Source organism: Halichoeres trimaculatus, unplaced genomic scaffold (assembly GCF_033239565.1).
Source record: "Halichoeres trimaculatus isolate MK-OKI-2021-1 unplaced genomic scaffold, fHalTri1.1 fHalTri1_scaffold_6, whole genome shotgun sequence".
Classification (NCBI taxonomy): domain Eukaryota; kingdom Metazoa; phylum Chordata; class Actinopteri; order Labriformes; family Labridae; genus Halichoeres; species Halichoeres trimaculatus.
In genome coordinates this window covers 32,493,831-32,565,919 of record NW_027437184.1, presented here as the reverse complement: position 1 = coordinate 32,565,919, position 72,089 = coordinate 32,493,831, and the positions used below count along the sequence as shown (strand labels likewise).

At 40.9% G+C, this 72,089-nt stretch overlaps 3 protein-coding genes across 8 annotated transcripts in view; 1 reads left to right on the top strand and 2 right to left on the bottom strand.

Annotated features, from left to right (window-relative positions):
- dhx33 (DEAH (Asp-Glu-Ala-His) box polypeptide 33) overlaps positions 1-3,526 on the bottom strand; it is a 17,258-nt gene extending 13,732 nt beyond the window's left edge. Inside the window, exons 1-4 of the mRNA XM_074671743.1 lie at positions 3,121-3,526; positions 2,651-2,811; positions 672-899; positions 385-555 (exon numbers count right to left, since the gene is read on the bottom strand). Coding sequence (XP_074527844.1) covers positions 385-555; positions 672-899; positions 2,651-2,811; positions 3,121-3,331 — 771 coding nt within the window. The 5' untranslated portion in view covers positions 3,332-3,526. The remainder of the gene's footprint in view (positions 1-384; positions 556-671; positions 900-2,650; positions 2,812-3,120) is intronic.
- A 12,011-nt stretch (positions 3,527-15,537) lies between these two features.
- On the top strand, positions 15,538-54,612 carry p2rx1 (purinergic receptor P2X, ligand-gated ion channel, 1). Of its 5 annotated transcripts, none has more exons than XM_074671745.1 (14): positions 15,538-15,854; positions 27,862-28,006; positions 32,950-33,021; positions 33,376-33,433; positions 38,191-38,278; positions 38,380-38,460; positions 44,196-44,337; positions 45,888-46,033; positions 50,370-50,460; positions 50,555-50,620; positions 50,711-50,806; positions 51,206-51,358; positions 51,700-51,744; positions 54,106-54,612. In XM_074671745.1, exons 1-14 carry the CDS (start codon positions 15,718-15,720, stop codon positions 54,109-54,111), a joined length of 1,326 nt encoding a protein of 441 aa, XP_074527846.1. In that variant the 5' UTR covers positions 15,538-15,717; the 3' UTR covers positions 54,112-54,612. The 5 variants fall into 5 exon arrangements, 4 of the variants coding, with proteins under 4 accessions (XP_074527846.1, XP_074527845.1, XP_074527847.1 ...); XM_074671744.1 differs by having other exon boundaries at positions 15,540-15,854; positions 33,376-33,445; positions 54,106-54,611; XM_074671746.1 differs by having other exon boundaries at positions 15,541-15,854; positions 33,376-33,445; positions 51,206-51,292; positions 54,106-54,610.
- A 7,500-nt stretch (positions 54,613-62,112) lies between these two features.
- The window catches only part of camkk1a (calcium/calmodulin-dependent protein kinase kinase 1, alpha a), a 168,450-nt gene continuing 158,473 nt past the window's right edge, over positions 62,113-72,089 (bottom strand). Inside the window, exons 14-17 of one of the 2 annotated variants that reach the window (XM_074671644.1) lie at positions 69,446-69,574; positions 68,258-68,361; positions 63,496-63,543; positions 62,113-63,200 (exon numbers count right to left, since the gene is read on the bottom strand). In XM_074671644.1, coding sequence (XP_074527745.1) covers positions 63,128-63,200; positions 63,496-63,543; positions 68,258-68,361; positions 69,446-69,574 — 354 coding nt within the window. In that variant the 3' untranslated portion in view covers positions 62,113-63,127. The remainder of the gene's footprint in view (positions 63,201-63,495; positions 63,544-68,257; positions 68,362-69,445; positions 69,575-72,089) is intronic. The other variant, XM_074671645.1, reaches the window with a different exon arrangement.

Here is a 72,089-nt window from a genome sequence, read left to right as displayed (position 1 = left end):
CAAACACAGGTAGTCTGCCAGGATGAATTATGCAATATTGACGCAAAGATGAGTGATTATGAGAGCGACCTGCCATTCACTTTGAATAAAGCGTGAATTCAGACCAATATCAGATTTTTTCGTGGAGTCCATTTATTTGTGTTTTTAGTCAAGTAAAATATGGCCCCGTCTGAGTGCAGAGGAAACCGGCAGAGGAGCAGGGAGGGGGTGTTTGATGCGAGCGCTCTGGGCTTCTGCTGCACAAAAACACTGCTGTAGGGGTAATTTCTGCCCTAAACCTTGTGATAGGACCCAACTTGTTCCATCCCGGAGTCTCACTTTAAAGAAATTGTAGAAACTGATTTTACCCGACTACATTCAACCTTGAAATGATTAAAAAATGACCTGATGGATCTGGAAGACGGAGACGAGAGCAGCTTGCAGGTAGTCTGACTGTGGCTGCTTGGTGTAGTAGATCTGGATGGGATGCTGTCTGCCCTCCAGGTAGAGAACAGGTGACTTGTTGAAGTACTCTGAGAACAGGTCCACATCCATGGTGGCTGACATCACAATGATCTGAAATGTGTCAAAAAGAAGCCACGCTTAGAACAAATCAACGATGCGCGCACACAGTCAGACATCAGCCAGGTGTTAATGAAGGAGGAGAACTATCTGACGGACTGCCGTCTCACCTTGAGTGGGATCTTACTGAGCTCCCTGCGTCTGCGCTGAGCCGTCTTCACCACACCAAACAGCACATCAGTGTGCACGGTGCGCTCGTGAGCCTCGTCCAGCACCACCACGGTGTAGCGCAGCAGCAAGGGGTCTCCTATGGCCTCGCGCAGCAGCATGCCATCTGTCATGAACTTCAGCTTGGTCTCAGGGGAGGTGACATCTTCAAAACGCACCGTGTAACCAACCTGGAGAGATGTTTGATGAGTTGTAAAGAGGTGAGGAGGACATCAGCTGATCAAGTCAAATATTCATCACAGTGTGTGACGTGTTGATGCGGACAACTTAAATACAGACACTTGAAGATATCAAGCTGGACCAGAGTTTGGATTTCTGTGGCTGGAGTAGGTTCTAACATAAAGTATCATCATCATCTGACATGCTGACATCTGTTACGAAAAATATACCTGCTGTTGAAAAAAGAAGAGTATGGTGATTTGAAAATGGTTTTACCACCCAGTTAATCAAACAGGAGATTGCTCTGATTCTGAACCTTACTCTACTCACCGCATTTTTGGCTCCATCTCAGTTGGGTATAGAGTTTTCTGCCCTAGAATCAGCTGACTGAGTACCAGTATGTTTTAAAAACCAGGAGAATAGTGACAAAAGCCACATGAAAAAGATTCATGATAGAGAAGTATCATTTGTAGAAGTCATGGCAAGTACTAATGTTTAAAATAACACATAAGCAGGTAGTAGAGTTTAGCACTTTTGATGTTACCACACCATTTCATAATTCTTGGAGTCCTTTTTAAATGGTCTCTGATCTACAGTTGCTAATACTTTCTCCTCTTTCGAAACTTGTACATCACAAGCTAGACTCACATGTTAATGCTTGGTTATTGCAATTATTCCAGTTATTGCTTAACAGATCATTACTTAAAAACTGTTTGTGTGGGGATCAAAACTGACTTAGTTTACTTTTCAGTTTGCTTTTTTAACACCAGACCATGTGAAAAAGTTAAATGATGATGATAATGTCTACAGGCTTTATCAGGAGCCATATTTTCTCATAAAATGCACATCATGTGAGTCAGAGAAAAACATTTCTCTCTCTGCTGGAGAAAAGTGGAAACTTTTTTCCAATCTAGCTTATAAACAAAGACTAAAATGAAGAATTTGAATTCCAACATTCTAAAATTCTGCAACAAACTGCAAGATGCTGGTCTTTCTTAGAGAAGGTGTAAGACTCCCACTCAAAATATTTACTCATTTTTCTCAAAATCAATCAGGCTTAACTGATGCAAAACATCAGGTAAACACTGGCTATCCTGACGTCAGTGCATGGTAGGGATGCGCCACTTAGATCCTGTGTGTATCTGTTTTTTGCCCGAAAAACACAATAGCGGTGGGAAAAACACGTCAGTAAAATGTTCTGTCTCATGCCGCAGCTGCCTGTTTTACAGCAGTGTTAAGAGGAATAAAAGCTCAGAAATCTTAAGTGCTTTATTAGATAACCTCACAGGCTTCAGAAAACACACAGAACATAAATCATGGAAAACTCACGGAATGAAAAACTAGTATTGGTATCAAATTTTATTCCTAGTGCTTTCCCAAAAGGTTAATTTATGTCAATAGGGAAATAATCAGCCGATATGAATACTAAGCAAACACATCTGTGTAGCTCATGTCAATCCAAGGTTAGTTTGAAAATTCACTGACCTACTGCTTCCAATGCAGTAATAAAAAGGTAGAAATGCACTAAAAGACAGTGAAGAAGAAGACTAAGCATTAGGAAAGGAGTTTCAAATGTTGAGATGGATCTGTGTCAAGTGATTTTTAGGAGGAAAAAAAAATGAGGTACAACCCAAAGAATTCCAAACAATGTGTTTCAGTGAGCAGCACTGGATGTACACATAACATTTAGAAATCTTGGAAGGCACTAAGCCAGTGTTTTAGAAGGCTAGAGAATGAAAGTGTGTCAGTGTGTCATACACACCAGCTTCCCCAGCTGAGTCCTCTTCTCCTCTGCCACTCTTCCTGCCAGAGAAATCGCAGCTACTCGACGGGGCTGAGTGATGGCGACGATGCCCTGACGTCCAATACCAGCCTCATACAGGTACTGAGGGATCTGGGTGGTCTTTCCAGAGCCGGTCTCACCTGGCACATGAGAGAAAAATAGTGGTGGTGAGACACAGAGAGCTAGAGATGGGCAGTAGCAGCAGAAGTGACATTTTCTTAGCAATACGTGAATCTGGCTGCTCATCGTCAAGAAGTATAACCCAGGCATTAATGTTTAACAGAATGGTAGTTTTGTTGAAATGTGTTACTTGCAGAGCTCTATCATTGGCTTTGTGTGTTGTCACAGAGCTGTCATACTCCTACTTCAGTGTAATGTCCCTTTAATTAGCACAACAGTAGCTACCTTTGCAGCTGTGTTGTGTACCTTTAGCTCGTCCTGTGTCTTACCTATGAGGATAGCATTGTTCAGCTGTCTCAGTTGGTTCAGTAGCTGAGGTTTGGCCTGGTAAATAGGAAGCTGTTTCCTCTGGACGTCTATCGGAGTGGTTGTATTCCCCTTTCTAGGCAGCAGCATTCCAGGCTTATTCTTATCGAGACGGAAAAAAACAGACCCCGGCTTGAACCTTTTAGCCGGAGGAGGGTCGGGGTCGTGGGGCATGGTCTGAAGGAAGTGTCACTGGTAGCCAAACCTTCGCAGTTCTTCGGTGAGACTCTTGAAATGCCACACAGAAACAGAGAACAGTTCTATCCTCGCTCACTGACAGTAATGCGGATGTTTGCTACCTCTGCAAAAACGGCCCCACGTGGTCAGGAGCGGCGCAGGCGTTTGACGTCACAAGCCAGAGTGTGTTGTGGCTGTTTTCCAAACCGCCTTACTTCAGTTGAAAAGGAATACTATCTCATTTATGTCATTATCTTCCTTGCAAAGTTTTACATTAACAAACGTACATTTTCTTGAGTAAATCCTGTTTTCTCTGTCTTTATAAATTTATGGAATTTTACTTATATCTGCTGCTAAAAAGAAGAAAGCTGTCAAACCAAAAGACTGTGCTCCCACTTAAATATCTTTAATTCATTTTAATGTACTTGTGACCCCTGGCACGTTCTTCTTATTTATTTATTTATTTATTTATTTATTTATTTAGTGTGTGTTTTTAGTTCATCTGTGTTTACTTGTCCTTTGCATTTTGTGTTTATGTACGGTTTATCCCTTGTCTTGTTAGTTTGTGATAATATTGTTTTGTGACATGTACTGTTGAATAAAAAATTATTAGAATAAATAAATAAATAAATAAAAAAGAAAATAAAAAAGTTTTCCAAACAACCTAATACATATTGTGTGTGTAGAGTAGGCACTGCATACTGCCTACTGCTTTTGCTTGTAGTATGTAGTATAACTGTTCTTTTATATCTGTTTTGTAGTATACTACTCTGGCTTTCAGTTTTAGTAAGGCAGCTACAGCTAATGATTTTTCTGTCTTCTTTTTTTTCAACCATTATTAAAAATGTACAAAAAAAAAACTATGGTTGGATCGTGACATTTTAGTTATTTTGTTAATCATATCACAACAGAATCAGTAAATTTGATTTCAAATCTTACATCAAAAGTTAAATCACTTATTTATTGACTTTTTATGTTTACAGCTGATGGAAAAAAAAAACACTTCCATAAAATCCACATATGGTTTAAGTTGTAATTATTGGTTTATATGGGCTTTAGTGAATTTGTAGAAGTAAATCCCTCTTTTAAAACGTGACAAGAAAAGTGACAAGATTTACCAGTGTTACACTCACATCACTTCACTTCTATCTCAGGATCGTGTTGTGTTGTAATGATAGGTCTGACTCACTCCAGTAGATGGCGGTAATTCACCGAAACCTGCCACCTGCTTTGACAAACAGCGTCAGGGCCATGCACTGTGGGAAACAGTATGCCAGGTAGACTGCTCTTTTGCATACTGAGAAATTTCCCTACATCATTCGGACATCCTGGGATTTTTGGCATACTGTAGTTTTTGTAAGTTTTTGCATACATAATAAATTTCAGCCAAAATAGTAGGCACTGCTAGTGTAGTAGGCCGTTTGGGAAAACAGCCTCTGTTTGTGTGTTTATGTGATCTGTACTAATGCACTTCCAGGCTTCCATACTTCAACCTCTTGAATAGTTTTTTTCAGGGGGCACAGTTTGATTAACCATATTCTATGTTTGGTTTAAATATTCCTTATCTGTTTCTACCATTGCTTACAGTTGGCTTTCAAATGTCTAAATAAAAACATATAAAATGTGCAAAAGTTTCCTAAAAATGCAGAATCCCTGAGTATTTATACTCAGATATTCCGTTATAATGAGCAATTTCTGATTTTTTGCCTAAATTGGGAATAGTAACTTAATTTAAACTTGATAGAGGATTGGCAGACAGGTGTTTTGATACCTTTTCTATAACCTTCAGATCACTTTACACCCATCTTCTGGTAGTTTTTAGAACTGCAGCCCAACCTTGTAAATTTGGTGCCACAGAAAAAGATATCATTGCCTTTACTGCCTTTTTAGCACATCCAGGAATCCTTATTCGTTGAAAATCACAGACCAGAGGGTTTAATGCATTTTGGGTGATATTGTTTTTATTTATTTCTTTAACTAACCTTTGCTGATCCTCTTTTTTCCATCATGTTTTTAGGTCGTCAAGTCTTTTCTACTCTTTCTTGTAATATATGGAAAAATAAAAACATGTTCATATGATATATTACCAACATTAAACAACTGAATAAAATAGTCTAGTTTCTTCAGATTGAAACTTATGTATCTGTTAGACTAATCTGGTCATAGATAAGAAAATTGTGTGGTGATCTTGAGAGCAGCACAGTTTAAACTAGTCACTGTCAGACCACAACATGTCATGCTGCCACAGCACAAACCAATGAGATAAGAGTGTTTGGAGTTTTCACAACTATGATTACAGAAGCGTTCACCTGATAACAAACTCAGATCTCAAGAAAACATCTTGAACAATATTGTTATCACAGGAATCTTGATTGAGAAATGTGTAGGTGCTTGTTTCAAAGGCTTCTGTAATAACGGAGTGTAAAAATAAAAATAAAAAACAGTGGGCTATTAGCTTTTTGTTTTGTTAATTTTGTATTTTTTTTTTTTTAGTTTTTATTTCTTTCAGTTTGTGTTTCAATGTGAAAGTTAAATCGCCTGTCAGTGTATTTCATGTGAGGACAAGCAAAGACCTGCAGATACATAATTTAAAGGACTGTCATTGTGGCTTTGTGATGAGGTGCAAGCAAGCACTCAAGACCAGAGCCGGTCTGTTGAGGGCCTGGGGCAAAGTGACCACAGGGGGTGTGACATCATGCTGGATCATCATGTGATCCTGCTTTTTCCTCAGAAACAAACACTTGGAAAGAGCATCGCTGGGACCATGTGAAATATTTTTGAACCCACAAAAACGACTCTCACTCTCCCAGTTTGATCCATATGTGGTAATCCCATCAGGAGGGGTCACATGGTTACATTTTTAAAAGTATTTTAGACTTTTTATGGGTGCAAACTAGATAAACAAAGATAGTTTGGGACAAAAACAAAGCGAGGCAATAGACAAATTTCAGCCAGCAGTGAGGTCAGAGGAGCAGAGCTTATCTGCCACAAGCTAGAACACAAGACCACAGCTTCCTGGGGACTATTACCAAACAGGAGACAGCTCTCTGCTGTTTATCCAGCTCCATAACTGACTGACTGGCTGATGTGTGCAGGAACTAAGCCGAAACTTCACTCAAAGACATGTCAGATGGGACAAATAAAACACTGTTTATAAAATGAGATGCAATTAATTTGTGTTTGTCATTGTGTTTAGTAAAATATGGCAGTGTTTAATTCTGTGTTGGGTTTCAGAAAAATCTTTCTTTTACTTCATTTCCATTCATTTATTTCTGAAACCCATATCCTGTTCAGGGTTGCGGGTGGCTGGAGCCTATCCCAACTGTCATTGGGCGAGAGGCGGGGTACACCCTGGACTGGTCGCCAGTCAATCACAGGGCTGACAGAGACAGACAACCCTTCACACACACTCACACCTATGGAAAATTTAGAGTGCTCAATTAACTTGGTGAACATGCAAACTCCAAGCAGAAAGGCCCATCGGTCAAGCCGGGAATCAAACTGGTGACCTTCTTGCTGTGAGGCCGCAGCGCCACCGTGCAGCCCTTTTACTTTATTTTGATTTGTTTAATTTAATTTGGCCTTTTTCATTTTTATGATTTTTTTTTTCATTTTATTGATGATTTAATCAGAAACTACAGACTTTTACATTGCATCTCAAAACTTATTTTTAGTCTTTGGCTTTTGAGATTCATGAGATTTGTGTAATCTCTGTCCTTTTATGTCTTTTATGGTCTTAACTCCTTTTTGTTTTTATGGCTCTTATTTAGGGTGACCATATTTTGATTTCCAAAAACGAGGACAACGGCACTGGCCTCGAGGCACAAATTCAGACAGGCTTCTTATATTCTTAATATTTTCACTGACCCGTGGTCACTCCCATCTGTGGAAACACCACAGTACTGGATTTTTTTGAGTGCTTCATGAGTGACTTCAACAGAATGGGGGGCTATTACACCTAGAGATGGGTACCGAATCAGGTACTTCTAAAGGTACCGACCGAATTCTGTCAAAAGTACAGAGTACCGATTCATGTAAAATCAAAAGGTACCACGTTTGGGTACCTGAACACATCCTTGTGACTGTGAGGAAGTGAAAGAATAGTCGATTTTCCATGATGGACATGAACACAGCATTGCAAGGGTATATACTGAAGGATATATATGTTAAATTGAAAAAAAAAAAAAATATATATATATATATATATATATATATATATATATATATATATATATTATATATATATATATATATATATATATATATATATATATATATATATAATATTGTTAAAGAAATTGATATTTTTTTACCACATAACTACAAAAAAGTACCGAAAATTTGTACCGTTGAGCACTGGTACCGATTGCCAGGTACCGGGCATTGGTGCCAGCACTCCTAAACTTTTTAGCAAAGTCAGAGTCAGGAAATGTCTTTTTAGCAAGGCACTGGTACAATCCATGGACCTGTAGCTGTTGTGGTGTTTTACAGTATGAAATGCCATTGTCATGTCATGTTTTTCGGTGTCCATGTGAGCTTTGAGATCTCCAGCACCTTTGTTGGACACTGAGACATATGTGCCAGCTTTGCACACGGTACACTCCGCCTCCCACTTGTCCCGATCGGGACGGTATGTCGGAAATTTTTTTTTGCAGTTCATCTGTGAAGCTGCACTTACGCTTAGGCATCTTCCGTGCAATACAGCTCCGCTGTCTAAACAGCCCCGTCTTCTCCGCTCTCCGTCTATGTCTCTCTCTCTCCTTCTCTCTGATCATCTCACTCTCTATGTGTGTGTGCACGCGCAGAGCAGACCTGCCCACAAGGCAGCCTCTCGGTAAGTGATGCGCATGATAGTATTGTTTGCAAGCGCCGGTCAATTTACGGACGCGCGCAATGGTCCTATGAAAATCGGTGAACACCGGACATTTTCGTGAATTTATTAAACCCGCCCGGACACCCCGGACAGGACGTAAAAAGTGGACATGTCCGGGCAAAAGAGGACGCTTGGTCCCCCTATCTTATTTGTTCTATGTGTTATTTTTATTTATTTAATTTGTTTTATTTATGTTCTTATTTGATTTTTTTCTGTGCAGCACTTTGGGAAACTTTATTGTTTCGAAAATGTGAAACATAAGTAAATTAATAAGTAGCTAGTTAGCTAGCTAACGCTATTAGCGCTCAGAATTACCCAGTTCTGCAGAGAGATCCCCAAAAGGGTCAAGTTTTGCTTTACACATTTCATCTTTCACTCACATCATTAGTTAGTTATCATAAAGATAAAATGAATTGTAAATGATGAAAACTGAAAATCATTTCTACTTTTCCTCTGAGGAACATTATTGTGTGTATTTGCTCACTCAGCCTCCCTCAGAGCGATGAACCTCTTCCCATCTTTTCTTCTGACAGACTCAGCCTCTCTTCTCGCTACACTCACTTATGTGACTAACTTGTCATAAATGAACCGAATTAGCTGAAAAGTGTTCCTCAAGGTGCGTTTTTTTCACACATCACAACTTTTTTCATTGTGTTTTTGGTATCTGTGCCGATTTTTGTCCCATGCTGTTTTTAAATTCACCTGTCATCAAATTCACATCATGAGCATATTTTACATGAAACAATATAACCCTTTCATTTTTACCATTTCATATTTCTTAATTTTCAATATTTTGCACTGAATGAATAGAAAGAAATAGAATAGAAAATACTTTATTTATCCCCGAGGGGAAATTCAGGAGTCACAGCAGCATTTAAGAAAACAAAAGTAAGAAAGTGTGAAAAGGTCCAAAAGAAAATGAATGACGACAGCCCGTCCACCACTCTCCAGCCCAGCCAGTCTCCACCTCCACAGGGTCCAGGACTGAGCTTCTTCAGCAGTCTGTTCAGTCTCTGTCTCCTGGATCCTGTCTGCTCACAGCAGGCGAAGCTCCTCCAATATGGGGCAGGCGTCCGATGTTAGCTCCATCAGCCACGTCAGTGAACAGCACGATGCCATTCTGCCCTCCGGCAGCCCCTCTGCCGCTTGGCTAGCACGGCTAGCTCGTCCATCCCAACGGAGATAGATCTTACGTTCCCAACAACAATGGATGGAAGGACAGGTTCACATCGTCACCTCCCAGCTCACATCTGAGAACCAGCACGTCGTCCTCACCTCCTCCTCCTCACCTCAAGGGAAATCATCAAGCCTTACACCAGTTAGCATTGACATGCTACAGACTGCTAACAGCTAATTTCTCATGTAAACAATGCAGCCACGGATATATGTAGGATCTCCAGACAAACACAGGAGAAAAGTAGTAAAAAAATCACTGAAGCCACAAAAAGTTTGGTGTCCATGACCGACAATGAACCATACAAAGTGATGATCCACTCCAAATACAAAGATGATGAAAAAGAGACGAAAAAAATTACAAGAAATGGACAAAGAAGAGAGAGCTGCTGCAACAGGCAGCTACTTGGGCAGCGCCTAGCAACGGAATAAGAAAGAATGAATGAATAAATAAATGACTTTATTTTGTTCAAGTATGACAACTTAAACAGTGAGTAATACAATTAAATGATCATCAGAAAAAAATTAAAACGAGACACTTTCTAAGTTTATCGGTTCACAAGAGCAAAACGAATTTGGAAGGAGTATCAACTTATTTAACCCTAAATCTTTGAATTGTGTGATATTAAATGAGAACACTGTCTTTTGTTTACTAACAATTTTTAAACACACACACAGTGGATATACAACCTTTCATTTCATATCATCTATACAGACAAACACTGTGTCCCAACTTTTTTGAGATTTGGAGTTGTAATGGGAAAAAGAAACTACCTTTTTTTTGGTCTTGTTATTTTTATAAATACTTGAATGTTGCTCTCCTGCTCTTGTTTAAGAGAGGTAGCAAACACACTTTGGTTCCAACCTTTCCACTTTTCAGAGTCAGTTCTGAGTTACAGAAACAGCACTCAGATGATAAACTGTAGGAGTGTTTTTCCCACCTGGTATTTCCTGCTCTCCTGAAGACTCTGTATGGTATCAGGAGAAAACAGATCAAGCACCAACATGTTTGTGTGAGGAGGACAGATTATTTGGTAATACACAGGAAATTATGTAACTACTGCTTTGTAACTTGGTACGAAGACTGCAGAAAAAGAGTGATTTTAGATGAATGTGCTGAGAAGTCTGATCAGCGTATTACTGGATCAGATACTGCAGCCATGTTGTAACTTTATGCTCTTCTTAACATGACAGTGATGAGAAACATGAACACACCTTTACTACAAGGTTTAAACACCCAGAGCAGTTCAAGCTCTGACTAATGTACCTGATTATTGATCCTAATATGATCCTTTTTAACCTTAACTTCAGCTACAGAAGTGATGGACATACCTCAAGAACTGCTCAACCGGCTCAGTTACAGTTATGTGATATAAGTGTCAATACTGAGTGAAGTGTAAGAGTAGTGAGTGAGTGATGTCAGCTCAACCCCTTTATTGAGAAACCAGCTGAAGAAGTGAAGTCAGGATATGTCATCTACTTCAGGTTTTAAACACTGCAGCCCTAAAATGTTTCTTCAGCAGCTCAGGGAGAAGCTTCCAGGCTGTCAAACACTGTTCACTGAGGGATCTGGTGTCTTCTCTCTGACCTGAGTCGGCATCTGTCCACACCAAGCGGCTGAAAATACAGAAGTTCATGCAGATGTCTTAAAAACTCCACTTCTTCTTTTGATGCTTGTCCACTGGTGACTGCATACACTCTTCAAAAAAAAAAAAGATCTTTATAGCCAAAATAAACACGTTTACAGCCTGTTTTAAAAAAGTATAATGTTGGTCTGAGTAACTCATTCCTCTATCAGCTCAAACTCTTAAGGTGGGTTGAATTTTCTTTGTAATAAGTTTCTATTTTTAAAGTGATTAAAGAAAAAGTGTGTTTTGTTAGCTGAAGAAATCCCTAAACCTGTCTGTAAACTGATTGAAACAGTCCGTTCTAAAGTTAGCACAAGATCTCCAGAGACCTGCTGAAATGATGAGGTCATCACACAGGGCCAGTTGTTCAAAAATAATCAGATCCGGATTTTGGTTATCGGATTAGATCCAGAGGTTGGTCTGGTTCTTTAACAGGTTCAGGTGGATCATAAACATCATCATCATCAGAGGGACATTGCACCTGGTAGCCATGTTGTGCAGGACGATACACACACTTTCAGACTATCCATGATTTACTTGTTAGTGCATATTTGTTTTTTATTGGTTGTGGCTCAGATGAGGGCTCATAAAATGAATTATAAATGGAAGTGAATGTTTGTTATTTTTGTGTTTTATCTCAAAATCAGAAACTCTTGAAGTGAGTCTTGGCTCTTCTACTCGTTGGTTTTTTACAGAGCCGGAAGCCCACATTTTGTCCAGTCCCATTTAGAGCACTGGTAATCCATCCATCCATCCATCCATCCATCCATCCATCCATCCATCCATCCATCCATCCATCCATCCATCCTCTGCCACTTATCCGGGGTTGGTTCGCGAGGGCAGCAGCCTAAGCAGGGAAACCCAGACTTCCCTCTCCCTAGCAACTTCATTCAGCTCTTCTTGGGGGATCCCGAGACATTCCCAGGCCAGCTGAGAGATGTAGTCTCCCCAGCATGTCCTGGGTCTGCCCTGAGGTCTCCTCCCGGTGGGACGTGCCCTGAACACCTCACCAGGGAGGCATCCAGGAGGCATCCTGGTCAGATGCCCGAGCAGCGGCTCTACTGAGCTCCTCCCAGATAGCTGAGCTTCTCACTCTATCGCTAAGGGAGAGCCCAGCCACCCTACCGAGGAAGCTCATTTCGGCCGCTTGTACTCGCAATCTTGTTCTTTCGGTCACTACCCAAAGCTCACAACCATAGGTGAGGGTGGGAACGAAGATCGACTGGTAAACAAAGAGCTTCGCCTTCCGGCTCAGCTCCCTCTTCACCATGACAGACCTGTGCAGAGTCTGCATTACTGCAGATGCTGCACCGATCCGCCTGCCGATCTCTCGCTCCATCCTTCCCTCACTCGTAAACAAGACCCCGAGAAACTTAAACTCCTCCACTTGGGGCAGGATCTCCTCCTCGACCCGGAGAGGGCACTCCACCCTTTTTCCGGCTGAGGACCATGGACTCGGATTTGGAGGTGCTGATTCTCATCCCCACACCGGAGAGAGTTGAAGGTCACGGCTTAATGAAGCCAACAGGACCACATCATCTGCAAAAAGCAGTGATCCAATCCTGAGGTCACCAAACCAGACCCCCTCGACACCCTGGCTGCGCCTAGAAATTCTGTCCATAAAAGTTATGAACAGAATCGGTGACAAAGGGCAGCCCTGGCAGAGTCCAACCCTCATTGTCGAGACTTACTGCCAGCAATGCAGACTAAGCTCTGGCACCGGTCGTACAGAGAACGGACAGCTTGTAACAAGCAGTCCGATACCCCATACAGGACTCTCTGAGGGACACGGTCGAATGCCTTCTCCAAGTCCACAAAACACATGTGAACAGGTTGGGCAAACTCCCATGCACCCTCAAGGATCCTGCTGAGGGTACAGAGCTGGTCCACAGTTTAGATTAAATTCTTTGAACAACTGGCCAATAAGGATCTCCTTACTGGTTCGTGTTAGTGTTGGAGGGGCAGACCTCAAACATCAAGGTCTGTGCTCTCAGACAGAGCTCCAGCTGGCCAATCAGAGGGACAGGGGTTTGTATCACTCTCCTTTTTATCTTTCTTCTGCTCTCCTGTCCTTTTTCGGTCTGACAGTTAGATTCCAGTGTCCACCATCACTACAAAATTAATCACAGAAATAATTTTCAGCAGAGAAAAACACAGATCTCTCTTCTCATTCCTGAACTTTGTCAGCTGGTGTGGTGTTGTCATAGAGACCTAGACGAGCTGCAAATTAATCCTGTCCTGGAAGACCCCACCTGGAAGCCAAGAAGTAGCAATTTAAAGTAACCTGTAACCTGTAAAATTGGTGTTAGTAATCTCATTTTAAAGTGTGGATTACATCAGGCATATATCTAGAAGGGAGACTTTTTAAAGATCACTTTCAAACTCCTCACAGCCCTTTTTAATTAATATTCTCCCTGGTGCATTTCTTCATTAAGTGGTTTTCCAAGATGGTTATTCTTTTCAACCTTTCTAATTAGGGTCCGAGGCCTGAGCTGAGGACACCTTCTAGCAAGAGATAGAAGGTGTCCTTGGCCGCAGGCCAAGGACACTATTGTTCTTCATGTTTTTGTTTTTCTTCAGAGGAGGAATTCCATAAATTGACCCCACTAACCCACAGACTATGGAATTTGTTGTTTGTTTGTATCTCTCTCTCTCTCTTTTTTTTTTTTTTTTCTAAACAGATGTATCCCTCACACTGTGTTGGTTGTCTTTCATAAACAGCTTCTGAATACTATGTGGTAATTGACCTGTTTTTGCTTTATACATTGTTAGTATTGTGATACATTCAACTACGTCTGTACATTTTAGTACACTGAATTTCAAAAATAGAAGCTTGGCTGGTTCACAGTATGTTGTTTTAACTTGTAATTTGTACAGCTTTTTTTATGTAACAGAAAAATAGTGTGTGTGTTGGTTTTCTAAGCATTTCCCAGACCTCTTCACATAATGTCATGTATGGGACGATGAGTGGTTAATTCAGTATGTATAGAGATTTCTTGTTAAGGGAAATCTTGAGGTTTTTACAGAACTGAGATCAATCTGGACATTTTAGCTGAGACAGGATTTATATGAGATTCCCAGTGTAATCTATTGTCAAAACATGTAAAATTTGTTTTCACACACACTTCAATTTCAACTTCATTTATTGTAATGTTATAGTTAAGGTCTGTTGTTCTACTTCCAAAAATCATGCATTTTAATTCCTGAGGTGAAGTGATAATTTGTTGCCATCAAACCATTTTTAAGCATCTGAAGTTCACTCTCCACAGTATCCAGAAGCTGTTTAAGGTGTTTTCCACTACAAAAAAAAAAAAGAAAAGATGTTTGGGCAGTTTTGTGATGGGATGTACATGAAAATTAAATTGATGTCCGTGTCTTCATGAGTGTTTTCGATCGTTTGATTTATGAGCGTCCTCAAAGAAAACTCCACTGGGATAGCGTCTTTTGTGTTGTAGGACAATTGGTTTGTGGCCATGTTAAAGATGCATTTATGAACACTAACCTCAATTAGTGTCACATAAACCTTTGACCATCCATTAGGGAGCGTGTTAGCATGCTGACATTAGCATTTAGCAGGAAGCACAGCTGCCACTGAGGAGGTAGACAAGTCATAATCCGTCATCTCCCTGTGATCCCTCTTAAACAGCAGCCAATCATTGCATGGCTGTTATTGGAGCATCTATGTTTACACTGTCTCATATTTTACAATCCATGAAAAATCCCAACAATCCCGCCAAATCCTCACAATACCACAAACCCAGCCGATGCCATATTGTGGTGATTTTAACCCGTTTATTTGTGCCTCTTTGGGGAAAGGCTTCAGCCAGATTTAGATTTGGATTTCAAACTCTCTGGAGATTACAAAAATCTGGGCTCGAGTGACTGAAAAAACTCAGACCAGAAACATTTTTATGTAACGCTTCACGTTTCAGCTTCTCCAAACTAAATCAATGTTTCAATAATTGAGCTCTCACAGCTTGCTTTCCGTTGAGAGGAGAGATTAGGCATTCAAAGCACCTCCCGACACATGAAAGGAGAAGAAGAAGAAGAGAGAAAGCCCAAATGTTTCCTGGTTTGCCCCACTCGTTCAAAATGACAGAATTTAAGCTGACTTAATGTCTTCAAACGGTGACATGAGGGTGTAGGCAAACAAGCTGCTCCGTGCTCTGTGTGTCTGTGTGTGTTTATCTGCTCCACATGCAGGAAGAGAGTGTCACAGGGCGCGATAAGGTTTGATTGCTCAGAGGGAAGCGGAGGTGCTGTGCTGGTGTGGCAGCTGCTGGAGCGTCTGAGCCGGGGAGTCAAGACAGAAGTCAGGAAAAGTTTAACACTGTGAAAAACAAGACAGTGAAGAAGCTTTGAGGAGGCAGGAGATGAGATAGGGAGAGTCAAGTGGACAAATGAGAGTCAAGAGGTAGTGACCCTTTGCAGAGAGAGCAAGAGTGAGGGTGTGTGTGTGTGTATGTGTGTGTGTGAGAGAGAGAGAGAGAGAGAGAGGGAGGGAAAGAGAGGGGGAGGAAGTCTCACTCCACAACTCCTCCTGAATCGCATCAGACGCTCCTTGTGAGAGCAGGCAGAGGACTCCACAGCTGTCAGGAGGAGACCAGGAGGACAGGAGCAGCAGTGGGATCTGGGTGTTGTGTTTATATGTGAGTGTGGTGCAACCAGAGAAGGGACCCTGGTCTCTGCGGGTCAGCTGATGACAGAAGATGAAGAACCGAATCACCAACGCCCTCTCTGACTTCTTCTTCGAGTACGAGACCCCACGCCAGGTGCTGGTGAGGAACAGGAGGGTGGGAGTGGTGTGTCGACTCATCCAGCTGGGGGTCCTGGCTTACATCATCGGGTAGGAGACGAATACACAGGCTCTGATTTAACAGGCTGTTACAGAGGGAGTGACAGGGGGGACAAGTAGACAGGTTTGTGTTGTGTTGCTTGTTTCAACTTGTGAAACGACCTCTTACAGTGACCCTGCACATTCCAGCAGCTCGTAGTTTGGTGGATGAGCTGTTGACAGGAACATAAAGCTGTTGACTTATCACCTGATTTATCAAACATCTCATGAATCATTTTGAATTTATTTGAAGAAATTATGACAGAGATTTTCTTGTTTCAGCTTTTAAAATATGGTTTGGCTGATTACTGTAGCTTAGTTAATTACTTTCAAAACCTGATTTTTTTTTAGCTTCCTGACATTAATAGACTAATTGATTGATTGATAGATTGATTGATTTATCACCAAACATTGTAGAATTGGATATATCATTTTGACTATATCTACATTTTAAGGAGCTTTGTTAAAGATTTGCTGGTGTCGGCTTTTTAAAAATAGGTTTAAATGCTTTGTTTTGTTTTTTTTCTTTTACTATAAAAGTCCTTTTTTTTTGTAAACCTTTTTTTTTTATTTTCTCAGCAGTCTGTGATTAACAGACAAAACCTTCAAATGTTGATTGATTTAGTGATCAACCAATAAGGCAGGGAGATTTTTGGCTATACCAAAGGAACTACATAAAAAAAAATGCTCTCTCCAGCTTTTGACTGTGAGGTTTTTCTGCAACTCAATGAATGAAAACTCAGTTTAAATAATCTGATTTTAGATTTTCGACCCTCGAACGTCCAGTGACAAACACAATAAGCACTTTATGCATCAACAAGAATTGATCGACTTGTTTTGTGTCAGCTTATGATTTTTTTTATAGATTTTCAGAGCAGAAGGGTCAAAATTATTTATGATCAAGCTCCTTTATAGAGATGTGCTGTTTTAAAAAGCAAATTCAAAGCATAATGAGCTTTGGTTTGGGATTATTTAATGTTCAATATTTTTCTCTCTTCCCTTGCTTTAAGAGTGTTGTTCGACAATTCATGAATTTTTTTAATATCAATTCTGTTATTTTTTTCATTATAATTTTGTATCCCTCTTTCTTTTTTATTGTTTGTGAATTGCTTTGTTACCATCTTTAGAAATTAGCTTCGTCAGTACAGGTTAAAAATATCATTACCTCATAGACCGTTCATCAATTAGTGAATCAGAAAATATTCTTCATATTTTTAATCATAATTGAGTTATTAGGCAGATTTCCAGCACAAATGTTGACCACCATCCTTAAAGCAGGGATTAGCTGCTGTTAGAAAAAAAAAAATCTATTAAAAAAAAGGGATGCTTTTTGAGATGACCAGGAAAAAAAGGTTTCACCTTCAGAATAAATTAAAGCAAATTGTTTCTTCACCTCTTGATCAGAGAAATGAAATTTCAGATTTATATAAAAAAAGGAAAAATCTAATATTTGAAGCCCTGGAGGGACATATCTCTGATGTTTTCTCTTTATGAACACGAGAGATGTTGTAAGAACATGGTCTGTGAAGGGAAACGTCTCCAGGGGATCAGACCTGAACCTACCTGCTGGTGTTGACACAGCAAACCCGCCCTGCAGATCTGAGCTGAGTGAGAAAAATGTTAGATGAGAGGAGATACTGTGACTCGCTGCTCTCCTCAAGTTGAGACAAACTCTGCAGCCTGCTCCTTAACTTACACACACACGCACACACCACCTCCAAACACACGCTGCTACATGTTGGAGGAGCTGTCTGTGAAGAAAGCAGAGTTTGTTGTTTTAAATCTGTGCTCACATGGTTTCTGTTTGTGTCGGACTGTAATTACTCATAGACTGTTTGTCCCTGAGTGTGTTTGTATGTGAGTGTGTTTGTATGTGTGTGTGTGTGTGTGTGTGTGTGCAGAGACCTGAGGAGCTGAGTGTGATGAACGCGCTGAGGCATATGCTAATACATATAACAATCAAATGATGCCACACAGCGTGGAGACGGGTTACCTTCTGCTGGTGACATTAGAGGTGACTAAAAACTGTGACTGATGAGGACAGTTTCAGGATTTTCTCTGGCTGGCGGCAAAGTGTTTTCATTCTGTTAAATGAGGAGAAAACAAGCTGATGAGAGTCCGCTGGAAACAGCTAAATGTTGTTTGCCTCTGGTTCTTGTCTTGTGTTTCAGATCTTCTGAGCTAGATATTAAAAACTCTGTGCAGAGTTAATTGAAATCACCTCACTTTTGTCCATAATCTACGATTTAGATTATTAGTGTCAAAATTGGTTGTTTCTCAAAATTATTTCTCTGTTGTGGTCAGGTCAGATCCATTTATGAATCCATTCCAGGTACGTTGACTGAAATCCCTGACTGAAAGTTTCTTGTATTTATTTTGTTGTAATGGAGGACACTGGAGGTAAACTGTCAAAAAAGGACCTCAGAGCTGAAGAAAGCTTAACCGTAGGGAGATAGAGGACGGGCTAAAACATGGGTAAAGCTGTTTGTGATTCATGTTCAGGAAACACCGGTTGTGTCTCTGGTACGACTCCGCTCCATCACGGCACTGGTTCAGATTGGTTTCTATTCAAGTCGATGAGTCATCTTATACTGGATCTACTCCCCTGCAGTCTAGCTGCGTACCTGCTCCGGCAGGTTGCAGCAGATATGCAGGCCTTTTAATTTAGCTTGATGCCAGATCTGTGACGCATCAATTTACAAAAAGTGGATCAAGCAGAACAGGAAGTAGTGCTCAGAAACCACCTAAAACACCCTGTGACTTTCAAAACAAAACAAACCATGTTGACACCACATTGTATTTAACTTGACTACAACAACAAACTGACATAATGAACGGGGCCAGATCAGGAGTCAGCAGGTTTGAGGTTTTACAGCCCAACATGAATGAAGAGAGACTTATAAATGGAAAGGGAAGAGCGGTGACTCCTCAGTCTCCAGACTCCACCTCGCAGTCCTTGGTGAGGTTGGAGTTGGTAGATGAGCACTGGTAGGTCAGGAGTCACTAACATTACACGTTACAGACACGTTGCTATGTTACTCACAGCACCGGATATACAGTTCTACAGTTTCTTTTGGCAGACGCTTCTGTCGTTGACGTACAACACAAGCAAGACTTTAGACAGAAGGAAAACTTAGTTAGTGAGACAACAGTGCTACAAGTTATTTGGCTTGAGGTGCTGCTAACAAGAGCAAGAACATTTTTTTGTAGATGTTTAATAATATAGCCATAGCTAAACATATTTAATCGCTGCAAAAATATAGTTCAGCAACATTTAATGATAAGTACTGAATATTCACAAAAAGCTGGGTCTGAGACCTTATGACCCATTCTACCCCTGAGGACAAAGAGGAAAGGGGTCAGACTACGGGTCTAAATGTTCCCTGAACAGATGAGTTTTCAGACATCTCTTAAAAGTAGAAAAGGATTCTGTGGATCGTACCGAGTTAGGTAATTCATTCACCATTTGGGCACAACAGAGGAGAAGAGTCTGGCTTGTGATTTGGAGCCAAGCTGGGCTGGGAGGACCAGGCGTCTTTCACAAAGAGAGCATAGTGGGCAAGAGGAGTGTAGACCTGGATAAGGGACCCCAGGTAGGCAGAAGCTGTTCTTGTCAATGTTTTGTCAGCCAGCAGAAGAGCTTTGAATTTGATTCGATCTGCAACTGGAAGCCAATGAAGAGAGATTAACAGCTGGGTGATGTGTGCTGTTTTGGGCTGGTTAAAGACCAGACGTGCTGCTGCATTCTGGGTAATCTGCAGTGGTTTAAATGTAGGAGGGAGGGAGTTGCAGTAGTTGATGTGTGAAATCACAAGGGCCTGTACCAGAAGCTGTGAGGAACACTGAACAAATAGTCTGCTCACCCTCTGGACACTGAACTACAAACTGAGTTTCATGTTTCAAACAACAGCGCTACGTAACTACAAATAAATACTTTACCTTGTCGCTTTGCATCATGGGAAAAGTTGCCTTGAACAAAGAAAAGTAGTTAATCTGCTTGGGTCATGTCTTTGTGACAGTGGGTGATGGTGCTCATGGGAAACTGAGTCTTTATCCCTGGCAATCAGAACTGAATGGACAGTCCTCACAGAGACTTCAACAATGACTTGAATCATGCAGACTTGTGAGTTTTCCCTCCATGACCTCTCGCTGTCACCTGCCTTTTCCTGCCGTCACGTTAAAGCCGGCTGGTGATTGGCATGGACGGAGATGTGATTAAGACGCTGTCCTGACTCCAGGCGTCAGGATCCAAGCAGATGGCTGATGGGTCGGAGCAGAAGTCAGACTGTCTCTCAGGCTAACTTTATATTACTCACTTCAGCAGAAAACAGACATGTGTTGCTGTTAAGAAGTCTGAGTAATTTTTCTGCTTTTCTTGTTGCGTTGGTTAACTTCATCCTCCTGTATTAGACCTGATGTTTCTTGGCTTGCTTCATTCTGCAGAGCAAACATGCCAGAAAAACTCTGCATGACTCTTCCTCTAAAATATCCAACAGGACTGTTTTTAGAAAATATTTGCTGTGTCATTTTGAATGAATCCATTCATAAAGTCAAGAAGCAAACAGTAAATCAAACAGAACAAGAAATCAGCTTTGACGACAAAAGCTTCTTTTTTGATTTCATTTCCTTTTAAGTCACGACAATTGGAATCCATTGTTCCTCTTTCATTCTGGTGAACAGAAAGTGGATGTATGTTTTATTTCTGATTGTCTCCACACACTAATCTCAGCTCTGCAGCATGTTAGTGGGAAGAAAAGCCCTCCGCACATCAAGGAGCTGCGCTGCTGCCTCGCTGCTCTTCTGTCGCTGCAGATACAGATCTCACTTAGACTGCTGTTTTGGAAGATCCCGCCGTTATTTCATGCTCATGCATTTCTTTATTCCATTAATGTGCTCTATTTTTTCTCAATGTAAGCTCCAACTTGCATAATTTGATTTTCCTGACTGATAAAAGTTGTGGCTTCCGGCTCGTTGTTGCTCTCTTTCTTTCACTTTGAGATGTTTCTGCTCTGAGGTGTTTTCTCTGGGAGTTGACGAATGACTGTGTGCTGCGGCGCGTGAGTCCTGCAGGCCCTCTCTCTGCCTGTAGGTAATTGCTTTTCCCACCCTTTATGAAGAGGCTGCAACTGTGTGTGTGTGTGTGTTTGTGTGTGTGTGTGTACATACAGTATCATCCAAGTGCACACCAGCTGTTAACCATTTCTCCTGACCTTACGCTCACACAGATAGGGCCACACAATGAGATGTCTCACTCAGCAGAGATTCCAAAATACCAAGTTTGAAACCTGTTCTGAAAGTTTGGGAACTTTTCCCCAACACTTGCAGAATTTTGGAGATATTTGCACACAGATCAAACCTGGAAAAGTTACATTTTTTCTGTATTACATGAAAAAGCAGGGTGCCATAGCCTCAGCACTGTGGATTTATTTAAGTTATTTAGTGTCAACTTTAAAGCTTCTGTTAGGAGGTTAATCTGGTTGCTATATTTGTGACAAATCAAGCCGTCGACATACAGACTGATTCTGTCACTGTAGTTTATCAAAGTGAAACCAATGGCCAAGGAGCGTTTCCACTTTTGTTTCCTTATTCCATGAAAAGGTTTTGGATGTCTATCTCACAATGCACGCTCAGTTCGACATGTTGCACGACAACAGACAGCTGGAGTCTGGAGACTGAAGAGACCCCACTCTTCCCACTTCACTGATGAGTCTCTCTTCGTTTATGTTGGGCTGTAAAACCTCAAACTCATTGACTTCTGGCCTGGCTTTGCTCATTATTACGGTTTGTTGTTAGAGTGAAGCAAAATGTGATCTGTTTTTGACACAGTTTGTTGTATTTTGAAAGTCACTGGGTGTTTTTAAGTGGTTTCTGTGTTTCTGCTACTTTCTGTCCTTGAAGTGATAGATCCCTGATCTGCTTTTGGTTGAATTGATGCCTCACAGCTAACCTGACACGCCAGACGGACAGTTTCATATATCCGCCACGGAAATATTTCACTAGTCCATCTGGGTAGCAGCTCTTCTGATTTGTTTTCAGAGGCGGGACTTTACAAAAAAATCCGCAGCTGGTGATTGGACGACCGTCCTGATTAACACACTCACCACGGACCACACCAAGCCACGGTATGACATAGCTTATGTGAGCCGATGCTTCTAAGAAACAATAGATGAACAACTACAGGAACAAGAGAAACAGCTGTGAAAAAGGCATTAGACGACAGCTTCAGTTTTTATAAATTTTACTTAAGAATCAAAGGAACGCTGGCAAGTACGAAAGTCTACTGACGTCACGTCTGCTCCCACAGCTCCCGCCTCTCTTCCCTGATTGGGCCGGTCAGAATTTAGCTAAGTGAAATCATTGGTCAATGCAGCCTGGCAAGATGGACCTGCAGGAGTTCAGAAACTGAATCAGGCAGGTCCATCTGCTCTGCAAGGTTACCTCACAGCGCCAGGATCCAGCAAATTTAGGAGGGTTGAGACTGTAAAAAATATCGTCATCTTGCTAGGCTCAAAATAAGGACACCACAAAAACTGCTCCTCCTGGTGGTTGGCTACATTACAGGTAAGTACAGGTAAAAAAAATCTTCCTCCCCCCAGTCATTCCAGATGGGCTGTGGTCAAACTTAAAACATTAATTCACCTCGAAGAAATGTTTCTTACATCAATTGTTGTGGTGGTTTGAAGATATTATTTCACTGTCTTGTATTCAGGTCCTCTTTTTTCTGAAAAGTTTAATTTTCACTAGTTATTAGCAGAGGTGTCAAAAGTATTCACATGCATTACTCAAGTAGAAGTATAGATACTAGGGTTTAAAAAGATTTTTGTAGAAGTTGAAGTATCAAATCAAGCTTTTCACTTAAGTAAAAGTGTAAAAGTACTGGTTTCAAAACTTCTTTAAGTTCAAAATAAAAGTAATTTTAAGGGGTAGAAAGGTCAAAAGCTTAGGCTGTGCCACAAGGGCCTATAGTTCTCTGCCACGGACATCTCCATACTCTGCTACATACGTCTGTTATGTCCTTAATGCAGTGCGATGTGATTTGTGTCAGGTCAGGTCTGATGGATCACGTACAGACCAATAGATTGTTGGAGTGGTTTTACGTTAATACATCTCATCGATCCACAATTAAATTCACCCTTTCCGGATAGCACAATTTCATCAATTTGAGGATAGGTTTTTACTTTTTTGGTGTGTGTCTTTTTGAACGATGACGAGCTGTAGTCAAACAGGAGTAGCAAGGCCATCTTTAAAATATAAGCAGTAGAAAGTACAGATATTTGCCTGAAAATGGAGTAGAAGTAAAGAGTCAGCTAAGAAAAAACTACTCAAGTAAAGTATAGATACAGAAATATTTACTTAAGTAAGGTGATTAAGTATTTTTACTTTGTTACTTGACGCCTCTGGTTATTAGAGGTTAAAAACAAGGCTCTACATCACGTTTAACGCATAGACTGTATAAAACATGGACGTAGTCTCCCCGACGTCACCCGTCTGTTTCTGAAAGGTAAAATAAAACACATAGGCTATAGCGGCCATATTTGTAGTGGCAGGGGCTTCGAGTACAGCCATAAGGTGCCCGTCCGTCACATGACAGTGAGCTGTGCCTCTGATTGGGCAAGCTTGGGATCTTAATATCCTCTAAACAGGCGAGTTTGAAGAAAATTCACCCCCCGTACAGTGGGTGCCGTTAGTGAAATTAGCGATTCAGACAGGAGATGTTTTTTAAACCAGGCTGTAAATAGGTTAATTTCTGCTTTGAAAACAGCTTTTTTTGGCTTGCTGTGTTTGTGACTTCCTGTACTTCCGGAGCCAGCCTCAAGGGGACACTTGAGAAACAGCAGATTTTAGCACTTCCGCATTGTCTCATTTTCAAAGACCGGAGGTTGCCGCTTGGTTTAACGATGATTGACAGCTGCCGTTCTTGTGTATTTTTGTTGTGGATTGTAAAATTTGCCAGGAGGGAGAGCCAAGAAGAGATTAGGCTCTCGAAAGAAAAAACAATTATTTTTGTCACCCAGCTCCACTCAGAATCCCTATATCCTCTTCTGCACAGACTCTGGCTGCACAACTGCTACCAATGGCAGCGCCTGTGATGGGGTTATTTTGGCTTCAAAACTGTACAAAGATAAATGGTGAAGCCACGTTGTCCACTCTTTATACAGTCTATGGCTGTGACCTGCTGGAGCAAGGACACAGCTGGACCACAACAGAGCAGCTCCAGTGTGAGTTGACACGTTGACTTGAATAGAAACCTATCTGATCCTGTACCATGATGGAGTGGAGTGAAAGCCTGGTTCAGCTACACCAGATCTGCGGCATAGCCTGTTCAGTAGGCCTGTGTAGCCCTTTTTCAATGCTAGTCCTTGCCTGATGTGAACCTCCAGCTGTATATTTAAGTTCCTCTGATGGCTCCTCTCCCTGTCCTGCCTTCCAACAGTTTCTGTATGATTAAGACAACATGTATCATCTTCAGTATAACATAATAACCTGCATAATCTCAAAACTGCAATGTGATAGCAAGCAGAAAACCTAGTGGGACCAGAGACAGGCTATCTGGCGAACACATAGACCACACCGCCCTCATGTGTTCTGGAGGAGTACTGCAGAAGTACGTAGTGCTCTAGACTTTGTTTCCCCCCACTTAGGACTAAGGCAGAAGTATCCGCCTGATTTTTTATGAAAGTTAAGAAGTTTGTTATTAGTCCTGTTCAGAGTAGAAAAAGGCAGAGTCCTGTTTAACTGTATGTACAGGCCTCTGTAACTGAGAGCTGTATTGTTATCTCTGCTGCTGATGCATCAAAGTGGAGTCTGTTTTTTCCAAATGCTCCGGCTGGCGCTTGCTTTCAGCTCTTAATAATGTAATTAGGTGTTTAAGACAAATGGTTTCCTGGAGCGCCTCCCACAGGTCAGCAGATTAATGTGAGGGGTCATTAGATGATTCATGAGGGAGCAGAGAATAATCTAACTCATCCTGCTTCACTGACCGCCTTATTTCTTCAAAGACTGGGTATCACACACACTGTAAATAAAATCATTTCATATTCATCATCTCACACGAGTCACTCAGTCATCATCAGAGGCTTCTATGGCGCTGAATAAGACATGACACTAATAACTCTGTATGTGCAGGATGTTAAGAGTCTGTTTGACTTTCTGCTGTAAGAGTCCTGAACAAATCACCTCTCTTAAGCACGTGTTGGTTTTACCTGTATGTCGCTGCTTTTGAAAACAAACCTCACCAGAATAACTTTAAAAAAACCTGCACAATTGACTTTAGGTCACATTAAAGCTAGTAGGAGTGCTTTCTAGCCAGTTATAAATCAGACTAATGTTAACAACGATGCTTTTTCCGTGAGTTGCAGGAAAGAACAAGATGATCAGCAGCCTCAGTGATGACTTCAACAAAGCTTAAATGGTCTGTTCCTCTGGCAAAATCTGACAAAGTAACAAAAAAAAACTTTAAAAAAAAAAAAACCACACATCTGACGTTTTATGTAAAAAAAAAAAAAAAAAAGAAAAGAAAGAAAAAAAAAGGTATGATTTCAAAGCTAGCTTTTCCGTATAGTTCCCATAGCCTCTTAAAGTCCAGAGTACTTCCTGTTAAATCAAGAGGTGTGGAGCCAGGGGGGTTTGGAAGTCAGTCAGATATGAGCTCCAGTTCAGTCAGAACATCTCTCTTTGTTTTTATTTCACACTTTGTAGAGGCTCCCTACATCAAGTCACAGCCTGCTGTGAGCTCAAAGAGTTCACTATTAAGTGTCCAGATTGCAGGACAGCTTGTTCTGATCAGGATCAGGTTCAGGCTCATCACATTTGAGCTGAATGTGGTTGGAAGGAGGAGTCAGCTTCATCAGATCTCTGTTTCTCTAAGCAGCTATTGTGAAAGACCAACCTGTGAAAGGATTGTTGTGATTTCAGCGTGAACAGCATGTTCTTCTCCTCTACGTTAGTTCACGTGATCACTGGACCATTGACGTCAGCCAATCACCTGCAAAAACAGTGTTTTGTTCTTTTTTTGTTTGTTTGTTTGACTTAAATTCATTCTGTCAGAAAAATAAAACATTTTGTACAGTAAAGTGATATCTATCTATCTATCTATCTATCTATCTATCTATCTATCTATCTATCTATCTATCTATCTATCTATCTATCTATCTATCTATATACATGACTCTTACCCTTGTTGGAGGTACCTAACCTCATCAGTTTCATATGCATATTCACCGAACTCTTCATTAGTGAAAAATATAATATGAATTTATTCAAATTTCATGACATAGGTTTATGTGTTTTTTATTGGTGTACAAAATGAACCGTGCATGAACATCACCTTGTTCCAAGAACACAACCAACACAGTGCATGAACTCACAACAAATTACATACCTCCAAATCAGTGTAACTTCTGCTGTTGCCTTTGAGAGACCAGTTCAGATATGCATGGCCTCACCTTGGCAAGTGCCACTTCCTTTGGTTTTGCTGGTGCGAGACTAGAGTTGCTCAACTCGGCATTACAAATCATGCAGATAGGACCCTGATACATGTGGATCCATGTTGTACATATTCGTTTGACCACTTTCTTTTTTTGCTCAACATAGTTAGTGTGGATTTAAAAACACCCAAGTGGAGCTTGTCATGACAAATTGACACAATGAGTCGGGTGTGTCTTGCAGCGGAGGCTGCGCTAAGACCGACTCACCGAACCCCTAGGGCTTGATCGAACTCAGGTTAAGAACCACTATTATATTATAAAAGAATAGCAGCACAAAGAAGAAAGGTTCTTATTATATCAGCTCCCTCACAAAATATTAATTACAAAACACATAATAAGAAATTAAAAACAGAGCTGCAGGCCAATATGCCATATGAAAAAAAAAAAAAATCAATAAAAAAAGTCTCTTTTTTCAGCAATTGGTGAAATTTATGATGATGCAGAAAAGTACAAAACTTCACACACACACACAAAAACAAACAAACAAATATGTAGTTCAAAACTACTCAAAATCTAAGATAAACTGGAGATGTAGCTGTGACAGGGATTTAAAATAAAACGTGGTTGTAAGCCTTGGTGCAGATTTAAATGTCAGCTGGATTACTCTTTTCAATAGATTCAGTTTTGACTTTAATGGTGTTTCTTGTATGATGTTCAGCAAGCTTAGCACAGAAACAAAAGTTAGACAATTCCTCCTCACCTCCTAACATCACGCAGTTGTAGTCTCTTGGAGTGACATAACTTTCCATGAGTTCTAATAGTTAGCATTAAGGGACTTCCAGCGAAGACTCTGTGATGTGGTCTTTGTGAATAGTCTGACTAAAGAAGTGAGGACAGAGGTGTTGTAGAAATTGAAACCATACAAATCCAGGTAATATATGCCTTTGTTCAGAGAGGACAGGACAGTGGATTGAGCAGGGGACATCGTGAGAGTTAGGGTTACATGAGGGAAAGGGGCTGCAGGTTGGATTGTAATGTAAATTTTAACTTCTTTTGCAGGTGTTGGTTTAAAGACAATGATTGAGGCTAAACGGTTTGCTAAAGAGTTCCAAGATAACACCCAGTGCACTCCTCCTGAAGGTCTGATTCCCTGTGAACCATGGGATACTACTCAAACTGCAAACTGATTCCAGGAAAACATCCGTACCAGAATCCTCCCACATGTCCTGCACACTGAGGCAGAACAAGTCAACAGAGATTACATCTCTGAACAGGCTGAACACTTTCACTTTTACTCCAGAGCAGGTTTTGACTTCTCCTTCAGTAAGCTTTGTACGATCGTTGCTTCACTCTGGTTTGAACCAGCACACCGGATGTGTACAGTGATTGCAAAATGACTATTACTATGACCACCAGGACATTTCACAAACACATCACTCATGTATGTCTGTGAGCCATGCTGCTGGCAGCTTCAGCATGTCGACATCACCTTCACACATGCCCTTGCCTGTGGGGCTGGATACTTTTCTTGGGTGTAGTTGGAGTCTGATGTTCTGCCAGGCCTGACAGGATGCTCTTTGTGTCTCATACAGGTGGGTGTTCATCTATGAGAAAGGCTACCAGTCCACGGACATAGCAGTCAGCTCGGTCTTCACCAAAATGAAAGGAGTGGGCTACACCAACGAGAAAGGGAAGGAGAGAGTCTGGGATGTGGCTGACTACGTCTTTCCTCCGCAGGTTGGTGACTAAAGCCTCTCGTGCTAATAACACGACTGTTTAATCGTCGAGGAATCATTTCACACAACACAACCATTGTTAGGGTTATGGAGACTCTTGGCTGGACTTGTGTGTTGTGAGTGTAACATCCACAGTCCATGAATCAGACTGTCTGATTGAATAAACATCGAGCTGAGTCAGATAAGAGACGTCACAAACCCTCTGCTCCCTGAAGAAAGCTGCACTGCGGTCAGATGGTGACAAAGATCAGCTTTAGTCATGCCCCTGAAACATCCGTGTTGGCTGGATTTCATGCCAGATCCTCAGAGAAAGTACACACTGAGTGAATGTTACCAGCTTTGTCAACATGAAGGTGTCACTGTGTCGTTGTGTGTGTTCTGTAAAGAAGTGAGCAAACAACCCTCCAAAAGGAAGAGTCAGGTCAAACACATTTCTTTGTTTACCCGAAATGTCCCCAGGACCTGTTATCTGTGGGAATGGGATAAAGACACACAATGAAGATGGTCATGTTTGCTTTCAGGAGTGGGTGTGGGCCTTTTTTTAATTCAGACTGGATTAGACCCACAGTTTGATGTGATAAGCTCGATCAACAAGATGAAAAGATAAGGTCCCATGCTTTGATCAGATAGTAGCAGCTCATATTTATCCCCAAATCCAGCTCTTTGTCATCGAGTATAGCAATAAAACAAAAACCCTGAGAGAAACTGTCACTGTGATCATGGGAACGTTTGTGAGAATAATCATTTGTTTTCTAAATGCACAGTATCAAAGACACAAAGTGTAGCTTTGCTGAAATGCTGAGTGCACAGTTTGCTTGGTTTGCTACTCCTCATTTCAATCTCTTCAGCGTGTTCAGGAGAAGTGTGCTTTTACTTTTCACGTACATTTAAAATATTCAGTGTTTTCCAAATTTTTTGGGGCCCATTAAAATGAATTGAGTTGTTCTATCACCTGGAAACAACACAGCTGATGATCCAGCTTAGGGTTAGGGTTCAGCATTTAAAGATTCAGGATTTGCTGCAAGGACCCCTGCCCCCTTCTGGCCCCTGTTTAATGTATCATCCTCTTCCTGGATTAATACTTCAATATATGACCCACAGCTAAAACTAAAAAATAAATCAAATCAACATACACAGTTTAATAAAAGATGTATTAATATTTTTGATATAGTTTGATGGATACTTCAAAGGAAGCAGGTAAACAGGATAAAGAGGAGAGACCAACCTTGAATGATTTTACACACAGTATACAAACCATGGTCAGCATTTTTTGGTGGTGGCTAGCTAGCAGCTAAAGTAAATTACTTTGAATGTGAGGCAAATCAATAATTAAAGGACAAAAGGTGAAGCATTTTGCACAAAGATAGATCAATAACTGGTCTTTTTCTCTGTCTGCATCTATTTAGAAGCTCGATAATTGAGATGTCACAGCTCATGGTGTCTGAGTTAGCTGAACACCATGTCCAGCCTGATCTTGTAAATTTGCCCTTCATTTAGCCTACACTAAAACACAGAAATAAAAGAATCTCTTAAAACATAAAGCAACAATTTTGGTCTCTTTTTTGGATGTTTAAGAACAGTTTTGTTTCAGTTTAGGAAGCTATAACCCAGGTAGCTAAGTTAGCATCAGAAAATAGCAAGTGTTGAGGTTTTCAAGCCTTTCCTCGTCCAGCTTTGGGATGAATCTTATTTACCTGAGGATTCATCAGCAGGACTGATGTCTCACTCTAAACTATTAAGCAGCTAGACTGACCGTGGGGCATCGTTTAAGTGTGTGGGAAACACATTTCATTTACTGACAGATTATGACTGATCCTGTTAGCCTGTCTGGAGATTAGTACACGTTGACAATGCTATGTGCATTGTGCCTCTCTTGAAATAGAGATTAATTTACTGATGTAAACTCAGAAATAGAACAAGATTCTTCCCATCAAACAAACTCAGAAACCTACCCACTTGATATCAGAATCTCAAGTATTGCGACATCTTGGATTGTTGTAAGTAGCTAGCAGCCCGCTAACGCAGACAGTCTGGGCCATTACAGATGCACATGGACTAGTTTTTCTGCATCAGCTTGGAATATGAATAAATGTACTTTGTTTTTTTTGTTTTTAATTGTTGATTGCTTTTCTTATGTTGGTTATTTGAGTTTTGAAGTTTAGCTCTGAATCCAGAGAAAGACCGAGATTACTGACTTGCTCACTGTTTCACAGACTGATTCAAGATGTAGATAGACGTTCTTCTGTGTTTGGGACTGAACATAAATATTGCTGCATTGACCCTACAGATCCCAGCAAAGCAATGCTGTTTCAGTTTGCATATTCATTTTTAGCCGCGTTTCCACCAAGCAGTCCGGTTCGGTTCAGTACGGTTTGGCACAGTTTGGTACAGTTACAGTTAAGCCTGATCCACAGCGTTTCCACAGCAAACTGTGCCTCTTTGATACAAAGTGCAATCAAGCTTTGTTTCAGAGAAGACTGTGTGCCGCCAGGAGAGATGCAGCCGCTGTCGGGGTAAGTGACGATTCTTTTGACCAATCAACCGTCTGCAGTGTTGTAGCTACACCTTCTGAGAGTGGATTGGTTCAGTCTGGCACCCATAGGAAAGGGTCTCAAAAAGTGGGACTGCTCGTCTCGGTTATTCAGGGATCTGTCCCGGGATAAATCAGTGGAAACGCCGCACAATGCGAGCCATACCGAGACGAACCAAATCTGTCTGCTTGGTGAAAACGTGGCATTTGATTGGCTGCAGATTTAAAACCAGAAAAAAGAGATCGATCATTCTTTCTGTATAAAAAATCTGGAGAGTTACATTTTCATACTGCATTTTGAAAAAGTCCCAGAACGCAGTTTTCTTCCACCAGTGTGTTTGCAGAAATCCAGAATAAGGTGTAAACAATAAAAACATTACAATCTAGACCGTGGTTCTTCACATGGCTTCCTATGTCAAACAATTATATTTTTACATTAACATTTTGAGGGAGAAACAATATATATACAATTTTCATGTTTTAATGGTTTATTGCACTTTTGGCAATGTATTTAGTAAGTCTAGACCAGTGGCGATTGCTCTAAGACTGCGAGGGAAGCTCAGCTTCCCCTAAAATGTCCCCAAAAAAGTGGTGATATGTACAGCTGTGTGTACATTTCATTGACAAAATCTGAGCTAGAATTCCTTCATCTTTTGTTCAGAATCAGCTACCTATCACAGGTAACTGGCTCCACCTCCTTCTCATTCATCCCCACAGCGTCTCAGCGCTTTAACACAGTCAGACGCTGAGCATCTTCTGACGTGGAGTGGGTTGTTCCACTGTGGAAACTGGACGGTTATTGGATAAACACTGGGCTTTGTCCCACCCATCGGACGCTGAGCGTCTCTGGGGGTCTATGAGGCAGTGGGCTGGCCTGGACACTGGGCTTCTGCATGATGAATGGATGATCTGTCTGAGGCTGAATCCCTTTTTGATTGACAGTGAAATGAGCCAGTCAGAGATCTTGAAGTATAACTCTCCACCGAAGCATCTTCTGAGTTTTACAGTCAGTTGTTTTGGACTGATCTGGAGACTTTATCAATCCTCAGCGAGTTTACCTTTCTTAAAAACGACGAGCGTTGTGTTTAAAGATTCTCTCTCTTTTCACCAATAAGCAGCTACAGCTACAGCTGTGGGGCTTCTCCCCCTGTCACTCACACTTACAGCCTGTCATGGTCTCACGTAGCAGCTCCAGCTGCTAACAAGCTGGCATGGAGGGTAGAAATTACGTTTACATAAATAAACAAATTTATGATGTAGGCTGGAAAAAAATGAGCTTCCCTCCCCTCCTTGACTGACCAGCAGCCACCATTGGTCTAGACATAGGGTTATACATTTCGTTAAAGTTTGGGATATAAGGGTTATATTAATGTATAAGAAAAGTTATATGCAAAATGACATTACAGCACCTAAAAATGTAAAGATACGTTCTGAAAGACTTGGTCTGGTAGGTCATAAAGGGTTTTAACATCTACAGACATCCAGCAATTGGTTAACTAAAACAGGGTAGAAGTTCATCAATAGATTACTTACAGGAAGATGTATGACAGGGTATCATCAGCGTGTGAATCTAACACGTCCATTAATGTTTGAGCTTTTCCCAGAAGGCTCTTTCACACACTGGACATGTTGAACTGCTCTTACTTACTATTATTGGGCATGAAACTCTTGATTCCTGGCAGGGGCTGTTGCTGAACAAGACAACACATGAATATTGCCAAGCTAGGCTCAAAAGTAGAGCCCTGTGTTCACAATGACAAACAAAATCAACCGCACAAATTGATAGATTGATAAATAGATAGATAGTTGACTCAGGGTTGAGTTGAACTCCCAGTCCTGGAGGACTACAACACTGCATGCAGCAAAGGTTTGCTTTGCTGTAAGGTAGACCCCTAAAAACTCCCTCATTTACAACAAACATTCAGTCTTAAAGTATAAATTCACTGGTGTTTACTTCCTTGCAGAGATTTTTTGCCCACAGGATGGTTAAATCCATGTTACTCCACACAAAGTGATTAATTCTCACATGGATTAAACACATGGCGTAAGACATGCAAAGCAGCGGTGAGCCTCAGGGGGTGTTGCTGGGTGGATTTTGTTATCTTCAAAAGCAGTTCCCAGCTTTTATGCTAAGCTAAGCTAATTGGCTTTACCCAAATACCTGGTGGTAGGTGTAAGAGCTGACCTTGGATTAAAAAAAGAGAATCTGTGTTCTTTGGCGTTTGAAGGTTTCTGTTGCAGGCGGGTTGTTGTATCAGTGAGGTCAGAAACTGTGGATTAATGTTTGACAGGGCGCCTACAGTAAACTCATCCACACTGCACGGAGAGAAAGGAACGTCTACATCCTTCATTGTGTAATTTTATGGCATGAATGAAGTAGAATAACACCTCTGTTATCGCTCTTCAAACCTCAGGGAGAGTCTTCGTTCGTGGTGATGACGAACTACATCATAACTGAGGGGCAGCACATGTCAAAGTGTCCAGAGGTGAGTGCTCCCACAATCCTTTGCCCTACTCTCTGTGATTTTCCCCTCTCTGTCTAACTTAGAGTATACACTACCATAAATAGAAAAACTACGGAAATTGGTTCTCATTCCAAAGCTGTTTGTGTAATTGGGTAATTGTCCAGCTGTCAAATGTAGGACATGTTTTTTTTTACGTAACAGCATCCAGATGAGTCAACAGAAGTCTCAAAATATCACAACTCATGCAGAACTTCAGCTTTACATAACAGTTTTCATGTTTTAAGGGATCTGTCTCTGTATTCTGCAGCTGTACACACACACACACACACACGCACACACACACACACGCTAACCCTAATCTTTTGTTTATTACAGCTTCCAGGCAAACACAACTGCAGCTCATACAAAGACTGTGAAGGAGGGAGTTTCAAACGTACGGGACATGGTAAATCCTGACGGCCCGACAGTGTGTGACGTCTGCAGTCCTCACTGAGTAACCGTCCGTGCTTCTGGCTGTGGCTAAGCTAAGCTAAGCTAACCCAAGTGCTGCATAGCAAAAACTGACATCATTTTTTCACTCTTTATAAACAAATCAGGAGTCATATTTGTCTTTTATTGCCTTAGAAGAAGACATTCTGGATTTTTCAGATGAATGTGGCCGATACTCAGTCCAATCAGATCATTTTTGTTAAAAAAAAAAACAACAAAAAAATCAAACATAAAAACTTGCTCAGATTTCAGTTTTTGCAGTGTGATGACTTATTCAGCTTTGTTTTCATCTTGTTTTGTTTCAGTAGAAACAAAACTTTTTCTCAAACCATGATTAAGACATTTTTGATCAGTATGATTACCAGACTGTCTTACTAACCACCCAGCTCTGTTAAATACCTGATTCTGATTGGTCGAACCACCTGATCACACGCGTCACTTCCCTGTCAAAGAGAGGAGATAACGCATATCTACCTAACTGATTTTGATCATGATTCACTGCAACTCAAACTTTTCAAAAGCTGGGGGACGATATATTGAGGATGGTTACGCTGATTTTATTTGAAGAGCCAAAGTTTATTTTGCTCTATAGCTCATCAGGCAGAAGCAGAGAAAAGAGGAGAGCTTAAGTGTAAAAGACAAGAACTTTAGGAGAGTCACAGGACAGCTGAGTGAGAAGGAAACCCCAACAGAAAAGTTACAAAGAGAATCTCTGCTTGTACCGCTGTTTAACTTGAAACACGAGTAGTCAAATACCTAACATCATTGCCATGGAAGTGCTAACAACAATAGAAATTGACCATTATTACTGACCATAGAAAATTTGGTCTTTAGCTGTACATGATAAACCTGTGTAAATAATTTAAATTGTCTTCAGATTAATACTGAATGTCAGTGAGTATTAAGTGTATTTATTTGGTAGTTGGGTAATTAGCAGGATGATGTTCAGTGAGTTATTGATGAGGTAGAACAGTCATTACAGAATGGTATTTTATGCTTTTTCTTTTTTTCTTTTCTTTTTTTGTGTAGTTTAACCTTAGCAATCCCTGCTAAAATCAGCTTTCAAAACACCACAATGTTTCTCAGAACCACTCCTCTATCGCACACCAATCAAAATCAGTCATATGTGGCTCCTCCTCTTGAACTTTTTAATAGACACCAGATTTTTGAGGGCACTGTTTTCCGCTCAAGAGCTGCTGTTGCTAACTAACACTGTAAACACAATTTTTCTCAACTGCTTTTTCCTTTTTTGTCAAATTTAACTGTTAATCCGCAGACACTGAAAGATCAAACAAATGACATCTCAGACTTATCATGCATCACAGCACTCAGTACACACAGTTGGAAATCGGACTATGAGCTTAGTCAGCTAGAAATCAAAATTTTAAAATGCATGTAAACAGCTTTGTCAGACCAAGAACAGACTAAGCATAGCTCGACTGACATATGTAGTTATTGCATTCACTCTCAGGCTGTGGTTGGATTCAGAAGGACTTGGCAGGTCCAGGTATGCCTGGACATTCAGTGTGAGCAGTTTTACCTGAAAGAGAAAGTAGACAACAATGATAAAGAAGGTCCCTGCACTCCAACACAACAAACACCACGGCAACCAAGAGCAACAAGTCTCTTTTTGTTTTTGTTTTTTTGTAATTGAAATAATGTTGTTTGCTCTTCCATTGAACTGAAACTAGTTCTGTACACACACAGCTTTGCTTATTTATAAGCATATTTTCTGCTTTACTGAAAAAAATGAACAAGAATGCAAGGCAATATGATTTGAGGCAGATTTATTTGTGCACTTAGGCGGTCTAATTGAAGTGTCTTCTTTTTTTTTTCCTGGTTCGTTTGATTTTAGATTGACCAGGGGGGTATTCCACGAAGCTGGCATAGCTCAAAGCCTGGCTTATTTGGGTTAGCCTCGCTAACTTTAGTGAGAGTTTGGTTCCACGAACAAGGCTTAGGGCTAGCGTGGCTTGGTAACCATGGTAAATTAGCCAGTGCTACAAGCCTGGTCCCTGTCAGGCTAAACGTCAGGCTTACCTTAGCTGCGTCTCAGAGGGTCTGACAGGCTTCTAAAAGACGCCTTCTGAACTGCATGTGTCACATTAAATTAACCTAGAACAGTAATAAATGATGTTCTTGTTCGGAAACATAAATTGAGACCTTTTGGTAACTTTTCTGACACCTCCTGCTTAAAACCCAAAAGTCAGAGGGATTGTGAGGTCCCACTTTCACCGTCCGTATTCATACTGAAAATCAAGATCAAGCGAGCTTTTGCCCTCCAGCTACACGGGAGGTTTCCGTCCTCCCTGAGCTTGTCTTAGGACACCTGCGTGATCCTTTGACAGGTGTACTGCCCCAATCATACTAGACTGGAACAACTGTGAATCAAGACATGTCAGATACTAGACTGTCCATACTTGATGCAGTAAAGTCAGTGGCTGAGTGGTTAGAGAGCAGGATGCAGACTTGCAGTAATCTGTGTTTTACTTTCGGCGTGGGTTCGATTCCACCGATGGGAACTATTTGAAAATGTCTGATTTTATTTCTTCTGTCACCCTGAAAGTACAGTCAACATATAACAGAATAAAGGCACAAATTGTCTTATGATAAAAGGTGAAAACAGCTACAATTTTTCCTATAAATACCTTCCTTTTACCAGGGGTCTGTTCAGTATAAATATATATTTGAACAGCTTTAATTTAACAAAAATCAATCTCCTCTGGGCCACAGCAGTGTGAGGAGCTTCAGGGTTTGAAAAAAAGGTCACCAAACTCAGCAGAAACAGTCAGTGTTGATTTGACATATAAGCATGGTATTCTTGAACCAGCAACGTCTCTGGCTTTATTAGTTGCCACCGTGTTACCCTTTTATGTGATTTTCCCCTTGTAGTCATCATGCGACTCCATGAGGAGTTTTTTCTCCGCTGAGGGAAACGTCTCCGCTCTTGGTTTTGACATGATTTCTTCATTCCGACAATCAACACGTTGGGGCTTTTTTGCCTTTTTTAGCCAGCTTCGTGGAGTACCCCCTGTTAGTGTATTCCTACAGCAGGGCACCACAGGTTCTAAAAGGTCGGGAACCCCTGAGATAAGAAGTCATATTTTTGATCAGGATGGTTTCAAGCCTCTTTTACCAATCTCCCAGCTAAACATTTGATTCTGATTGGCTGAGCCCCTGACATAGTTTAAAAAACAACTATGGTTGTTTTTTTTAAGTGCTTAACAAATAAAGTTGGATTGGATTGGATTGGATTGGATTGGATTGGATTGGATTGGACATAAGAAGTCTGATCTCATTTTAACCCTCTATGAGTAGCAGCATTCACTAAGTCACAGCAGATCAAACTTCCTTTTGCAGATAAAAACCACAAGCAGAACCAGCCTCATGTTAGACAGACAAATGCTCAGACTGTGTTTAAGAAAAATATCAACAGAACTTCAGATTTTAAAAGAATTTAAAAATAATTTTTAGTCATTGTTCTTCAATTAACCTTCACGGCTTATTCCTTTTTCAGAGATTTTACTGTGAACACACACATACAGGACAGAGTCAGACGTGTGCTTTGTCAACAGAGGCTCCTGAGTTCAAAACAAAGGGACAACTGCTCCTGACCTCATTGAGTATCTGAGGGCTGGTGACAGGGCCATGATGTATTCAAGCGGGCAGGTCTATAGGATCATCAGGCCATGGAGCAGTGTGTTTATATAGTGGGCTGTGCCTCCTCAGAGCTGTTATAGGATTATATCAGGTACTGGTTTTGGCATCAGAAAGCTGCCACAGGATGAAGTCACGCAGTATAAACTGAAATAAACCCGATCTGTCAACATTTGATTGTAAAACATACGTCTCTTTGTCGTCTGTTGAGGAGGAAAACAGATTAACATCAACAACGTCTGTCTGGGAAACCAATCCTGAGTGCGTGTGTTTGTATTGTGCTTGTTGATCACTGAAGCGATGTAAACCCAGCCTTAAGCAAGCAGACACATTCACGTATGTCTAAACACAGAGACAGATGTTACAATTACTCCTGTGCAAGAGAGCTGACACGACTCATGAGCACACAGACGTTAAAAACAAACGAGCATCCAGACAGGAGGATTTTTTTAAAGGTTTAACATACACAGAGTCCTCAGAGAGTTCAAAGAGCAGTTATATAAATTTACTGTCCTCCATCTGTCCCTGCGTCCAATCAGCGGCCTACATCCACTTTAATAAGAACAGCTGAAGCTGAAGCTTCAGATCCGTCCATTTCACACCAATCAAACGCAGAACCACTTCAGAGGCGGCGTGCTGTCGCCACGCTTGTGGACATGCAAACACAGCAGTGGCCCCTGAAGTCAAACACGCTGGTGGACTGGGGTAAAAAAGTCAAAGGCCGAGCAGAGGGACCAAACGCCTGCCGGAGAACTGTCTGTGAACTCACCCTGCACATGATGAGAGCGACTGATACTCACAGAGCCAATCAGACGCAGAGAAAATCTGAGTTTGGATCAGGGCGAGATAAAGGAAACAGCCATGTCAGCGCTCGCTTTGCTTCACTTTATATTGCTTCTGCTGCTGATGATGCTAATTTAAGATAAGATGATTAAAGCCTCGCCATGTCTGCTTTTTTTCCTTCTTTCTGTTCTGAAACACATGTTTTACTTCTTTCTAAAGTTTTGTCCGTAATGATGAACTCCAGTGTGTTTTTAATTCAAGGACAAATGACAGGGGTTTGTGTGAACAGCACAAAGACCTGTGAGGTGCTGGCCTGGTGCCCCGTGGAGGACGATCACACCATACCAGAGTACGTAGAAACACTGGATCACACAACCCTCCAGACTTGAGAAATGTTGTTCTTAATGATTTATGCTTCTTCACACATCTCTTCTGATCCTTTCCTCCCAGTCCTCCTCTGCTGATGTCTGCGGAGAACTACACTCTGTTCATCAAAAACTCGGTGACCTTCCCCTTATTTGGTGTCACGAGGTGAGGAAATGCATCGATATCAAGTTTAATCTAGCTCAGAATAAGCCTCGAATACATCTTTCCTCTGATGAATAACAAGGATTAAAATAAAACATACCAAGCGTAGTGCTTAAACAGCATCTAAAGGTTGGTTTAGTCTTAAAGGATTCAGATTTTTAGGTTATTCAGTGTCCCCTTTTTATCCCTCAAAGCTTTAGGTTTGCACCAGTCATGGGGGCAAAACAGCATGTGCAATCCATTTAGCATGTTTGACTTCATCAACATGCAGAAAATAAGAGATCATCTGGATGCCCAAAATTCTGGGAGGAGGAGATGCAAATATAATAATTTAGCGCTCACAAAGTGATTTGTCAAACCTCAAATTGTTAGCAGCCACTGTTTTTGTGTTTCTAATTAGAACAACTGAAAGGCAGGTGCAAACTGGCACAGTGTTACACACAAACACCCACAGTTGTTGTGGCAAGAGGTGCAATGACAGACAGAGAACTTTCCGTGTGCATATCAACATATTTGGACTGTCAAAAAAAAAATAAAAAAAAATAGAGGAGACATATCATCTATCCAACAACTATATTTTTGAGCTTTGATTTTTTTTGACTGGAGCTTTGTGTTTTTGCTGGATGCTCTGGTCTCCACCCGCATAATGAACGATTATCTCCTGCAAACTCTGGAGAGCACAGGAGATGAACCTCCCTCTTCATTCGCCGCTGGCTCAGTTGAATGACCACTGCCACTGAATGACCTCTGGACTGTTGCCAGGTCATTTACGACCAGTGTCAGCCCACACACGGCACCGGCCAGCTGCTTTGTGTGCCCAAAGATAACCAAGGGGCTTTTTACATGACAACTGTTTTAGGGTAAAATGCAAAAGTTTACACGGAAACGGCGTTTCAGTCGACCCAAAATGCAAACTTTTGAAAACAGCCTCCAGAGTGGAATTTTTCTGGAATGCTGCTCAGTAAACGGTCACCTGGCATATTCAGCGGAAACGTTATGCTCCACTTCACACGAGCGCTTACAACAGGAAAACAGTACCGTTGTTACGATATTCATGGTCTACCATGTCGTGCTTGTGCTGCTCAATCTGCTGAATCTGCTGACTGTCTTTATACAAAATATGCATCTGTTGCTCCACTTCTGCTCTTAGTACACCAGATGATCAGCTCAACTCTACTTCAGTGGAGATCTATAAAAAGTGGCTTCTGGACAAGACAGTTATAGCGCCAACTACAGGCCTGGCATGCTTACTACTACAGCACCTTCAGTCCCTCAGTGTTCCTGTGTAAACACAGATTTTTTTCACTGCATTTCAGCGTTTTCAGCTGAAGAGTTGTCGTGTAAACAGGGCCCAAGTGTCATGGTGGAGGGTACGCCACACTGGACAAAGCTCTCACCTCCTGTGCAGTAGCCATACCTCTGGTTTCTCCACCTCCATGGCTTCAAACTTCATTTTTCCTTTACAGCCTCTCTGCTCTCCCAAACTCTCCATGGGGACAGCCGGTTGCATGTGCTAAATCCTCATTTAAAGAGGGCAATTTGTTCCTGTTATCAATCGCACACGCAGTCTTATCACCTGCACCTAGATCACCTGCAACGCGTCCACTAATAGCATGTGCAATCTTTTAGGTTGGCGCTCGTTATTTGGGATCTTAGTAGATGAGGCCCATTGACTTTGAGAGGCTTTAAAATTCCATAAGTAACATAAAGAATTAGCCTCCTGATGTGTTTTCGAAGCTTAGACATTTGTTTGTTATAATATTTTTTATTTTATTTTATAAAAAACATTTGTGTGTCCTGGTGTAACATGATGTTCAGAGTAGCACATTTTAAGCTGCAGTTTGAGCTGAGTTTGGCCGTCTAATCTCTCTATTTATTTTGTTATACCCATGTGTTACACTGCAGAAAAAGATGGGCCAACTCATCTCCCATGCAACATGTTTATGTGTTTTCACTGGAACTGCAAGAGCTGCAAACATTGCAAAAGAAGAAAATACTGGTTAACAGGAGCGCTTTCGGCTCACGATCTGTGCACTGCTTCATTGCGTACCGACTGTCTTCTTCTACGTTCACAGTATCACAACAAACAGAAAACAATACATGTACAGCAAAGTAAAATAGTATTGAAATATAACTAAGGACATTCCTGTCTCAACAGTTTTACAGTTTTATCGCATACATCACTTTAAGAAAAGTACAAAACCTCTAGATATGTCTCAAGCCATGAACAAGTACCTTCATGAAATCAAAACTAAGCTTTATAGTGCTTTTTAACCATTACCTACATGAACTATATTTATAAAACAAAATCTGTTTTTAACCAGTGTCTTTTAAATGTTCTTATTCTATTCACCTTTCATGAACTGAGCATAAAGTGTATACCGTATTTTCTGCACTACAAGGGGCACCTAAAAGCCTTCAGTTTTCTCAAAAGCTGACAGTGCGCCTTATAATCCGATGCGCCTTATATATACCCCTACCATAGGTAGGGGGCGTCGCCGGAGTAACAGCGGTATGCAGTAAGAACCTGTAAAGAGGAATTCTGCTAAGTGCTAACATTAGCTCACAGGCTGGCCCGGGCTTCTTCTCTTGTTTATTGTTAGAGCAATACAGCGCCCCCCAAAAGGTCTGGCAGTCTTGGAAACGGCTTTTGTGGACGGCAGAAATGGCTTCGTCTTTACAGCGCACTTTTTTTTGAAAACAGCACAGAAAATAGTTGGATAGGAAAATGTGCGGCTCTGTGTGGATGTAGCCTGAGTTTGACTGACTTATCTGACTGTTTTGTTGACATTCCCTTTAGCTCAGCTCCATCTAGTGGATGCATAACGCAACCCCATCCACTACTATAGCTTCTACTCTATGCGCCTTATAATGCGGTGCGCCCTATGTATGAAAACAGTTTTCAAATAGGCCATTCATTGAAGGTGCGCTCTATACTCCGAAGCGCCTTGTAGTGCGGAAAATACAATAGGCTATACACTGTTTCTGAATACTTAGACAATATAAAGTGTAGCTTTTACCAAAGAACACAAATGTAGAAAACACACACTTTCCTCACTGCTAAATATCAGAATTAGCACCGCTACAAGACTACACGTGCTCCTTAGCTAAGCTTAGCTCAACTCTCACTCACTCAGACTTTCTGTTTGCACAGGCAACTCTCAATGCTACACATTCACTCTTTTTTACATGGCTTCTGGCTATAAACTCATGTATTTACAGATCTCATGTGCATCAATCAACAGTTAACTTATTTCATTTAACCTCTCACAGACGTGGAATAGTTCTCTGGTTCATTATCGTGATCGCCATGCTACAAATCCGCCATCTTAGCTGCACAATGCTACAAGCTACTTTTACAAACCTGTGTACTTGTGAGATCACTCTTTAGCTCAACATTTGTTATAATTTAGGGCATTTAAGGTCTATCCATACAGCTTTCTATAATTATTTACCGAACAGCTTACCTGCAAAAGCAGAAAATACAGGTTAACAGGAGCGGTCTTTGCTTGCAATCTGTACACTGCTTCATCACGTACTGACTGTCTTCTTCTACTAGGCATCAGCTACTGAGCGCCTTCTGCTGGTGAAGCTTGAATAGAATAGAATAGAATAGAAAATACTTTATTTATCCCCGAGGGGAAATTCAGGAGTCACCGCAGCATTTAAGAAAACAAAAGTAAGAAAGTATATAGAAAGTGCAAAAAGGTCCATAAGAAAATATACGACCACAGCCCGTCCACCACTCTCCAGCCCAGCCAGTCTCCACCTCCACAGGGTCCAGGACTGAGCCTCCCCAGCAGTCTGTTCAGTCTCTGTCTCCTGGATCCTGTCTGCTCACAGCAGGCGAAGCTCCTCCAATGTGGGGCCGGCGTCCGATGTCAGCACCGTCAGCCACGTCCGTGAACAGCACGATGCCGCTGGGTTAGCACGGCTTGCTCGTCCATCCCCCGGAGATAGATCCCACGTTCCCAACAACGATGGATGGAAGGACAGGTCCATGTCATCACCTCCCAGCTCACACCCGAGAACCAGCACGTCGTCCTCACCTCCTCCTCCTCAGCTCGAGGGAAATCATCAAGCCCTACACTAGTTAGCATTGACATGCTACAGGCTGCTAACAGCTAATTTCGCATGTAAACAATGCAGCCATGGTTACATGTAGGATCTCCAGTCAAACACAGGAGAAAAGTAGTAAAAAATATCGCCGAAGCCACAAAAAGTTTGGTGTCCGTGACCGACAATGAACCATACAAAGTGATGATCCACTCCAAATACAAAGATTACGAAAAAGAGACGAAAAAAATTACAAGTAACGGACAAAGACGAGAGAGCTGCTGCAACAGGCAGCTACTTGGGCAGCGCATGAATGCTTCTATTAGAGCTAAATAGACATAAACAGTAGTTACATAAATCTGCCTTATGCAATAAAAATAAAAGTGAGGGGCAACTGTTTTCCTATTATAATCTACATCATAGTGCCACACATGTTTAACTAAATATCTCACTTGACTTTCTGTTAAAACTTACATGTGTCAGTTATGGAGAGCCTTTGCTTGGAAACGCGTAAAAAAAACCCCAAAGGAAATCACCCAATCTGACCCCCAACTCCTCTACCAAGCAGCAAATCAAAAAAATAACAGGTTATTTATTCTTGTTGCTGATGGTATGGTTTCATAACCAGCTAAAAACTCCTCAGGAGACCTTCAGGTGACAGTTTTCAAGTCAGATCAACTCCAATATTTATCCTTTTCAAAACATTTCAAAACATGATTTTGGCTTTCAGATGTCGAAGTCTGGAGATAAAAACATTCTTGTTTGAGAATTAAGTCGTTTTTATCACCTCCTCTGCTCAGAGTGACATATGATGGATGTTAATCTTTCTCAAAGAAGCCACCAGACGTTTGTCTTCCCTGAAATCATCAGGTTGCATCAGGATGTAGACTCATTTATTCTGCTGCTCTGGTTTTTAAGTCTTTCTCAAGTGTGTGTTCTTACATCCTCAGGCTCACTTTCATTCTTGGCATGCTCTTCGTAGTTTTATTTGAATAACTTTCTTTATGAATGTTTTACTCTCGGGTAGTTTGCTTACATGACCACACCTGTCATCACAGAGCTTATCAGCTCATCAACGTGCAGATCTCATGATAGATGGGTGTGGATCCCATTCTCCCAGAAAGACAAAGACAGCAGTGTCCAAACTTTGTGATGGTTACACTTTCTAGGGCACTAAATAAGAGTGTGCTCTACAAACATTTCACTGAAATTTGTCTCTAACATTAAGGGTATTACTTTTGAGTGTGATATTTACAGTGCTGGCAGATCATATTCAGCTTTCTGATGAATTTTAGTAAGGGAGCTGATGTTTGACTCAAAAACAAACCCAAAAACTAAAAGTCAAAATATTTATGCCTTTATTCAGAAAGTAGGTCTTTTCTTTCTAAAATCTGCCTCTGGCAAGTCATCAAATTTAACAACTGTGTCCCTGTAGGTCAGCTGGGATACCTCTTCATGTTTATCATTCATTATATCTGTGCTTTAAACTCTGGCTGTTTGTACATTTCTTACAATCCAAACCTTGGATGCTACAAAATAGAAGCTGAGCTTATCATGTATTGGTTGTTGCAGAAGAAAATAATTTTTGTGACAGCTACCTGAATACACATACATACTGCTTTCAAAGAAATAATAACATGCTGAAATATCTGTGTGCTTTGTAATGACCAACTGTGTTCCAGGAGTAACCTGGTGGAGGGGATTGATGCTGCTTACATCAGTAAATGTCTCCATGATCCAGAGAAAGCTCCGCTGTGCCCCATATTCAAACTGGGAGACATTGTCAAACTGTCCGGCTTCAACTTTGAAACAATAGCTAAAGTGGTGAGTGTGGAGAAGTTGGATTAATCTGTTGTTGTGTTGTTTACCACACATTCATCTTCTCTTTCCTCTCTGGCATTTCCCATGAATCTCTCTCCCACCTCCAGAACAAAGCAGCTAGGCTTCTTACTGGTTTAACAGACAACATCACATCACTGCTGGCTTTCTGTACATTTGAAAATTGATTTCTAAGATATTAGTGATCCCTTTAAAGTGATACTCTGGGATGGAACAAGTTGGGTCCTATCACAAGGTTTAGGGCAGAAATTACCCCTACAGCAGTGTTTTTGTGCAGCAGAAGCCCAGAGCGCTCACACCAAACACCCCCTTCCTGCTCCTCTGCCGGTTTCCTCTGCACTCAGACGGGGCCATATTTTACCTGACCAAAAACACAAATAAACAGACTCCCACCGAAAAAATCTGATATCGGTCTGCATTCACGCTTTATTTAGAGAATTTTTAGCGCGTTACTTTCACACAAAAACACAGCTAAATAAGGCTCTAGTTCTCATCGTGCCGTAAAACGGCGCTACCTCCGCTGCAGAGCCACAGCTGGCTACGAGGCGCTCGCCGCTTAGTGTATCAGTCCGCGCGCGGCGTGCCAGATATAAACAAACGCAGGTAGTCTGCCAGGGCGAATTATGCAATAATTCTCTGAATAAAGCGTGAATGCACACCGATATCAGATTTTTTCGGTGGGAGTCCGTTTATTTGTGTTTTTGGTCAAGTAAAATATTGCCCCGTCTGAGTGCAGAGGAAACTGGCAGATGAGCAGGGAGGGGGTGTTTGGTGCGAGCGCTCTGGGCTTCAGCTGCACAAAAACACTGCTGTAGGGGTAATTTCTGCCCTAAACCTTGTGATAGGACCCAACTTGTTCCATCCCGGAGTATCACTATAAGCTTCCTTAGGTTTTGCACCAAGCTACACCACAGAAATGTTGGCGAGCTGTCTCGCAGCCTTAGATCCTCGGGTGGAGCTCTGCTGGTTGTTTCAAAGTTGAGATTCAAATCTGAGGGTGATCGGGCTTTTTCCACCAGGGCCTCTCGACTTTGGAACGACCTTCCCGAGAAAATAAGGCTGGCAGAGTCAGTAATGCCTTTTGAATCTCCTCTTAAAACTCACTCTTACAGACTTGCTTTTATGTGATATATATATATATATATATATATATATATATATATATATATATATATATATATATATATATATATATATATATATATATATATAGAGAGAGAGAGAGAGAGAGAGAGAGAGAGAGAGAGAGAGAGAGAGAGAGAAATTTCCTCTGTCCACCTGATATGATGTCGTAATCCCCCCCTCTTTAAAAAAATTTGTTGGCTGTATAATTTTTCACCTTCCTCCACCTGATGTTCCATTCTCTCATTCTCTGCCCAGTTTTTATGTGTCAAAGCACTTTGTAAACAATTTGTTTTTAAAGGTGCTATCTATGTAAATAAAGTTTATTGTTATATTTTAATGTTATTATTGTTTTTTTTTTTTTTAATGAAGTGAGGCCTGGGTTTAAGTATTACCTGCTTGTTCCTTAACAGGGAGGAGCCATTGGGATCGTGGTGGACTGGACGTGTAACTTTGATGTGGATGTGAGTCACTGTAAACCAAAGTACACCTTCCACGGCCTGTATGGAAACCCCACAGAGACGGACAAAGCCAGAGCCTCAGTGGGATACAACTTCAGGTGGGTAGACATGCTCTACTTAAAAATAATGGACTCAAGAGTTTGACACCACAGATAAACACTATTATATACACTGAATGTACTTCGGAATAAAACAAACCATATAAATGTTTTGAACCAGGTGGACTCACATGGTCGCTGACTGTTGCTAGTTATGCCTGATGTGTTTCTAACAGTTGCTAAGCTGCACTGCAGAGTTGTATCCATCTCTTTATCTAACAGTCAAAAGCTGTAAAAAAAAAAAAAAAAACCTTTTTGGTAAAAGTCCCTTTCTGCTTCCTTTTCCTGTTTCAATATGAAACACATACTGCTCTGATCAGACTTTATACTGTCACTGTACTTGTTGGTGAGCTGTCTCCGTGCTGGGCAGCGTTTACTAATGCTGATGCTCCCTGAAAGTCCTGTTGACTGGACGGTGTTTACAGCTTGTTTCTGTGCTTCAGGTCTGTTGTGTTGATCTGGACGCAGAGCGTCTTGAACTCGTGATGTTTACTCTCTCTCAGTGAAACAGCTCAGCGTGGTGCTCTGAAGTTTGTCTCAAACTGTCTCTTGTTATTGTTTGATGTGAACTCTGCTTCCTGTGCACAAGTCCTGGGAAAGATAAAGTTTAGTCTATCTGGCTTCTTTGTTGTATTAATATTTATCTTTATTTATCTTTTGTTAAATATTGAGAACAATTTGTTAGTGCAACTGGTTAACTTAGGATTTTTTATTTTATTTTTTTTGCAAATTACCTAAATTAATTGGCTGCACACTGCCTCACAGCAGTTTCCTAGTTGGATTAATACTTAATCAGAGCTCTTCCTATGTGAAGTTTAGCACATAGGTTAATTTCCCACAGTCTACAGACATGCTTTAAGTGCAGGGCCTTCTCTGTGGTTTTAAATTGCCTCTGTGTGTGTGAGTGATTGTTTGTCTTTAGCCTATAGAGGCTGCTTTACACACTCCGTTTGAAGTCACACCCACAGCTGTATGGAGGGATCAGATATGGCTGCAGGTTTTTGGTTCAATTACTCCCACTCCAGACCAAACAGGAACTTTAGGTTATCATGCTAACATGCTGGGTGGGTGTGGCTAACTCTGACTACTGAAAGGTCAGGGGCAACATCTCAGGTACCACTGTACACATGCTGAAGTGTCCCTGGGCACAAAGTTTGTCAGAAAGTCAACTAGTCCATGTGTTAGATAAGGTAATGAGGGGTTTGTTTGGGTTTATATTCTCTGATGTTTGATGTTTTTTGTTAGTTGAGCATGGTTTTCAGGAAATTTAAGTGAATGAAGACCAAACATGTTAGTTTGATGAGGTTCATCACAGCTGTGACTCTAATCTGCTCGTGCTCCATGTCCTCCACTGGATGCTGATGAGACAGAGGCAGAGCACTGGAAATGTTTTGCTTCATTTTGCCTTGTTTGTTAGTCCTCTTGGTCTCGTAGCCATGTTTGCTGAAACCATCAAACCGATCAGAGTGGTTTAGTTTGTCTGTTGGTTTACATTCTCCTGTGGTGTGATAGAAAAATCAACTCAGAGCACCAGATGGTAAAAAGTCAGATAAAGCTGAGAGGAACACGGACCTGTTCCTGTTCCTGTTTGCAAAATTTGAACACAACATAGATTCACTTTGAATGTTGTCCTTGCTGGTCTCCTCACAGCTAAAAAAGGGGTCTGTCTTCTCCGCACAGTCTAAAACACGTGTATTAAGTTGACTGGTCACTGTTAACCGCCTGTAGGTGTAAGTGAGTGTGTGTCTATGTCCACATGTGGGTCGGGTATCTGGAATACCACATACATTATTGTGCATTTAGGCCTGTCATTCACATGAAATCAGTTTTATGTCAGTATAAACAATGTTTTCTGAAAACCTGGCCAAAGTGAAGATTTTGGAAAACTCCAGTTTCATGGTTTCATGTAGACACCAGGGAAACAGAGTTTTTGGATCTTGAATGTCACAGCCATAGACTCTTTATAGAGTGGACAGCGTGGCTCCGCCATTTATCATTGTACGGTTTTGAAGCCAAAATACCGCCATATCAAAATATTTACTCTGACCTTTTTGAATCCTGCACCTGCTTAATAAGGTATGAAAAAACTAAAACTAAACTAAAACCAAACCAAACTAAAACTTAACTAAAACTTAACTAAAACTAAGCCTTGTTGCAAAAATCAAAACTGAATAAAAACTTGAATGCCTGCTCTAAAACTAATTAAAACTAAACTGTAATGGGGAAATAAAATGTCAAAATTAACTAAAACTGAACTACAATGACAAATCCAAAACTATTATTACCTTGGTGGAAACAACTGACGGCTACATAGTTCCGATAACTTATTACTGCCATTAATGTTGTTGTTTTTATGTTTCATTAGCACGCCAACAATAATCCAAGGTGTGGGTAACAATAGATATTGGATGAATGTGAAGTTGAAGCTGTGTGGGGTGGCCAGGGACTTTTGAGAAAGTACCATAACGGCAGATTGAGGTGAGAGGTGAGAGTTGTTTCCACTCAAATGTGTTTTTGTTCCGGGCTCTCTGTACCTGTTGTTAGCTGAGTTTGTGTGGGAACACAGTGTTTCCCCGTGTTAGCTGAAGCTAACAGTACAACAGCATCCCCCAGTTCGACGTCAAACCGTCAAATCTGGGGCTACGTGGCCTAACCAGACAACAGAGTAAAAAGTACACACAGTGACATTAAACACTAGAATTCTCACTTATTTTCTTTTTCGTTAAACAATTTCCATCCGTCTTCTTCTTCTTCTTCTTCGCCAACTTCTCCTCTCAGGAAACGCCGGTGCATCGGCAAACATAGTCCCCGGTAATCCACTTCCTTTGCAGCGTGCCTTTTTTGTTTGCAGCGTCAACTTTTTAATTTGCTGCGCTGTTTCTTTAAATTTGCAGTGGCGTTTCCTTTTTAATTTGTAACAGTGTTGTTTTTATTTGCAGCAGCATTTTTGTTTTGTTTTGTTTACAGTGTCTCTATTGTTTGCAGCTTCTCTTTATTGTTTGCAGCGCTTTCTATTTTTGTTTGCAGTGTTTCTTTATTATTTGCAGGTACTTTTGTTTGCATCGGTGGTGGGTCTCGGCCACCGTACTTTAATATAACAGACAGACATTAGTTTAGGTTTACCTGAACTACTTCATACAGTACGACTATGTCTCTTGCTATCGTTTTAAGACAAGATAAGATAAGATAAGACATACTTTATTAATCCCCGGAGGGAAATTCAAGTTGTTTGGGCACTCTTCCAAGCAAAGAATTGTACACTCTGATGGCTGCAGGGAGGAATGATCTTCAGTATCTCTCGGTCCTGCAGCGCACAGAGGTAAGACGTCCCCTGCTGCTGATCCTCTGGACTATGATGTTGTGAAGTGGGTGATCAGAGTGACGGATGATGGCCTCCACTTTCTTCTGTGTATACCTTTCCACCACAGCCTCCAGTGAGTCCAAACTGGATCCAACCACGGAGCTAGCTCTCTTCACCAGTTTTTCCAGTCGCCTCTTGTCCTTCTGCTTTAAACTATTTCCCCAGCAGACTGCACCATAAAACAAAGCACTGGCTACCACAGACTGATAAAACATCTGCAGCAGCTTTCCACAGACATCAATTGATCTGAGCTTCCTTAAGAAAAAGAGACGGCTCTGCCCCTTCTTAAAGAGTGCATCTGTATTAAGGGACCAGTCCAACTTGTTGTCCAGATGTACACCAAGATATTTGTAGGTTGGCACCACCTCCACGTCCACCCCATGGATGTTAACTGGCTGATGGTAGAGCCCAGACTTTTGGAAATCCACAATCATTTCCTTTGTTTTTGAGGTGTTCAGTAGGAGACAATTTCTATGACTCCAGTCACAGAAAGCTTTTATCAGATCCCTGTATTCAGATTCCTGTCCATTTTGGATACACGCCACAATAGCAGTGTCATCGGAGTATTTTTGGATGTGGCAGGACTCAGAGTTGTATTTGAAGTCTGCAGTATAAAGTGTGAATAGGAATGGAGCCAGAACAGTTCCTTGTGGAGCCCCCGTGCTGCTCATGACCGTCCCAGAGACGCAGTTTCCCAACCTGACAAACTGTGGCCTCTCTATGAGATAGTCTGTGATCCAGGAGACAAAGGATGGGTTCACTCCTATTAAAGATGTGAAGTGACAGACAGCAGCTCAAACTGGCTCTGTCTCCTGATTGGCTAAGCAATGCAGAGAGTGCTGGAGAGATGGGTGTTAAAACTGGAGCATATAAACCTTAAACTTTATTCTATTCTTCATTTTGTGAGTAAAATTGTGTTTACATTAAGAAACCCATGATGTTTAATATTTGACACATTTTAATGACTTTTTTCAGGTTTGCGAAGCATTACATGGAGGACAAACTTCAGAAAAGAACCCTCCTCAAAGTCTTTGGGATTAGGTTTGACATCATTGTTCAATCACTGGTGAGTCATTTATCTAAATATATTTTAGTAAAGAGAATCCCTGACATTGAATCAGACACTGAGCACCTTTCGAATCTGTCTCTGTCCTTCACAGGCCAGAAAGTTTAATATCATCCCCACGCTGACAGCCATCGGCTCTGGAGTGGGAATCTTTGGAGTGGTACGTTAGATCCTCAGACTCATGCATACAGTCATCATTCAAAGTGTTTCAGATCCTGCTTTAAGACTTTATAACTCTGATCCTGAACAGGCCACTGTAGTGTGTGACTTGGTGCTGCTCTATTTGCTCCCAAAAAGAGAATTTTACAAGAACATGAAATTCAAATACACAGACACACACATACAGGTAAGCATGCTGCACGCTGCACGCTGCATGGTGATGATGATGATGATGATGATGATGATGATGATGATGATGATGATGATGATGCATGTGTACCAAGTAGCTCATGGTAACTCTATTGTTGAAGGATTGTTTGAGCACAGGGTGGCAGCAGAGAGGCATGTTTAAAAACCAGGTGTTTTGTTTTATTCTTTCTGTCACTTCCATTTGGACTTAATTCAGTCACTGTAAGAAAAAAAATGCCACTTCACTCAGATCCAGGAGCTCCTCTTATTCCCGTAACATTCACAGTTAATATGAAATCTGAATTTCATCAGAAAGAGGATGAAATGTCCCCTCACCCCCTCCCCTCAGACAGTTTCCTCTGTAACTAAAACCAGGCAGAACGTTTTGTATTTGCAGCCTGACAGCGAGTCGCTTGGTTTAGACACCAGCGTGTATTACACCATTGAAGCAAAGGCGCAAAACCAAGGCGCTGACAAGTCCAACGTGAGTGCACGAAGAAGTCCAGAAAGTAGAGAAGTTTGTGGAGCTTTTATTGGAGCAAATCTATTTGTAAGTGTGAGAGCGTATACTTCCAGAAAAACATGTGAATTCATCCACAAATGTGTGCACAGATGCTCATCATGTCCAAATCTGTGCTCACACTCGTAAATCTTTCATGACTTTTCAGATCTGTTCATGTATTTGTGGACATGTGTATGCGGCTGTGAATCTCTGTACACATTAGTGGATCATTTAACACAGTAATGATAAGTTTTGCTGCACTAAAAGCTCTGTTGAGATGAAGATTTCATTTCTATGTCTTATCTCATGCTATCATAAGAAGACTCCTGTTTTTAACCTGTGAGCTCTAACTCACTCACCTTATGTGATTTGATTCTTTCACCTCGTAGGACCCTGATTCAGAGGCAGGCAGCATAGAGACTGAAGTGTCTAAAGTAAGGGGTTCAGATGTTTTTCGACAAGTATCCTAACGTTAATGAGTGTTTGGTGGATTATTTCTCTGTTGTAACAGTGCTTTGTTATAAATCTTATGCCTTTAGAACGCCTGTTTAATAATGAAATTTTCCAGATGTTTTCTGCTGATGTCAAACAGTCTAAAGTTTGAAGAAACAAGACAGATTAACAATTTTCTTTTAATATTATTATTATTTTTTTTTGATTTGACAAAAAGCCTCACAGCAAGAAGGTCAACGGTTCGATTCCAAGCTTGGCCGGTGGGCCTTTCTGTGTGAAGTTTGCATGTTCTCCCTGTCCAAAATCATGCTCACCAGGTTAATTGATCACTCTAAATTCTTCGTAGTGTGTGTGTGCAAATGGTTGTCTGTCTCTGTGTGTCAGCCCTGTGATTGACTGGCGACCAGTCCAGGTATACCCCGCCTCTCGCCCAAGCTGGGGTAGGCTCCAGCCACCCTCTACAGGATAAGGGGTTCAGAAAATGAATGAATGAATGAATTTAAGAAAAATGAGCCTTACAAGCATTTGGAGGAACTCTACACAACCTCAGGAGGTCAGATCTTCTTCCTCACGCTGCTCCTCAGTCTGCTCACACACTAGCCACGTATATATGGACCCAAATATTCCACTTGCATTCGGTTTATTTGCTCAAACGGAAAGAATTGAACCTTTTTATACATCTTATTCCAAAAGAAAAATGCCAATCAGAATGGACATTTAATTGGTTTCACAGGGGTGGAATATTCCTTTCCCCAAACCGATTGAGGTATCATGTATCCACTCAAACGGAAAGTTGTCAGGGTGTGTTCTTTCAGCGCGTGCTCAGATATGACGTAAGACACAAATAGAGACGTTCCTCAACTTTAAAATTGGCGGCAAGCAGTCAGCACTGGAAGAAAGTTTGCTTTTGATCAAAACTTTGAAGAAATCAACATAATTTCAAGACTGGACGGACGACAAACTCACGATATGGAGTATAATAATATGATAAAAAAAAACTGTCGTCCTCCGTCTTTGATAAATCACGTGATGTTTACGTTTTTCTGCCCATGCCCCATTGACTATTCTGTTTGATTACAGCAGCGCATGTAGACCAGAGATTGGAATATTCCTTATCATGTGTACTATTGTTTTCAGAAAAGTCATCCAGAAAGATTCCATTCGGAAAGACAAAAAAACCCTCATGTAACCGTGGCTGCTGTTGAGGGATGGTATCCCATCCATTAAAGGGGCTGTGAGGAGTGAATAAAGCTGCGTTTCCACCAAGCAGTCCGGGTCGGTTCAGTATGTCTTGGCACGGCTTGGTACAGTTAAGCCTGATCCTGTTTGCGTTTCCTCAGCAAACTGTGCCCCCTCGTTGTAGGCAGCATTTAAGCCAGATGCCGAAAGCCGCAGCTGTTCGACAGTAGCGTGACACCATAGCGGCGCGACACAGTTTACCCTTCTAATAAATCCAATAAATACGCGCTGTACCGAGACAAATTGAACCAGTTTGCTTGGTGGAAACATGGCTTAAGTGATCTTGAAAAAGTCTTCCTTCTAGATACATGCCGACTGTAATCTACACTTTAAAATGACATTATCAGTGCCAATACAGGTCAAGCAAGACCAGATTGAATTAGAAGTGAGGAAAGAGATTTGTGTTTTTCTCTGCTGATTTCTGTGATTAATTTTGTACTGATGGTGGACACTGAAAGGTGAACTGAAGGTGGCAAACCAGTCCAACCAAAACAGATCGTCCTCATAGCTTCTTTAACCAGTTTTTACTGCCAAAGTGGTTGTGTTGGTTGGTCTAGCCCAAGCTGATCCCTCAGATGTTCAATGGGGTTATGGTCAGGACTGCATAGTCCCCATTCCCAAGTTCTGAAGGTGGTCCCTGGTGAAATCTGCTCAGTGGGGGTCAGCATTCTCCTTTTGGAGGACAGAGTCCAGTCCCAGACTGGAGATATGGCATTGCCACTGGTTCCAGAAGCTTATCTCGATATCTCTTAAATAGTTCTCTGGCTAAACTCCCAATTTGTAATGTACCCTGATTATCTTTCAATTAATCACGTTGATACCAATGTTAATAAGTCCTGTGTGGGGTACCTGTTGTCAGACCTGTCAACTCAACTTGGCATCAGGAAGCATCAGCAGATATCAGCGTAGAACATCTCAATACAAGAGTCCAAGGAAGAATAGGCTGTTTGGCATTAGCAGAAAAGATTTAACAGATTAGATTTATTGCAAGAAGCATTGTTACAAATGAATAAGCTACCAAACACAGATTGCTTTACTTATTGTGGTAACTTCTGTTTGCTCCTGTGATTGCTGACGTGTGTCTGTCGTTTGTTCTCGTCTAGAAATGACCTGGGAGAAAACTTGTGGTGCTTTTTGGACTGCACTGGGACCCTGCAATAAACCCTCAGACACAAACACTTGGACTTGGAGTGTACTCAGGACTGGAGTGGACAAAGATCAGAGACATTGCTCTACATGTCCTTGTCTTCCTCCTCTCAATCCTCTGACATCACCTCCCGCCCTGAGAGACAGTGACTCTTGCTGTTGTGTGTCGAGCTCTAGCGTAGCTCAGCTGTGTGTGTGTACTTTTTTGGGTGTAGCTCAGTTTGCTTTTGTTCATACTTTGGGTGTAACCCTTCACCTCCTGACTGTCTCCACACCGGTTCAGGTTGAAGAAGATTCTCAGGCACTTGTGTTTGTTCACATATCATCCATAAGTCCTCATGATCTCTGTCACTGTCAAGATACACAGATGTGACGTGTGGTTGTTGGAGTGATTCACCCGTGTGTGCAACTTGTGATCCACAGCTGAGTTCAATAAAAGATGTACAGGTGTGGTTCTGTTTTTACTTCATGTTAGTTAAACAGGAATCCAGGCCACAGAGTTCAGATTGTCTTTTTATTGTCTTTGATTATGTCTAGGTGTACAAAAAGCATGCAAAAAATAGCTTCTTTTTAGATATCCGTACATATTTACATCTGCATTCCGTAGACATGTGCCATGCTTCAGTTTAGTTTTCATGAGTACATTCAGAGGAAAGCTGAAAACAACACGGGACAGACTCACAGACACAGAGCAGGCACCTTCAGCACACAGAGAAGACTCACAGCAGCAAGCAACCTTACACTTTGTACAAACTCAATCTCCCACAGTCGTCTTTGTTGAAGTCATGGAAATGAATCCTGTTGGTCAAGATGTTTCAGGGGAAATTCTTCATCAGATTTCTTCATCTGTGGTAAATGTGATGAAGAAAACATCAGCTATAACCGCACACTGTGGTGTATGTGATATTTTTTGGATATGTTGTTGAATCCAGCATGAACCCGAACCCACATGAAGAAGAACAGTCTGCAGATCAGTGGTGAGAGACTGGGCTTTAGAGATTTAAATAAGAATGGCACGTCACACAGGTGATCAGTGACTTGCAGTCATGAGATTTTCTTTTAATTTCTGGATCATTCTGTATGTTTTCTGTTGCATCTGCAGGGTTCTGACTTATTATTAGAGACAATTTGACATAAGCCCATAACTCCCCATCTCATTATTTTCAGTGTCTCAAGACAAGATTTCTCTATGATAATTATTTGATTTAATTTATTTTAAAATCAATATCTAGACTTTTTTTTCTTATGAAGTTAGGATAATCTTGATAACTAAAAGAAAAAAACAGCAACTAGGATAGACTCAATATGATGGCTGAGTCAAGGTTTTCAAAGAGGAGATAAAGGATGAATCGGATGGATTTGGAAAAAAAAACAAAAAATAGAAGGATTTAATCAAGCATACATAATTATGTCTGCTATAGGCTTCCATACAATTTTTTCTTTGAGTTTAGTATCTCACTGTTAAGATTAGGTTTAATAAATTCCAGGAATTAAAAAAAAAAAAAAAACTCAGAGAATTTAAAACGCTTCCCAAGCTTAACTTTCGTTTATTTATTTATTTATCATTTTATTAACTGGGAGTTTTGCAACTCTCGTTAAGATAAAATAAAGCACACTGATTTTGTTACAAAGCAACTTTAATATTTTGTAAACTTTGAGAAATAATGTTTTAGGGTTAAGAAAAAATGTGGGAACTGTTGCTTTATACCTTGATCTGAACATCTTTTTCTAAAAGAATCATTTGTCTGTTGTATTTCATTAATAGTAATAATAATTGTTAATAATAATAATAATAATAATAATAATAATAATAATAATAATAATAATAATAATAATAATAATAATAATATAATAATAATAATAATAATAATAATCATTATTATTATTATTATTATTATTATTATCATCATCATCATCACCATTATTATTATCATTATTATTATTATTATTATTATTATTATTATTATTATTATTATTATTATTATTATTATTATAAAAATAACCAAAAAAAAAACTTGAGGGGCACTTTTGTAAATGCTCAAAGATGCCTACAATGATGTGCAAAATAAGTAACTTCAAATCACAACAAAATAATTTTTAACAGTCTGAAAAAGTATCCTAATGGAGCAAAAGAAGAAGAAGAACAAAGCTCCTGCAGTGTTGATAAAACAGGCAGTAAAGCAGGAGTATCATGATGGGACAATCTTGTAGTTAAAGGGTTAAATCATTTCTCTCTTATTCACCAGTGATCGTCTGTGGTACCTCTGGCTGCTGTGCACATAAACAGGGTTTACAGTGTGTTAGCATCATGCAGCAGCTTTACCAAGTCTCTTTCTGCTGTTACGCAACATTCACAGCTCTCTGTATGCAAGACAAAAGCTGCAGCTGTTACAGATTCAAGACACAGACCAGGGGGAAGAAGTCGATGGAAAAGTTGAACATTTCTTGTTTCATGTGTAAAATTCTCAGGAGGCATGAAGCAGTGGTGCACATGCAGATATCAGCAGACTGTAGGAACGTACCACTTCACAGCTAGTAGGGTTTTTACATCCCATCTGTACAAGGGGAAGGGGCCAGCAGGTACCAGTAGTGTTTTATGAAAGCACAATAACTTTAATATGTATCTGTGAGTGGAAAAGTGCAAATATTTCAAGAGAAGACATTTTTTACAACACAGGAAAAAAAAAACACAAGAAGGAGTAATGTAACACTGGTGATAAGACGACAAGAATATCCAGCATGTCTGTACAAAACCACGGATGTAAAAGCAGAAACAAGATATTCAAAGATATTTTCAGAAAAAATGAGCAAAAACATTTAAGAAGATAAAATATTACACATCATGTCATACTTTTTGGTTCAAACAGCCCTTCACTGAAGGTTACCTGCACGTCATTCACCTACAGCACTCTCTGCAGAGACGAGAAACACAGATTCAGATATTCATAACCCTCAGTTTAAAACTCATTTATCCTCCATGAAGAGATTTTTATCACCTCGGTCTGCAGATCAAAGAAAAGATAAGAAACTTTACATTCTGATGATAAAGTTGATGATCTGATGTCAACAGCATTCACAGTTTTTCTGTACGAAGCCTGTATGAACGTGAATCTCCAAACACAGCGGCTCAATAACAGCATGTGAAAAGCTTTCCCACTCACTCACATCCCTCCCTCGCTCTCCACGCTTCAGTTAGCATCCTTCACTGGAGGAAACGAAGGGCACAGCTAATCGAGGCAAAGCAAAGCGCCTCGCTCTCAGTTTGTAATCAGCCACGCTGCGGCTGGCTCTGAAGGGGATGGAGAAGTGTTGTTGTTGGCAGCCCCAGTCTAATCATGACATTGAAATGCTCCTTTTCACTGCGGTTCAAGTGGTCAGAGCACTCTGCCAACCAAACAGGCTTTCTGCTTTCACATGGACGGCAATCATGAAACAGAGTTATATAAACATGTAAGTGAAGCAGAGCTGCTGCGCAGGAGGAGGAGGCCGAAACATCCTCAGTGATTTCAGTCAGCTGAGACCAAACTACCCACAGAGAGCGTTTTTTAGAGTTAGCCAACCACCTGGAAGGTAAACAGAGGAGTCAGACCATGAAGACAACAAAGTGCCTTTGAAATCCAGTGTGGTTAGCACATGAGCTAACTAGCTTATTTTACCTCGTAATTTCTAGCTGGAACTTAAAGATGCTGTGAGGACGATCTGTTTTAATTGGACTGCCTCGCCCCCTTCTGGCCTGGATTATCACGCACACTGTCATAAAGATGTGACTTTGTTTGTTTTGTAACTAATTTTCTTCATTTAAGACAACTTTTTACCAGACACAACGCGACCATGTAAGGTATTTTATCAGTACAGTTATGTAGCGCCGTTGTTTGAAACATAACAACAAGCAAATGTGAGTTGGTACCGTATGTCAGTGGCCACCCATATGTAGCGCTAATGACATCCCAGTGCTTTGTAATGTTAGTGAATCCTGGTTATAAATATAAATAACTGCTGCATGTGGGTTGGAATAAACATTATCACAAACAGCTTAGCCCTTTTAGCCTTTAGCTATCTGACAATAAGGCTCCAGTGTCCAAAATGAATCACAGAAATCATTTTCAGCAGAGAAAAACACAGATCTCTCTTCTCTCTTCTACACTCCGTCAGCTGGCGTGGTGTTGCCATAGGGACTTGGATGTGCTGTAAATAAATCCAGTGTTGCTCGACACCACCGGGAAGCTACGAAGAAGCTATTAAGTAGCATGTTGAAATATCCTATATTGGTGCTAAAATGTCATTTTGGATGTGTTGTGTGTGGATTATGATCGGGCATATATCTAGAGGAAAGACTTTTTCAAGATCACTTTCAAACACTTCATGGCCCCTTTAAAGGTAGAGTCTGCAGGATTTCCCATAAAAATAAATGTCAACTTTTAATAATCTTGCTCAATTGTGGGCCTCTATACATGCGTGTCAGTGTCTGTGTCTGCTTTGAACCCTCTCCTCTGCCTGTATGTTGATGTTTTGGTTGTACCGGGACGTCTCTGTGTAAGCGTGATTACATCAGCCAATCACAGCTCGCCCAGCGGGGCCGGGGGGAGACTTTGTGTGTTGATTAGAGAGTGGAAGAAGCTATCACTAGCAGCTATGATAGTGGACGTAGCACAGAGAAAGAAAAAAACACTAAAGTGAAATTAAATTCCAAACAGTTAAAGCTTTTTACTACATGAGGGTGAAGCGCTCGACTTTCACTCTCTTTGGGGAGCTTGGAGAGCAGCTTGGGATGAGGAGCGACAGGAGTTGGCTGTCTGCCAAGTTAGGTAAACGGCTCTCAAATCTCTCCCACGCAGAAACATGATGCTGTAGGTGGTTGCTGAGCTACTACGTGCGTTGACGTAGTCACAGTCAGAGGCTGTGAGTGTGTGCTGTGAACAACTTGTGTTTACGAACAAGTAATTAAATTCCTGTAGACCCTACCTTTAAAGCTCCTGTGAGGAGATTTCAGCGGGATATTAAACAGGATGTAATTAATAGTGTTACCACTTTATGACCCACAAAGGTAAACAAAACTATCAGCAACAAGACAAATAGTTCCTATAGAGTAATAGTTCATGCCTTTGACGTGTGCAGAGGCAGGCGTCAGACCAGATGATTGACAGCACACTGAGGAATAAGCCTTATTTGGACTTTTTCCAAAACAAAGAGTCATAGTTAGTTATATGTTCAACTGTTAAAGGACAACGGTAGATTTTTTGGTCAGGTATTTGACCCTTAACATGTTGAGGCCAAGATAAGATAATCACTTTGTCCACAACTCATCACAGACAGAGAGTTCCCTATGGAGGCTTTAAAAACATCTGAAGACGGGCAGAGTGTATGATCCCACTTTTACTTCAAGGAAGAACATCTCTCTATCAAGGATAAGTGAAAAACCACGCTCTAGAGTAAACCTGTGCAAGATTATTCTGGGATGTTTTCCTCTCAAGTACCTGACTTGTTTGCTTCACTCAACAAAAAGACAACTCATGCAAATATAGACTCCATATCTCTGTTTCTAAAACACTCACTGTTGTTTCAACACTTGAAAGTATTGTGTTGGACTAATTACAGACTTTTTTTTTCATTTTGTTAATAGTATCTGTGAGATTTTTTTTTGTGTATTTTTGTTGCTTAAATAAATAAATAAAAATCTTGGGAGAAAAAAGATACTACACTTCATTTGTAGACACTCATTTCAGATGTTGAAGGCACATTAAAACATTGTCATTGTTACGGCTGGTGCCGTATACTCTGTTGTGCCTGTGCCAGTTTGTGTGTATGTTTTCTCCCTCCCTTCAGACTAACCAGAGGAGATGGAGTGTCCAGCGGTCAACCGGACCAGTCATGATGGGCGATTAAGCGGAGCCATCTGGCCCGACGTTCAGTCAGGGTGACTGGATTTAGATCACCTGTAAGGTCAAATTTGTGTCGGATGAAATGTAATATTGTAAATATCCTTTTATTTTCATTAGACACTTCTATTACACATTATAATCTGGCTTTATGTTACCCTCATTCACCCTCAGAGCCTTGGTCATTTTACAAACTCTAGTGACCCCAAGAGACAAAACAGTGGGTTTCTCCTAGCTTATGACTACATTTCCCTTGAGTTCCAACTAGGGCTGTCATTTTAACGCGTTAATTAGATTAATTAATTACACCGCAAATTAACGCATAGTAAAAAGTAACGTAGATTACTCTGGATCCCAAACCCGCAGGGGGGTTCAAAGACGCACTTATTTTCAAATGTCTGGCATTTACAAATCGTTTGTCTTATTCAAAAGCTGTAAAAAAAAAAAAAAAAGTGAAAGTGGTGTTCTCGTCAGATTCTTAAATTTCCGACGGTCCCTGAATGTATCACACTTGAGGTTAGCAACATGCTTTAAACCGGGGGGAGCGAGAGTGATTTTTGTATGACTGCCATCCACATCTCACACGTCCTTTTTGAAAATCTGTAGAAAATCAACCGTTTGCTCTAGCTCAATTCTGTAAAAATCAGGTAATTAAGCCCTGAATGATTGATATTTGTCTGGTACTTAAATCTAAAGAATTCTTTGAAAATTTGCTTCCATCTTCCTGGTGTCATGTTTCAGCTTGGGGCTGCTCTGCACCAATGAGCAACAGTTTGTGTGTTCAGAGCATGTTAAACTGAAAATACTTCACTTTTCTTTGATCCAAGACTTGAATTAAGTGTTTTGTACATAGTTCCTCACAGTTTTTAGCCTTTAGCCCTGGTTCTCCTGACCTCATAGAAAAGTAGAACTTCATATTGCAGTGAAAATTGAGTCCACATTGAGTAAAAATGTGACAGAAGCAAAAACCCTCCTAAAAATCAAATCAGTTTATCTTAGGTGCAGGAATGTGTAGATTTTGTAAAGATAGAGCCATAAAACTTTTTTCATGTGTTCCTTATGCCTCAGGGTACCTAAAAATGTGTTGTATGTTCCCACTTTATTTTTAAATGTTTTTTTTTTTTTTATTGCTTTTAATGTAATTTTAATGTCTTGGAATTCAAATTCTTTATTTTGGGGCCTTAAGCAGATATGAGATTAAAATGCGATTAATTACATTAATTAATTACAAATCCTGTAATTAATTAATTAGATTAATTCCTTTAATCGCCTGACAGCACTAGTTCTAACACCTACTGTCAAATTAACGTGACTCTTTGAACCCAGATCGTCTTTCAACATTAGTACGTTTTTCTTCAACAGAGTGATGAGGTAATGTATTTGTAGCTTCAATCATAAGCTGTGATGTAATAAACTCTAAACTTTTGTAAACACTAACTTAGCTGTTAACTGTCAGCTAACTAACACAAAGTGATCAGACATATGAATGTAATGATTAATAGTTACTGGTTCCAGCCCTGGTGTCATGGTGCGAACTCCAGTATCCTAAAAATATGGAGTCTGAATTAATATGAAAATCTGCTAAAAATAAAAAAAAAAGAAGAAGAATTGTTATTCCAGCATAAACATTAAACCCTTTTCATTATCACTTTTCTCTTTGAGCTAGCAGAGCTTGGGTTGTAGCGTTTCTCTTTGTGCTCCTGTTGCCTCAGTATCAGTGATGAACAGCAGCTCCCTATCTGACTTCTGACTGCCAAACTTCACCAGCAGAGCTCTAAACAGAGACACATGAGGGTGAGAGATGAAAATCCATTCAGCTCAGGCACTAAATCTTAGTTTAAAGAACAACCATTCCTGTTCCTGATGATCTTATTTTACTTTGGGGGTCATAAAGAGGAATTAGTCCAAACATAACATCATCTAAAAACCAATTAAAACTCCTCAGGGTGCTTTTGAGGAAAAAAAAAAATCTTTCTTTGCTCGTCCAGCCTCCACTGACACAAAAACATCGCTCATGATCTGACTTCCTCTTCCTCCCTAATAGTTGATGTACAGTCCCTCAGTCTTTAACATTTAACGGGAACATTCAGTTTTTACTATCACAGCAACTAGAAAAATGATTACTTACGCCTTCAGAGAAGCTCTGCGTCAAAAAATGCTGTATAACAATAATAAGACTTTAAAAAAAGAGTCATTATGAGCAGTTTGCTGTTCACACTCTTTCAAAGAATCCCCACGTCTGCCACAAAGACTCCACATATGATCTCAGATACAGTTTGACATTGAATAACAGAGACAGCATTAGATAACAGGAACAAGACAAACGCATCAAAAAAGCAGAGGAGGCGTAAAATGACTCCTAACTCTAAAATCATGAGTTCAGGGAAGAAAGTCGACGTCCAGATGACGTCTTCTCCTCCAGGCTCAAGGACAGTGAAGGCAGCACAGAGGGGAATTCGACTATTATCACGCAGCTTCAAAATAAGAGCGTCTAATGGCACACGTTCAAGGACAGAGCTGTGAGACGGACACAGGAGACACGTCAAGACGTCTTTGTACAATATTAAATATCACTGATCGAAATGAAAAGCCCTGCAGTCCACTCTGAAGACGGTTTAGTGTCATTTACATGCAAAAGTCTGTGATGATCACTCACTGTTTTTTTTTTTTTTTACTTCAACAGGTTTTGACAGGTGGCCTCAGACAGTCTGATGACTTGTTTTCCATCATGCAGATGATCGCAGGAAAAAACAGCTAATGTTTCGGTTTTCCTTAACGCAGGGATCCAGGAGAGAGCTTTTCTTGTGTTTGGTTCACTGATGCCGGTCACAACAGAAATTGGTCAAAGGGTTAAGACAAGCAGGATTGTAGATCAGAATTAGTGCTGATAGACTAGATACTCTGAGACTGAAGCAGGAGCAAAACGACCTGGGTGTTCAGGTCTGGATGTAAACACAAGCATTACACTAAGTATAAAAGTGTGAGTGTCGTCGGCGTATTGAGTGATATTCCTGTAGTTTTTCACGGCGTTGATGGAGGGATGACTACTCATTGACTCAAGCAGAAAGGTTTACAGAGGATGATGTTGGAGAAGAAGTGTTGCTCAAGAGGAGGGCTCGTCCTCATGCAGGTCCTCCAGCTCTCCCTCTCGCGGTCCGTCTCCCGTGCTGCTCTTTCTGAAAGATGTTAAAGAGAAAACGAAACAGAACAGAGTTTTTATTCTGATCACACTGCTTAGACCCCGCTCTCCAAACACCGAACCATTGTTCTTGTTGCTCTGTGACACAATGAATGTTAATAACACCACAAATGCAGCTTTAAATGACAGCAGCAGCGGGGGGATGGTAAATCTGTCTCATATGACAGCGAGGGTCTGTCATTTCTAATGATGGAGACAAGAGTCTACGATGATGATGGGCGCAGCAGCAGGTAGATGTCGGACAAACAGCGAGCCAGACTGTGACGTGTTACCTGAGTGAGGGGTGGAGTTTTAAAGAGGGCCGGAAAGGCCACCCATCCCTGCAGCACAGTGAGAGGGAGACAAGATGGAAAAGTCACAAGTGAGAGGGCAAAGGTCACCTCGGGGGTCAGAGACGTGGTCGCCAGTGGAGATGACCTCCCCTTTAATGCACCTCATGTTCCTGACACAGGAGGCGCTGTGGAGCTTCATAATGAGTAAGTCAACGCTTTGGCCAACAGTTTGACTGAACTCATTCTGCCACCTTAACCCATAGACAGTATAATAGATGGATGTAGGCTCTGTGACATCACCACACTACAAAAAACTGAAATCTTATCAAGTGTTTTTGTCTTATCTACACTCGAAAATGTCTTTATAGACTTGATATGAGCCACACTCAACCCACCAGTCCAGAAAAATTTCTTGTTTTATTTCAAGACAAAAATTAGCTCTGAATTGCTTGTAACAAGTAAAAAACAGTCTGCCAGTGAAATAAGAGAAAAGTTTCCCATATTAAGACATTATTCTAGTTTTACGAAAATTTTCGATCCAAATTTTCTTGTTCCGTTGGCAGATTTTTTTGTGCTTGTTACAAGCAATTCAGACCTAATTTTTGTCATTAAATCACTTGAAACAAGACATTTTCCTGGACTGATAAATTGAACGTGGCTCATATTGAGTATAATAAGACAATTTTTACTTAAAAAAGACAAAAAAGCTTGATAAGGTTTCAGTTTTTTACAGTGCATCCATTTCTAATACGGAGCTTTGAAGCAAATCGACAGAGGGACAGGTTTTGGAAGTTCTGAGCTGAACCTAACTTCTGTGAAAAGAGTATGAGTTAAAGACATGGGTCAGGGGCTCTTATCTAATGGCTACATGGTGCCAGTGAGAGGTGAGAGGCCTCAGTGTGTGCTGATAGAAACATATTCATTGTTTGCGCTTTCTATAATGCATTTAATAGGAGAGCTTAAAGCTATGGTGTACGATTTGGAAGCTTTGTACATCTTAACAACACTGTTTATAGGGCTGTTATGGTCCTATGGTCCAATCTACACAATATAAAGACCAAAAGGAACGAAAAAAATCAATTTCGTATATTCGCTGCAAAGCTGCATACTAGTAGACCAATCCGAACCGCACATGGCATGCATGCTTCGGATTGGTCCGTGAGTCCATCCAATCCCCTGTTTCCCTCGCTTCGCACCAGCATGCCCATGGTCCCACCTCATCCTTCCCCACTACCCCTCTCACGTCAGCTAGCTGCTCAGCTACTGAAGCGTCATGGAGCCAGAGAAGACCAAAACCAGGAAGTTGTTACTGTTACCCTCAACAGGGAAGGGAAGAAAACGAAAAAGTTTCAAGGAAAAGGCTGAAACAAGGAAGAATTATGAGCGATACAGGTGCCAACAGAGACGGAATATTGGAGAAATGTACGACCGGTGGAAAAAGCTGCAGAGGGATTTGGGACTGAAGACTGACGCTGAGACAGCTGAGTTTCTGTTGAACAGGTAATGACTTTGTTTACCACGGTGGGTGATGTCAGCTGAAGAACTCTGGTTAGTCTGTGCCTGTACTGGCTAATGACCAAACGCTCCTGATCAGAACAGGTCGGCTCTGTCAATAGATTTTAGCATAAGTTAGCCACGCATCTTTAGCATTGTAAATGGAGCTGGTGAAGACACGCCGAGAAAGGTAAAGCCTCGCCCAAAGTCGGCTCTGCTCTGATCAGCTGGCAGTGGCAACGCCAGACCTGCTTCACTGGCTAATTCATGGTTTTGATTGCGCTGGTCCAATTATAGTTACATTTTCTGCCGGCCGGCTTCTTGCTCTGTCAGAGTGGGCGTGTTGGTAGGAGGTGAAGAAGGGCCATACGAGCTGGGGGGCGGGGTCTTGGAACACGGAGGGGAGGGGTGAGTGAGGCTGCCTTTTTCAAATGTGTCTCATCAGCCAAACTAGGTTTCAGATCGTAGACCATAGCTTTAAGAGAGAAAGGTGAGAGGGAAGATTAGGCAATGATGCGCACCAAATCATGTCTGGACGAGTAACTGATACTCTAACAGGTGCAACAAGAATCATAGCCTCCATACATGGGGCACCTGCCCTTGAATGTATGTTTAAATGTGTAAAGCAGTCTCTTTGGAACATCAAAATTATTGTTGTGTGATATCCTTTGTGAAAGTTTCAAGTATTCCAGAGAAATGGGCCAAAGCATTTTTTCACAGGACATTTTTGACCTGATATTAAGTCAAAAGAAGAAAAAGGTCCAGACAGGCATTTTGAGGCTCAGCTGTTAAAGGGTAATATAATTTAGAGCTCAAACTGGTCTTAAAATGAGGCCCTGGTTTTAAAACAGTTGGAAGATCCTTTAGGGCTTTGGTTCAAATAACATTTGGTAACATAACCAAAATGAGAGGAATGATCCATTTTTTCCCTTCTTTACAATCAGAAGAAAAATCATTTATATGATATATTTATTTGCAAGGTCACTGTAATAGTTAAAATAAGACAACTTAATCTACAAGGTATAAGGAACCTAACCCTAACCCTTTTTGTTTTTTGTCTTCTGCTTTTGTCTCTCATGAGCCCTACCCCAGCCCTTCCCCTAAACCTAACCATTCGGGGCCCCATGCCTAAACCTAACCTGTGGGGCCTCACGCCTTACCCTTACAATGACCTTATTAAACACTTATTAAGCAGTTATATAGTCGTATAAACAAATAATAATGTGAAGAAGCATCTTATAAGTACTTACAAAGGTCTTATTAATGTTTATTACAGGACCTTAATATAAAGGGATCCCAAAAAATCTCATTCCTGCTTCTTTTCCACAGTGAAATTCATCACTCATTGTGAACATGTCTGCAGCTGAAAATGTAAAGAGAGGCTGTTTCTCTGGGGAGCTGTCAATCACCTGGTCTGACACCTTCCCCCTCACGGAGCTCACAGACGGTAGGAATGAAAACTTAGAGGCTGTCAGTCTTGATACAGACGGTCTCTTTTTTGGTTTGTAGTTCATAGAGAGGCATGGTTATCAGTTTCAGCCTGTTTGACAACCAGTCGATGCTCCTCACTGAGGCTTCAAAGGGGACTTGAGTTAGTAGGTGTTGTAATTATAGGACAGAAGAAGAGCTGAGGGTATCCTGACTCCACAGTGTGGGTCAAACTCTAAACGTGCACTTTTTGTAGACACAGTGTCTGACAGTGTTACTGTCCTGCAGGATGCATGGTTTTATGTTGCCACCTTCTAGACAAACTCAAACCACAATTTCATTTTCCTTGCAGTTCAACTTTTAGTGATATCAAGTCATAACTAAGGCACATTAAAACTGTTGGAATTCAATTTTTTGTTTTTGTAGAGAAGGATGCCTTAAACTTAGCTTCAAATAAGTGTGTTATTCAAATTATTCTGCTATTATCTTTTCTAAAACCAGTTTACAATCAAGGTGCTTTTTCAGCAGACATTTTCTGAATGTGTTTAATCCTAAAAATGCTGCTTTGATTTCTTTACAGGCAGCATCACAGGAAGGTTGCTGAGTCTTTCACCTTTTTATTTGATTATTACAATCTTTTTTCTTTTTCTCTTTTTATCCTTTTCACATTTTACTTACTTTTATCTGTTAGTAGTATTGATATCTTTTTTATTTATTTATTTATTTATTTATTTTTTCTGTTACTTTTACATGTTTTTTTTCTATTTTTCATCTTGTCCTCCCCACAATTGTTTTACTTTAAATTTATTTTATAAAGCACTTTGTAACCCTGTTCTGGTAAGAGCTATAAAAATAGATTTTAACATCAACTTTATTATTATTATTATTATTATTATTATTATTATTATTATTAGTAGTAGTAGTAGTAGTATTGTTTATTTTTTTACATCAGTCATTTTCAGCTCAATCATTTCAGAGAATGAAAGTGGATAAAACAAACTGTAAAATGTTGACATGTTTGTTTCTTGTTCCCTCATTACTCCTTTCAGTCATTTGACAGAAAGATTTCCTAATGGGTCAGGGTGTTCCTGTTCTTTTCTCCCAGCAGGGGGCAGTACTGTTTAAAGCTCCCTCCACATCCTCCAACACATCCACCTTTACCCCAGACTGCAGCTCGGAGGCTTCCTGGAGTGTGACAGGGGAAACCTCAGCCTGGAAAGAGGAGAAATGATCTTTTGAAACCCTGACAAAGAGAGATGACACGCTCAGCGCTGCACTGCTCCAGCCTCATGACTAACTCTGTTGGACACGTTACACAGATTAGTGTCCCGAGGGCACCTGCACCACCGCAGGGAACCGCTTCAGCTGCTCTGAATCGCCCTGAGTGGTTCTGTGTATGTTGAACCGTGTGATAAGATGATTGGCCGTTTCCTCTGTGATGCTTTCAAAACATGTAAGAGAAAATCCAAGGTCAGCCAGAGGCAAGTGCTGGATCTGTATCATTCTGAGTCTCACTGAATCCCTCTACCCAAGAAGGCTGAAAGCAACACACAAAGAAACACTTATAAAGGCTGTAAGCTCCACAGCATACAATGAAAGAATGAATTATGGTGCTATGGCAACCCAAAGCAGCCGCAGCAGCTGCTGCAGAAGTGAGTTGAGCCTAACCTGATACACAGAGAGAGGAGACAGGTGTGAGCTACAGATACAGATTCATGTTAGAGTCAATCCCTGGAATAAAAACAAGCCTGTGGGTTTATACATGTCTTTCTCATCATGTTAAACAGATGCAGGTATTCAGTTTAGAGGGGACAGTCAGATCAGACGGCTGGACTCTTACATGAGCAGGTTTCCAGGAGCTGACATGGACCTCTCCTCTCTCCTGCTCGGGCACTCAAAGGGATTACTGAAGGAGCGCTTCCTCAGCATGGCTCTGACCAGGATCTGAAATATTCACAAACACACCAGGGTCACAAAGTCATGCAGTGTTTCCAGGTGTTTATATTCTCAGGCTTTTACACAGGTACAGAGAATAAAACAGACCAGAATAAAGATGTTGAGCAGAAAAACCAACATGTTGGGAAACACCATGCATCCATCCATCAATCCATCCATCTATCCATCCATCCATCCATCCATCCATCCATCCATCCATCCATCCATCCATCCATCCATCCATCCAATTGTCCATCCATCCATAACTTTATCTATCCATCCCTTCATCCATCCATCCATCCATCCATCCAATTGTCCATCCATCCATAACTTTATCCATCCATCCATCCATCCATCTATCCATCCATCCATCCATCCACCCATCTATCCATCCATGTTTTTATCTACTGATCCATGGGTTTATCCATCAGTCCATCAGTCCATGCATTTATTCATCCATCCATCCATCCATCCATCGGTCCATGCATTTATCCATCCATCCATCCATCCATCCATCCATCCATCCATCCATCCATCCATCCATCAGTCTGTTCATCCATTCATCCATCCAATTTTCTATCCACCAGTCCATCCATCCCCCTATCCATCAGTCTATCCTACCATCCATCAATCCATCCATCGGTTCGTTCATCTGTCCATCCATCCATGCATTCATCCATCCATTGATCCACCCATCCACTCAGACTTAAAAGAGAAATTGTTTCCTGTCTTTAAATGGCCTTAATAAAAGTTTGAGTCTGCCAATTAATCAGAGTTAATATTTTTATTTAATTTGATTCAGGGCATAAATCTGACCCTCTATGAGAAATTCAAACATTATTTGATTTTTTAAAAGACTGTTTTACAACAACAGGCTGCAAGGCCAAGCTTTAAAACTCCTGGATCCACTGCCCTGAGAGTTATCTCTGAACACTGTCAAGAGGAGACCTCGTCCTCTATGAAGGCTGATGTTTTCTCCGAAACGTGGAAATAAACGAGTGTTTGTGTGCTTTGTCGAAATGAAGGTGAACTGAGGGCTGTGCTTATTCGAGCGCACACTCAAGGTAACACACAAACACTGGAAGTTTCTTACCACGGCAGACAGGCTGGGGACAAACTTGACAGAGTTCTGGATGTCCTCCTCCGTCACCTCCACCACAGAGCAGTGCTCCTCCTCCAGAGGCAGCGGGTCTGTGCCTCCCTGGGTCACCCACTGGTCCATCTGAACACACACAATGAAATATCATTAAATAACGACATTTCAATAACACGATGAAACACATGTGGTAAAGCACAGTCATATGAAGATGTGTTGTGAGCCCCTCAGCTGGGTTTCCTTTGTATTTATGTATAGAATAAAGCCTGCAGGCGTTAGTCATAATGGAGCTCTTTCACCAACCAGCATACATATTCTACATTTCTGTAATCACAAACGATTTTCTTCCAGCTGAGCAGCCGTCTGCTCTGGTTTACACTGAAACGCTGAAACACGACAGAAAACACTTTCAAGTTTAGCCACATAATCAATCACAGTGGCCAGCCCAAATTTATCTCTGTTAAAGTCACAAGTCCGCTCACTTTCGTTTCGAAGTCAAGTCTGAGGAAATTATTTATCTGTCTGCTGTTTCCAACTAATTAAAAAAACAACAACAACAGCCGGTTAGTCCGCCTCCTCTTCTCCCAGACTGCTTCCCTCTCTGCTCCGGCCAATTTATACCTGCTGATTAAAGTTTTTCTGAAATAAACATGAACAAACAAATAAGTTAGTTCTTTAGAAAAACAAAAGAAGAGGATGAGGAATTTCTCAGAATCTCTCTGCACTGAGCGCTGCTCTTACTGGAAACACAGTCAGCGCTCTACAGGGCGATGACAGAATCCTCCATGTTCATATAAAGGAGAGCACTTAGAGTATTAGTCATGATGTCAATTTAAAGCAAAAGCTGTTCACAAGATTGGATAAATGTTGATAATGGTCTTTTATAAGAAATGCTTTCAATATCCTTTGACAATCTGGAAACATTTGAGAAGGTCTGACATCCTGAAATGTGTGTGTCATGTCACCATGTCAGGCAAAAAGAGATGTTACTTCCTGGATGCTGGTGCTCAATGAATGACTCCAATATATGCTCCCCACTGTTAACTGTTATCATCATTTTCAACCATTATTATCCTCTGTTGTGCAGTACAGTGTATTAATAGGCGAGACAAAGCTGATATAACTCTCTATTGTCTGCTGAAACAAGTGGATCTAATGGTCTCCAATCCAGCGATTTATTTCCTAAACTTAACAGCCTGACTGCTTCATTCACAGGATTCGTCTCACATTCACAAACATGTGAAAAGAGATTTACTGGTCTCATCTGTTGCAGCAAAAAGGAAGGAGTTAAATGAGTTGAAACACATGTTTTTGCATAAGTGTCTGGGGTTGGATTTTATCTCCTGAGAGAACAAATATTGTAACTATAGCAGAGAACAACCCATGCTGTTAGCACCAATGTTACAGATTACAGGTTAATTCAAATGCTACTTTGTTGCTTCCGGGTCGGGTCGAGCAGGACCAGATTGATTTATGGCACATTTAAGTCTCTAGGGGTGCGTCTCAATGCGTTAACTTTGTGCTTCCTCCATCCTATCTCCTCCACGACACTGGAAGTACTTTCCTAGTCGCCATTTTGAAGACTGTCCCAAAGCGATAATTGCGCTCAGAGGAGAGAGGAGAGAGGATGGAAGAGACTGATCGGAGGAGCTATGATCGAGGAGACACGAGAGCCGGCTTTGCGGAAGTCTTTGCCCCCATATGGAATATTACTCTCTGATTGGACGCTGCAACGGCTCAGACTTTACATGAAACTTCACAAAAACACAACAGAGTTTAATGAGAGAAAAGATGAGCTGAGGACCGGCACAGAGGATTGTTCAGAAACTGACCTAAAATCTGGTAATAAAATGTTTGCTGTGAGTTTAAAGCACAAAACACTGAACACAACCATCAACAAATCAATAAAAAAAATAAAAAAATCAAGAGGATTAATATAGAAAACTGACTGATAAATAATATCTTCCTGAGACACAATAAGGTGGGTTATATAAATAAGCTTCAGAGGTCATAATCAGATGGGCTCTAGATAAAGGCTAAATAGTTCATAAATCTCACAATTACGCATTTTACCAGAAAAGTGATCCACGAGCTTCAAAACAGCACACAGAATAAACAGAGAGCAGGTTTCCTTCATGGTAACGTGTGTGTTTAACTGGTTAGAGGAACAGACAAATCTCTGTTACTGTTTCTGTTTGATCAGAGTTATTACAGCGCACATGTGCAGACGCACAAACACCTGTTAGAGCTGACTGACAGATGATCCAGAGGTGATCAGCTGATGCCGTCATCACTGAAACTCGTCGCTTCATGTGACGCTCCGGAGGAGAGGATGTCCCATCGCTCTATAAACCAATCTCCTCCATCCTCTCTTCTCTCTTCATTTCCTCACATCTCTCCATCATCTCTGGTGGGAGGGACTAAGACCCAAGTGAACGACGCATGTGAAGGAAGGAAGGAAGGATGGAACTTTGGAGCTTTGAGACACACCCTATGACAACACCACGCTAGCTGACGAAGTTTAGGAGTGAGGAGAGAGCTCTGTGTTTTTCTGCTGAAAATGATTTCTGTGATTAATTTTGTAGTGATGGTGGACACTGGAGCCTAACTGACAGACAGAAAAAAGACAGAAGAGCAGAAG

Coding starts and splice junctions, on each gene's coding strand:
- p2rx1 (XM_074671744.1), top strand. CDS start 15,718: ATGAAGAACCGAATCACCAACGCCCTCTCTGACTTCTTCTTCGAGTAC. Junction 15,855..27,861: donor GTCCTGGCTTACATCATCGG/GTAGGAGACGAA, acceptor TGTCTCATACAG/GTGGGTGTTCATCTATGAGA. Junction 50,621..50,710: donor GAGTGGGAATCTTTGGAGTG/GTACGTTAGATC, acceptor GATCCTGAACAG/GCCACTGTAGTGTGTGACTT.